At 44.9% G+C, this 72,089-nt stretch overlaps 3 long non-coding RNA genes across 6 annotated transcripts; 2 read left to right on the top strand and 1 right to left on the bottom strand.

Moving 5' to 3' along the window:
• Positions 1-36,059: 36,059 nt before the first annotated feature.
• On the bottom strand, positions 36,060-37,382 carry LOC143961347 (uncharacterized). 2 transcript variants are annotated; one of them, XR_013270449.1, is made up of 3 exons: positions 37,028-37,330; positions 36,571-36,747; positions 36,060-36,485 (listed from the first exon to the last, which is right to left on the bottom strand). It is a non-coding gene; the product is annotated as an uncharacterized LOC143961347 (long non-coding RNA). The 2 variants fall into 2 exon arrangements; XR_013270448.1 differs by having other exon boundaries at positions 36,571-37,382.
• A 1,150-nt stretch (positions 37,383-38,532) lies between these two features.
• On the top strand, positions 38,533-39,827 carry LOC143963270 (uncharacterized). 2 transcript variants are annotated; one of them, XR_013270928.1, is made up of 3 exons: positions 38,570-38,859; positions 39,140-39,316; positions 39,402-39,827. It is a non-coding gene; the product is annotated as an uncharacterized LOC143963270 (long non-coding RNA). The 2 variants fall into 2 exon arrangements; XR_013270927.1 differs by having other exon boundaries at positions 38,533-39,316.
• A 441-nt stretch (positions 39,828-40,268) lies between these two features.
• LOC143963269 (uncharacterized) lies at positions 40,269-41,584 on the top strand. 2 transcript variants are annotated; one of them, XR_013270926.1, is made up of 3 exons: positions 40,322-40,616; positions 40,897-41,073; positions 41,159-41,584. It is a non-coding gene; the product is annotated as an uncharacterized LOC143963269 (long non-coding RNA). The 2 variants fall into 2 exon arrangements; XR_013270925.1 differs by having other exon boundaries at positions 40,269-41,073.
• Positions 41,585-72,089: the final 30,505 nt, after the last annotated feature.

Here is a 72,089-nt window from a genome sequence, read left to right as displayed (position 1 = left end):
AACTTGTGGCAGGTGACTGGCATGTGACGTGGCAAGTGGACAATCCATAACTTGTGGCAGGTGACGTGGCAAGTGACGTGGCAAGTGGACAATCCACTTGTGGCAGGGGACGTGGCAAGTGACGTGGCAAGTGGACAATCCACTTGTGGAAGGTGATGTGGCAAGTGACGTGGCGAGTGGACAATCCACAACTTGTGTCAGGTGACGTGGCAAGTGGACAATCCACAACTTGTGGCAGGTGATGGGGCAAGTGATGTGGCAAGTGGACAATCCACTTGTGGCAGGGGATGTGGCAAGTGACGTGGCGAGTGGACAATCCACAACTTGTGTCAGGTGACGTGGCAAGTGGACAATCCACTTGTGGCAGGTGACGTGGCAGGGGACGTGGCAAGGGACGTGGCAAGTGGACAATCCACAACTTGTGGCAGGTGATGTGGCTGGTGACGTGGCAAGTGGACAATCCACATCTTGTGGCAGGTGACGTGGCAGGTGACGTGGAAAGTGGTGTGGCAAGTGGACAATCCACAACTTGTGGCAGGTGATGTGGCTGGTGACGTGGTAAGTGGACAATCCACAACTTGTGGCAGATGGCATGGCAGGTGACGTGGAAAGTGGACAATCCACATCTTGTGGCAAGTGACGTGGCAGGTGATGTGGCAAGTGACGTGGCAAGTGGACAATCCACAACTTGTGGCAGGTGATGTGGCAAGTGATGTGGCAGGTGATGTGACAAGTGGACAATCCACATCTTGTGGCAAGTGACGTGGCAGCTGACGTGGCAAGTGACGTGGCAGGTGACGTGGCAAGTGACATGGCAAGTGGACAATCCACATCTCGTGGCAAGTGACGTGGCAGGTGATGTGGCAAGTGGACAATCCACAACTTGTGGCAGGTGACGTGGCAGGTGATGTGGCAAGTGACGTGGCAGCTGACGTGGCAAGTGGACAATCCAAAACTTGTGTCAGGTGACGTGGCAAGTGACGTGGCAGGTGACGTGGCAAGTGATGTGGCAAGTGGACAATCCACAGCTTGTGGCAAGTGACGTGGCAAGTGGACAATCCACAACTTGTGGCAGGTGACGTGGCAAGTGACGTGGCAGGTGACGTGGCAAGTGATGTGGCAAGTGGACAATCCACAGCTTGTGGCAAGTGACGTGGCGAGTGGACAATCCACAACTTGTGGCAGGTGACGTGGCAGGTGACGTGGCAAGTGAACAATCCACAACTTGTGGCAGGTGACGTGGCAAGTGACGTGGCAGGTGATGTGGCAAGTGATGCGGCAAGTAGACAATCCACAACTTGTGGCAGGTGATGTGGCTGGTGACGTGGCAAGTGGACAATCCACAGCTTGTGGCAGGTGGCATGGCAGATGACGTGGAAAGTGGACAATCCACATCTCGTGGCAAGTGACGTGGCAGGTGATGTGGCAAGTGACGTGGCAAGTGGACAATCCACAATTTGTGGCAGGTGACGTGGCAGGTGATGTGGCAAGTGGACAATCCCCAACTTGTGGCAAGTGACGTGGCAAGTGGACAATCCACAACTTGTGGCAGGTGCCGTGGCAAGTGACACGGCAAATGCAAGTGTACAACTGCTCTCTATGCTGCTGCTGCTCACTCTGATCAAAATAGCAGAAATAGTTAAAAAAAATGCTTTGAGAGCTTGGGGAGGGTCTACATGATGTTATCTTTATAAACGCGTCTAAACGCAAACGCGTCTAAACGCGTCTAAACGCATCTAAACGCGACATGCAAACGCGGCAAAACGCGCGTTTCTAAACGCGCGTTTCAGCTTTTTTTTAACAGAGGTTTCATCTGCGTCTCGTGTGCATGAGGCCTTAGTCTTTAAATGGTTAAACTGAGAACTTCTACACACAGAGATGACTTAATTCATTCAAGTGTAAACATTGTATCTTTCTGTTCTTTTCTTGGCAGCCTGCCCAGAGTGGAGGAAAGGGTTGCTATGACAACTCAGTCAACTTAGACCATTCTATACAGAAGTCATTTCAAAGTCCCGCTGTAGTTCTAAATCGGCTTTTTATCAGCACAAATCGGCCGATGCCGATTATTTAAAAAACTGCAAATATCGGCCGATATATCGGTCGACCTCTAGTCATAAGGCGGGTGCTTCCCATGGAGGCGGATCTTTTTTAATTTTATTTTTCAGTCCCATGGCGGAGCCATAGAAAAAGATGACTAGATGTCATAGGACATTTTTATTTTTTAATTTTTTAAGGGCTTTTCAAAAGGTGTTTCTCTTTTTTTTTTTTTAACATTTTGACACTTATTTGTGAAATAGTTCAGGTACAATGTACCCAAAAAAATGGCAGTTTTTAAAACTTATTTTCATTGATACATGTCCCCTGGGGCAGGACCCAGGTCCCCAACACTTTTTATGACAATAACTTGCATATTAACACCTAAAATTAGCACTTTTGATTTTTCATATTCGAGTCCCATAAACTTTATCATTCCTACTCTACAAGAGCTCCTTGGGGATGCCTGCCTAATGTTTTTGTAGGAGACAGCTACACTGTGTAGATACTACTGAGAGTAGTAGGTGGTGCAAGGTGACAAGGTGGATTGTTGTGACACAGTCTGAATAAGGCAACACTCTGACTTTCACATGGTGGGGTACATAGGTGTGCACAGTCTATTGCATTAGGGTGTGCACTAAGGTTGCCACTTTTTCTTCAAGCCAAACCTGAACACTTTAACGGTGCACAGAAATTATTTTATTTTACTTTTAGTATACACTATAGGATAACAGACCTGGGACATCTTTGGGAGCTCCAAAGAGAATAGTAATGCGGCTTACATAGTGCCTCCTCACTCTCCTGTCAAGCCCTGTTCCAGACCACATTTCTCTCTGAATAATATGTCTGGGTTTCAGGAGGACAGAAACCCGGACACACGATTCAAAACCCGGACTGTCCTGGTGAATCCCAGACAGGTGGCAACCCTAGTGTGCACCCCAAAGCTCAAACACATGCCTTTCTCTGCAACCTCAGCTGCACAGGACAGTGAATGGGAAGTGCTCTGTGCTGAGCGGCTTCCTGCTCATTCACAAATGTAAGCATAGTAAATGCAGTTTACTTTGCTTCAGTTGTGAATGAACACATGAAGTGAGTGTGTTCATTTAGAAAAGGAAGGTACTGGCAAATTACACATTTAATAGGGGGGGGGGGGTGGAGGGAAGCCAGCAGCACTGTGGGGCGAGGGGGGAGCCCGAGCAGTAAGGGGAAGCGGCACTGTACGTTGTGATTAGGGTGTTCCTAGGCAACCCTGGTACACCCCCTGCGCACATCTATGTTGGGTAGAACTTGGAGCCGGGACAATGGGGCACAGAGAATCCAGCCACAGGCAAGTAAGTTAACACATTTTCAAATACAGACACCCCCCCCCCCCCCCACACACACACACACACTATATGCTTTATGACATTTTTGCCCCAAATACTTGGAGACCACTGACGGATTTCCTTGTGTACCATCCAGCAACTTGTGTCATTTCATCCTTTTCTTTAATCAAAGAACAGAACCTCTTTTGCAAAACTACTTATGGAGCTAAACATTGTAAGCATGTCTAACAAGTTAATGTTAGTGGAATTACAGGCTAAATGGTTTATGTACCATTAGCTTCTGGTGCTTATTGGAATACTGTCCTACTCTTTACGTTACTCTCACCCACTATGTGTCATAACATTTTAATTGATTGGCATCACAGCGATACTCTTCCTGTATGGTGGAACCATCTTCTCACAAGACCCACTGAGCATCATAGACACACCACCTGGGCTATGGGGAAAAGGGGGGGGGGGGGTCCGTTAATGTTACTGAGTCCTTTGAGATGCACCAAACTTTTGGTTATATCTTGATGAGAAAGACCCTGCCACCTGCCTTTAAATTGTTTGGAGCAATATATGTGCCATATGATAGACTAAACCCATGCAAGCAGTCTCCCTCCTTCCTGTGAAAATAAAAGGGGGAAGACAAGAGCAACCTCCATAGTGTAGTAAACAAAGTAAACAATATTTATTAATGATTAAAAACACACTCACAAAAGAGTGTGCAAAGCAGAAAAAGTCAAAGCTGCTGCCTCTGGAGCCTGGAATTCCCCTGCTTCGGTTGTGAGCAAAGGGGTGAGGGGCACAGGCAGGAGGGAGCCACTGCTGCAGGGAGACAACCTGATTAGGAAGCCAGAGCCCAGATGGGCCTCCAGATTCCGATAAGCCCTCCCGCCCACAGACCCATATCAACAAGGGGACAAGGTGCTTTGGGGGGATCCTCCCTGCCCGTTTGCCCATCCCCCTTTCCTTACCAGCTGGGCTGCATGCTTGGATAAGCTGTCTGGTATGGCTTTTGGGGGGACCCCATACAGTGTTGGTATTGGATTCCCCTCAAAAGCCATACCAGACCCAAAGGGCCTGGTATGGATTGGGAAGGGGGGGCATACAGTTTTATTCCTTCATTTTTCATTGCCGGCAATTCTTTTGTATATATTTCTGATTTAGCTGTCAAAAGTGAACACCGCTGACAGCCGATGACTCATTTGTTGTTAAGGATGCAGTGGCCGTCTGCTCCTTAACAACCAGCTATTTACTACTGGTTGTTAAGGATGCCGGCTATCACCGGCGTTAAATTACTGCAAACTTTCACTACTAAAATACTGCATCATTTCATAAAATAGGACATGTAATCGGCCTAAGCTCTGATTGTTAGTATAATTGTGCATGTTGGGTTCCTAGTAGTGATGGACGAACTTCCAATGGGACGTTTCGCCAACGCGAACCGCGAACGCAGCCGAAAGTTCGCGAACCGCAAAGTTCGTGGCAGGCCCCATTGACTTCAATGGCAGGTGAACTTTAAAAACCTACAGGTCATATTTCCAGCCACAAAATAATTACTAGCTATGCACACATAGTCCCACCACATGGCCACTGACATAACACATGTATGAAGTGAATCTGGGATCGACAACTACAAGCATTCTTTTTTTATATGTGAAATTCTGACAATTCAGGACTCAGGAGCGCATAAAGGCAATGGAGGAGAGGGAAGGTCAGGGTAGGCTAAGAAGAGGGTGCAGGAGATGATCACCAGCACTGTGATATAGAGCACTGACACCAGCACCGTATCAGAGTGATCTGACACCAGCACCGTGATAGAGAGCACTGACATCAGCACCGTGATAGAGAGCACTGACATCAGCACCGTGACATAAAGCACTGACACCAGCACCATGATAGAGTGCACTGACACCAGCACCGTGATAGAGTGCACTGACACCAGCACCGTGACATAAAGCACTGACACCAGCACCGTGATATAGAGCACTGACACCAGCACCGTGATATAGAGCACTGACACCAGCACCGTGCTATAGTGCACTGACACCAGCACCATGATAGAGTGCACTGACACCTGCACCGTGATAGAGTGCACTGACACCTGCACCGTGATAGAGTGCACTGACACCTGCACCGTGATAGAGAGAACTGACATCAGCACCGTGATAGAAAGCACTGACACCAGCACCGTGATAGAGTGCACTGACACCAGCACCGTGATAGAGAGTACTGACATCAGCACCCTGACATAAAGCACTGACACCAGCACCGTGATATAGAGCACTGACACCAGCACCGTGATAGAGTGCACTGACACCAGCACCGTGATATAGAGCACTGACACCAGCACCGTGATAGAGTGCACTGACACCAGCACCGTGATAGAGAGCACTGACACCAGCACAGAGATAGAGAGCACTAACAGCAGCACTGATACCAGCAACTTGCTGCTGGGCCCCAAAAATATGACACCGCTCAACCTCTTCAAACAGGAGGGTACGGGCATATAGTACGGTGTGCTTTTTTGTACAAGGAAGTGAGCCAAATGTAGAAAGAAGGTCTGTGTGCTCAATTAAATAAATCGTTTATAGAGATATACATGGTCTACTGGTCACATGTGTTGAATTCCTCGGAGATCCATGCCTCATTCATTTTTATAAATGTGAGGTAATTAATACTGTCGTGAGCTAGGCGAGTACGCTTATCGGTCACGATCCTCCCTGCTGCACTGAACGTCCTTTCGGACAGGACACTGGACGAGGGGCAAGCCAACAGTTCGATTGCAAATTGGGCAAACTCTGGCCAGAGGTCAAGCCTGCCCACCCAGTAGTCCAGGGGTTCATCACTCCTCAGAGTGTCCACATTGGCCGTTAACCCGATGTAGTCGGACACCTGTCGGTCTAGGCGTTCCCTGATGCTGGATCCGGATGACACCTGTCGATGGGTCAGCTGAAAGAATGACCTCATATCAGAAGTCACCAACATATCTTCAAACCAGCCTCTTCTTGCAGGCGCTGTTGGATTGGTACCCGCAACTCCTTCTCTGGGAGTGGGAATTGCTCCTCTGCCAGCGCACGCAAAAGCAGAATGCAGCATTTCTCAAAGCAAGGCCTGGAAGTGCTCCATTTTGACAGCCCTCTGTGACGGCGGTAACATTTCCGCCATTTTGTGTTTGTACCGGGGTTTGCCACCCAGTACTGGTCCTTGACCCTTATGCATTTTATACGGGGGTCCCTGTTAAAACACTGGAGCATGAAGGCCCCCATTTGCACTAAACTGGAAGCGGTGTGGTGGCCTGGCTCCTGCTCATCATCTAGGATAATGTCGTCCTCTTCATTCTCCTCTCCCCATCTACGCACAACAACAGGGATCCCAGAGAGGTTTAAAGCATGCTCTTCTTGCTCCTCCTCATCCGCCCCGGCACCATCCTCCTCTGACTCCTCTTCAGACTCCTGTTGTTCACTTGTCTCAGATAGAGTAGCCCCCCCCTGGGAATTCATCCAGCATTGCGACTTCCTCATCTTCCTGCTCCTCCACGGCTTGATCAATGACACAACGCAATGCACGCTCCATAAAGAAGGCATAAGGTACCATGTTGACTGACCAGTTTGGTGATCTCCTCAAATGGCCGCAGAAGTCTGCATGCGTCGCGCATGAGCAGCCACTGGCGCTGTGAAAAAACCCCAGCTCCCCAGAACCTGTTCTGCCGCAGAGTTTATACAGGTAGACGTTAACTGCACGTTTCTGCTGGAGCAGCCTATCAAGCATATAGAAGGTTGAGTTCCATCGCGTCGGACAATCGCAAACAAGACGTCTGACCGGCAGATTGTGTCGCCGCTGAATGTCAGCAAGGCGAGCCATGGCTGTGTAAGATCTTCTGAAATGGGCCGAGATTTTCCTTGCCTGCCGCAAGATGTCCTGGACCCCAGGGTATTTGACAATGAATCGCTGCACGACCAAGTTTAAGACGTGTGCCATGCATGGCACGTGCGTAATTTTGCCCTGTTTCAATGCGCTAAGCAGATTGGCACCGTTGTCACACACCACTTTACCAACTGTCAAATTGAGCGGTGTTAGCCACTGATCTGCCTGTGAATGCAAAGCTGAAAGGAGTGCCGGGCCAGTGTGGCTCTTGGCTTCCAGGCACAACAGACGCAGCACAGCATGGCAACGATTCACCTGGCATGTCGAATAGGTTCTGGGGAGCTTGGGCGGCGCAGCGGAAGAGACGATAGCAGCGGAAAAGGAGGAGTTAGCCGAGGAGGAGAGGGAGGAGGATGGAATAGGAGGAGAAGAAGAAGAGGCAGGCCTGCATGCAATCCGTGGCGGTAAAACCAAATCAGGTGCCACGGGTTACATGCTTGATGGCCGTCAGAAGGTTCACCCAGTGGGAATTAAAATTGATATACCTTCCCTGCCCATGTTTGCTAGACCACGTGTCTGTGGTCAGATGTATCTTGGCACCGACACTGTGTGCCAGAGATACATTCACTTGCCGCTGAACATGGCCATATAGCTCTGGGATGCCCTTCTGTGAGAAATACTTCCTTCCTGGGACCTTCCATTGTGGTGTTCCAATGGCCACAAATTTTCAAAAGGCCTCCGAGTCCACCAGTTTATATGGCAGTAGTTGGCTGGCTATCAGTTCTGACAAGCCAGCCGTCAACCGTTGGGCAAGAGGGTTATCCGGCATCATCATTTTTTTTACGCTTGAACATTTGGCCCACGGAAGCCTGCCTTTTTGCAGAAAAACTTGAGCTTGGCATGATGGAAGGTGGAGTGGAGGACAATTGTGAGGAGAGAGGAGAAAAAGTAGAAGACGAGGCTGGACGGTGAGAGCCTGGAGTGTGGCTTTGTGTGTTCCGTTGCTCCCAATGGCAGCTCATGTGCCTTCTTAAGGCGGTCGTCCCTAGGTGAGTGTTGGGCTTACCACGACTAATGCGTTGACTGCAAAGATTTCAGATGGCAACACTATTGTCAGCAGCGGACACGTTAAAAAAAGCCCACACTGCGGAGCCATGTGCCGGCGTCCTTGGAGTGCCAGATGTCACCGTACATGGTTGATGCCTCGCTCCTGATACATTAGCAGTCTGCTTTGTCCCTCCTGTGCAATGTAAGTTCTTCCTGCTTCTCCTCCCTATCTGCTGGTCCATATCTCCCTCTGAACTCCCCTCCTCTTCCTCTCTTATGGGCACCCACCTGACATCACTAGACACGTCATCATCGACGTCACCTTCCCCACCACTATAATTAGAGATCTCGGAGTAGGCAGCAACACCGGGGACCAACCTCCTCCTTGGGCTGATCTGGGTACTGTCGTCAGACTGCTGAGTGGTGGTTGTTGCTACATCCTCTTCCTGATCCAATGCCAAGTGGCTGCGCATCAGAAATATCTTGATATGGATCGGAAAATAATTCCTGTAACTCAAGCGGAAGGTATGTGGTGGTGGTGGTGTTGGTGGTAGTGTCTTTGGGGGTGCACATAGCAGAGAGTGAAGAAGAGGGTGCAGATCGAGAGGATAAGGAGGGTGCAGAAGAGTAAGGCTGAGTGAGCCACTCAACCAAGTCTGGTGCTTCCTTTGACATAATCGCACGCACCTTCTGCAATTTCCCACTTTGGCTCAAGCCTGTTGCTCCTGCCCTACCCCTACCACCCCTGCGGAAGGGCCTGCCTCTTCCTCTGCCTGTCATTTTTTAAATGACCCTGTGACAAAAGTCTCTAGAGAAGTGCAGTATGTATGTGGAAGAAGGTATATAACACCCCGCTTCAATCTGTTGTTTTTGGGGGCCACTGGTCTATCACACCAGTTACAATACTTTTTTTTTATTGCGTTTGTCACTCTTTGTAGTATCGCTGCATAACACAGTCACAATGCTGCACAGTGGAAACGCACTATACTATGCTTTCTATATGTGCAAGTATTTTATACGTGTATTACACAACTATATACTGCACACCAAATAGTACACCTATACCAGTCCTTAAGGACCTTTGTGGAACTAGTAGCTAGGAATTAGCAGACTGTACCTCAGTCCCTATACTGATAAAGGACTGCTGCAGAATAGGGCAGCGATCTGCAGCAGTGCACCACAACCCTATATATTGTGGACCTATACCAGTCCTTATAAGGACCTTTGTGGAACTAGTAGCTAGTGATTAGCAGACTGTACCTCAGTCCCTACACTGATAAAGGACTGCTGCAGAAAAGGGCAGCAGTCAGCAGTAGTGCACAGAAAACCACATATATTGTGGACCTATACCAGTCCTTAAGGACCTTTGTGGAACTAGTAGCTAGGGATTAGCAGATTGTACCTCAGTCCCTATACTGATAAAGGACTGCTGCAGAATAGGGCAGCAGTCAAGTATATTATTCTTTCTATATTTGGAAGAAAGATTATTATACCTGTACAACCCTATATACTGTACTACTCCTATACCATACCAGTCCTTTTGTGGACCTAATAGTAACAGCTAATGATTAAACTCACTGTCCCTGCTAGTGCTACACACAGCGTCCTGTCCCTCCCTGCTAAAGACAGGCTGCTGGAATCACAAGCACAGCAGTTCACTCAACCCTATATACTGTACTACTCTTATACCATACCAGCCCTTAAAAGGACCTTTGTGGACCTAATAGTAACAGCTAAGGATTAAACTGACTGTCCCTGCTAGACACAGCGTCCTGTCCCTCCCTGCACTCAATAAAGACAGGCTGCTGGATTTACAAGCACAGCAGTTCACTCAATCCTATATACTGTACTACTCCTATACCATACCAGTCCTTAAAAGGACTTTTGTGGACCTAATAGCTAGCGATTTGTGTCACTGCAGTCTCTCCCTGCTCCACACAGCAACCTCTCCCTATAGTGACAGAAGAAGAATGTAAAATGGCCGCCGGATCGGGTATATTTATAAGTTAAGGGGAATGTCCAATTATCCATGTGCTGAAATGTCTCAATTGGCTGTCCTGTACCCCATGATGGATGTGTCATCATGGGTCAAAGTTCTTTCACACTGTAAACACATAAGTCCCCCGGGTGAACAGCGGCAATAGTCCGCCGATCGGGGGAATCGCGAACAGGCAAAATTCGCCGCGAACCGACCGCCGGGCGAACCGTTCAGCCATCCCTAGTTCCTAGATTGTAAGCTCTAATGAGCAGGGTCCTCATATTCCTCCTGTAATAAATTGTATTGTACCTGTACTGTCTGCCCTTATGTTGTAACGTGCTGCGCAAACTGTTGGCACTATATACAGGATCTCTCAAAAGTGAGTACACCCTTCCACATTTTTGTAAATATTTTATTAGATCTTTTCATGTGACAACACTGAAGACATGAAACTTTGCTAAAATGTAAAGTAGTGACTGTACAGCTTGTATAACAGTATATATTTGCTGCCCCCTCAAAATAACTCAACACACAGCCATTAATGCCTAAACTGCTGCCAACAAAAGTGAGTACACCCCTCATTAAAAATGTCCAAATTGGACCCAATTAGCTATTTTCCCTCCCCAGTGTCATATGATTCGTTAGTGTTACAAGGTCTCAAGTGTGAATGGGGATCAGGTGTGTTAAATTTGCTATTATCACTCTCACTCTCTCATACTGGTCACTGGAATTTCAACATGGCACCTCATGGCAAAGAACTCGCTGAGGATCTACAAAAAAAGAATTGTTGCTCTACGTAAAGATAGCCTAGGCTATAAGAAGATTGCCAAGACTCTGAAACTGAGCTGCAGCACTGTGGCCAAGACCATACAGCGGTTTAACAGAGCAGGTTCCACTCAGAACAGGCCTTGCCATGGTTGACCAAAGAATTTGAGTGCACATGATCAGTGTCATAGCCAGAGGTTGTCTTTGGCAAATAGACATATGAGTTCTGCCAGCATTGCTGCAGAGGTTGCGGTGGTGGGGGGTCAGCCTGTCAGTACTCATACCATACGCTGCATACTGCATCAAATTGGTCTGCATGGCTGTCGTCACAGAAGGAAGTCTCTTCTAAAGATGATGCACAAGAAATCCCACAAACAGTTTGCTGAAGACGAGCAGACTGAGGATATGGATTACTGGAACCATGTCCTGTGGTCTGAGGAGACCAAGATAAACGTATTTGGTTCAGATGGTGTCAAGCGTGTGTGGCAGCAACCAGGTGAGGAGTACAAAAACAAGTGTGCCTTGCCTACAGTCAAGTATGGTGGTGGGAGTGTCATGGTCTGGAGCTGCACTGGGGAGCTACAGTTCGTTGAGAGAACCATGAATGCCAACATGTACTGTGACATAGTGAAGCAGAGCATGATCCCCTCCCTTTAGAGACTGGGTCGCAGGGCAGTATTCCAACATAACAACCCCAAATACACCTCCAAGACGTCCACTGCCTTTCTAAAGAAGCTGAAGGGTAAAGGTGATGGACTGGCCAAGCATGTCTCCAGACCTAAACCCTATTGAGGATTTTTGGGCATCCTCAAATGGAAGGTGGAGGAGAACAAGGTCTCTAACAGCCACCAGCTCTGTGATGTCTTCATGGAGGAATGGAAGAGGACTCCAGGGGCAACCTGTGAAGCTCTGGTGAACTCCAGTTTTTCCAGCAGTGTTGGAAAATAACGGTGGCCACACAAAATATTGACACGTTAGGCCTAATTTGGACATTTTCTCTTAGGTGTGTACTCCCTTTTGTTGCCAGCGGTTTAGACATTAATGGCTGTGTGATGGGTTGGGTTATTTTGAAGGGACAGCAAATTTACATTGTTATACAAGCTGTACACTCACTACTTTACATTGTAGCAAAGTGTAATTTCTTCAGTGTTGTTTCATGAAAAGATATAATAAAATATTTACAAAAATGTGAGAGGTTGTACTGTATTTTTGTGAGCTACTGTAAATCCTGTATTATAATAATACCCTAAATTCCAACTTTTGTATACGTCTACCTAATGTTGGGGACTGTTCACCAGTAGATATAGGCGGGGAAGATATGTTATAACTTTTATAAATATTTTTTTATCCCTGTAGCGAGAGTAGAGAGTATTTAAAGGGACCCGAAGAGAAATTCTTCTAGAATTTTTTTGGTTTATGTAATGAACTGTGAACAGTATAACAATGCAATTGATAATCTCCACACTGTATATATATATATATATATATATATATATATATATATATATATATATATATGGGCAGTAAGATACTTGTGCAATTCTGTCACAATGGAATTCAGGTGTGCAAGGCCCTCCAGATGGGATGTTGATCTGGTGGTGTATGGTGCAAGGATGTAACAATCCACATGGCAGACAATTCCTTTCCCAAACCAGGTACTTTCCAGGGATTACAGGATCAACCCTAAATTCACCCTTCTCTACAGCAACCTTTTCCTATGCTGAGTCTTTCTCTCCCTAGCCAGTGAGTGTCTGTCACAATCATTCACTCCCCACACTGCAGGATGTACCAAAATGACCAAGCATGAGCTATATAAAATCTCTCTGGGCCCAATATGGCTACCCAAATATCGGCAAAGTTCTGAGTCCAATTAGACCTGTTACACTACAATGTTTGAACCACCTGCCCTTCAATTCAAGGTTGCTTTTGGGCTCCACCATAAGGGTAGTCCCTCTATGTCAGGGAGGTATGGTCCTCCCGTGGTGAGGTTGAAGACGTAGCACTCCTGCTCTTTTGGCCTTTCTGTTGTTTTTTTCTCTGGAAGCAACAAGCATTCATAAGCATTCATGAGTCTTTCTAAATGACTCTAAATGACTTGGCTGGCTAAAAGTGGATTTGTTTGTTTTGAGTAAAAGTTCCTTAAGTAGCCATACATATCAAGTTCACCCAGAGCATTTATGCCTAATATCACTGGGTCTTTATGGGAGGCAGAACCTTGAGTCATCACAAACTTGATGCGCTCAACAGTCTGATCTAACACTTGAATCCAAGTGATCGCTACCACTGGAATAGGCAGAATAGTGGCAACTTTCAGTTGAAGACACAAGGAATCCAGAATCAGACTTTGATGCCACTTATAAAAGGCATAGTTCCTCGTAGTAACCTCAGGTTTGGCATCTATCACATATCTTGTCATTCAGAGTAGCTGTTATGATGGGACAAGTCAAAATCATTTTTTAATCAAGTTGGGGACCATGTGATGCAGGTTTCCCCTCTGCCACTGGAAATTCTAGTTTAAATTCAAATGAGACCTGCACCCCCTCACTTACAGGTCCTAACATGTCCCAAACTAGCAGCCTGTCCATTCTGAGTCATGGTCCATCTGAAGGAGATTGCTTCTGGCTGAGGTCTATTGCAGCTCTTGGTTGACTGCAGCCACCTCCAGCTTGATGGAGGCTAAGGTCTCAGTTAAGTCTTTCACAACAGTGTTGTCAGGGAAGACATAGCTCGGGTGTAACTGAGTATCTCTGGTGGCCACACAATCCCCTGAGAGATTACCACCCAGGTCTCTATGTCTTCCTGCTTCTGCTCGATAGCCTTTGCGGGATAGCATTTTCACCCCTCGTTCAGTCGTTCAGGGCTTGTTTTAGTCCAGACCAAACCTCAGAAATAAAACTGATCATGGATCACCTCAACAGGATTAAGAGTGGTTTCACAGTCACATCTTTGGATTCCATAGCGCCTGCATGACCATCATGAACTGCAGGATAGTATCAGTTCAAATGTACCTCCTCCACTACCAATCGATTGGGTAGTAGTGGAGGAGGGACATTTGGATTTTGGGGGTAAAACATGGTCACACAGAGTTTTGGTGGACACTCAGTGACTGATGAAGAAGGGAGTTCATGCTCCTGAAGATGTTGCACATGCATGACCAAAGACATAGGGCAGGACTTTCCATCACATCACTTCTGCTTCTTTGTACCGCACATGAATGTACACAGCGGCAATTCCAGTTTCACTTTAAAAGCTTGGTTTGATTGATGTAAGTGCAATACTTTTTTCCTATTGGGTTTATTACATTTATTACAATATAAGTGTCTTATTTTATTGATAGTCATACGCATATTCTGCTGCCAAGAGAGGATTCTCAAAGGAACATTGGAATACTGGTGGAGGACCTAGCAAATTATATGTCTTCCATATGAGTGCTACTTGACTTTCTTGTTCATGCAAGAAGTCAACATTGGCAGGTGTGGTGTGTAAGATTCTGCTTAGTGAGTTGGTACCTCATGGCCTGCAAGTTGCCAACCTGGCTTGTGACTTAACTCCTCTCATAATTATCCTCAGTGTATAACCAGCTGTGCTTCTGCCCATCTGATACCAGTGAACTCAAGTTAGTCTTCATTTTCATCACTCTAGCTCTGGTGCTATTCTACTGCCTGTCTCAACTTCCAGAAGTGCTCGGAGGGGAATTGTGCAAGAGACCACCCTCATCTTGGGCTTCTCATACAGTATGACTGTCCATATATTGGGAGAGGATTGTTTCCAATCAGACATGGGCTCCTCCAAGAGGACCACCAAGAGCCATAGTGCCAGAGCTCCTCTAGTTTCAGAAGTAGGCAGTAATGTTATCATGGACAGGAGTCGGTTTTGGAGACCAGAAGCTAGAAGAGTAAAAAACTTTCCCAGCAGCATAAGTACACAAACAGGTCACCCTGGTGGATGGCGTGGGCTCATCTGAGGTGCGGAGTCCATCTTCTTCTTCATCTTCTTCTTCCTCTGCTCCAGTTACATAAAGGGTGACTCCGCCCCCTCTGACAACACAGGGAAAGCCCCGCCCTCTGTTATTTAAGAAGTATCAGAAGAATCCAAGCGTCACACGGCTGAAGACTCCCACAGAGGCGGATCGTGCGGATGGCGTGGTGAAGACGAACGTCGCGGAGCAAGATGCGGGACTAGAAGAGTGGAGGAAGAAGAAGATGAAGAAGAAGAAGATGGAGAAGAAGAAGTTGGAGAAACAAGAACACGGAAGGAAGACCAGAAGAAAGAAGATGAAAGAAGAAGAACTTGTCAAACTGTCTCTTGTGTTTTTTTAACCTTTTTTGTCACTTTTTTGTGAAATGGTAGGGGTACATGTGTACCCCATTACCAATTCACACAGGGGGGGCTGAGATCTGGGGGTCCTTTTGTTAAAGGGGGCTTCCAGATTCTGATAAGCCCCCCGCCCACAGACCCCCACAACCACTGGGCAAGGGTTGTGGGGATGAGGCTCTTCTCCCCATCAACATGGGGACAAGGTGCTTTGAGGGGCTACCTCAAAGCACCCTCCCAATGTTGAGGGCATGTGGCCTAGTACGGTTCAGGAGGGGTGGGTGCTCTCTCGACCCCCCCTCTTTTCCTGCGACCTGCCAGGAAAAATAAAAAAAAATACGTGGGAGTCCCTCTAAATTCCATACCAGGCCCTTCAGGTCTGCCTTGTTTGCCCATACTGACAGATTTATATCTGTCCTGACTGAGTAAATTCAATTCACCTCTCTGAACATTTTATGTACATCCAGAGTCTAAAAGGTTTAAAACAAGCTCATGGTTGCAGTAGTAGCCATGAGCTTTGGTACTGTTTTGTTAAGTCAGGTCCTGGCTGTAATGTAAAAGTGATTTGGGTGGCCCAACTTCAGAATGGTAAGCAAGAGAAGAACTGGGAACATCCATTCCCCGATCTCCTCTGCTGTGTATGAAGCCAGAAACTATCAGCTCTGCAGGCTTGTTGGAGATCTCTATACTCAGCAGCTCCTGGCTAGCCCTTATTGCTGCTTTCCACCTTGTAGATTATGTTGATGGAAGGACATTGCAGCCACATGGCCACCACAGCTTCGCGCAATTTGTAGTAGCGGCCAGGTTACTCTAAGGAAATTATGCCTGACCATGGCTCAATGTGTCTCCCCTTCCCTGAGTCTTGGCAAATGAGCAGCCGCTAATCAGAAGCAATTACAGCCTCAACGCAACCAGCCAGAAAGAGCTGTGAAGGATGAAGCATGGATACAGCTGAGACTTGCTCCCTCATTCCTTCCTCCAGGTACAGGCAGCTCCTCCTCCAGGTTTAGCAGCCAGGAAGAAAAGTGTTTCCAAGTAGATTACCCATCAGCCCATGGGCTTGTGATGGTAGTTTACAAACAGGGAGAAAACTTTGGCCGCTTTTCTTAAGGGTACTTGCTCCTAAATGCGGGAACTGTCCCCGGAAAAGGACATCTGGTCACCCTAATCTATTCTCTCCAGTTAGTCCTGTAATTCTATACAAATATATTTTATTTTGCTTAAACGCATTACTGGGAAAATGAATGGCCTCTAGGGTAAATTACTAAGGTAGACATTATTAGGGGTTTGTACCATCATCCAGGAATCTAGAATTAACAAAATTGGGAGCCTGGTCCCCAGTCAGGCTGTCCGAAGGACATGAGGGCATATTGGACTATTGTGGTACAATAAAAAGGAATACAATATTAATTGATACAACAATTGTAAAAAAGAAATAGACAGTTGATTTTAAAACATAATAGCTGTATAAGTATATCACCAGTGGAGTGAATACCCCAAAAAGGGAGATTTACAATAAGACAATTTATCACAGATGTCATTTTCATCAACTAGTTTTGTGGACAATGGCCGCTTCATCAGGAGAGAATCTGTAGATGGTGAAAAGGAAATAACTATAAATTACTTGAATCAGTGAGGACAATTAAATAGTGATAAATGCGTGAAGAGTGCACCGTGGGAAAAAAGTGGGGGAAATTGAATAGTGAAGATGATGAAATTAGTGTGTGTGAAAATACTGGTGAATTAAAAATGTGAAGAGGGAAGGGAGGGGTGAGGAGTAGTTGGGAGATGAGGGGATAAGGGAAGAGAAGAAAAGGGGTGGGGTGAAGGAGAGGAGGAAAAGGGGGGAGGGAGGGTGGGGGGATGGCAACGGGTAAATGGAGAAGGGAAAAAAAAGAGGAGGGCCTAGCAAGAGAGTAAGGGGGGGGGAGAGGAAAAGAAAAAGAAGGGGAGGGGGAGGAGAGGGAAGAGGGAGAGAAACATGGAAGGAGAGAACAAAACTGAAAGGGATAAATGGGGGAAGGCAGGGAAAAGGGGAGGCAAAAAGGGAATGACAATGGAGATAACCGGGGAGGAGGGATGAAGGTAAGAGGGGTGGAAGAAGGTGGGGGGCGAAAAAAAACAGGTGAAGATAGAAAAAAGAAAGTGAAGTGTTAAATGTGAGGTAAGTAAGAGGCACAGTAATACCTGATGATAATGTAGAAATTGTAAGGATACCCGGGAGGGGGAAGGAGGGGAGGCACCGCCACTTGAGGGGCAGGTGCCGCAGTACAGCTAGCATGAGTAGCACTAAGGATACCCGGCAGGGGGAGGGAGCATGGTAAAGCATATCCACTCATGCCCAGAGCACCTATAGAAAGAAGAGTCGATGTGGGGTTAAATAACCCAATGCCAGTACCTTCAGATAAGGGACTGCAATTTGGTAATAGTTAGACTGGTTATCTCAGGTTACTTACTCAAGGCTAGCTGGGGCACAAGATCCTGGGTATTCCGAGTCCAGAGCATCAATGAACAGGCGAATACCTGTTATTTGTAGCTTCCAACCGTGCAACGCTAACCCATGCACTGGCCAAACGCCAGCACATGATGTCACAGTCAGAGATCCCGCATAGCGCACGCACAGGATAGTCGTGCGCACGCATGCGCACTTGCCCTATGGCTAAGGGGACAAAGTCCCTGCCAGGACCAGTGCAAGAAGGGGAGGAGGCCCGAATTGCAGGAATGACTCCCCCGCCAGGGAGCTCACCGGGCAGCAGCGGTCCTTAGGGACAGAAAGAAAAGGGGAAGCAGAGAAGCCCCAATAAATAATGGAGTAATAAATAATAGAGGATACATGAAAATTAGTGTGTAATAGAAATAAAATATAACATGCACAAAATTATAATTGATAAATACCTTAAAAAAACCGATGTGATCACAAACATGATAGAGGCCCATGGAAGAAATAAATACATATAAATAATATATATATTTATAAAAGGGCCAACAAAAAGAACACATGATGGGTACAACATGTGAACAGGATGTGGGCGGGTAGCCTGTGAAATGGTAAAAGATTATGTCTGGCCAAACCAATGGGCAACTGTGATGAATGGTTGCATTGGAGCTACATAATTATAAAATGATAAAAAAAAAAAATAATTCCCTTCCCCATTTACCCGTTGCCATAACCTCACCCTCCCCCCTTTTGCTCCTCCCCTTCACCCCACCCCCTTTCTTCTCTTCCCTTATCCCCTCATCTCCCAACTACTCCTCACCACTCCTTTCTCTCTTCACATTTTTAATTCACCAGTATTATCAAACACACTAATTTCATCATCTTCACTATTCAATTTCCCCCACTTTCTTCCCACGGTGCACTCATGCATTTATCACTATTTTATTGCCCTCACCGATTCAAGTCATTTATAGTTATTTCCTTTTCACCATCCCACACTTGCTCATTTATCTTATTTTTAGTGTGGCAACTCCAGTATATCCAAGTTATTTAATCTATCTACCCAGATTCCTATTCATCATTTTGGTAGCTCCCCGGGTCGCCGCGGGAATCACTATTTGGTGGTGGAGCCCTGTGTCTGGTGTATGCTGGGACAAGGGTAAGCAGCCTTGCTCCCTCCCCATTTTTTAGTTTATTAATATCTTGTTTAATTATGATGCTGTATTACAAGCTCTTATTGGTAATTTTTTTGGCAATTACATTGTTTTGTTTTTTGATTATTACAGTTAAAACCTACAGATTCCCTCCTGATGAAGCGGCCATTGTCCGCAAAACTAGTTGAGGAAAATGACATCTGTGATAAATTGTCTTATTGTAAATCTCCCCTTTTGGGGTATTCACTCCACTGGCGATGTACTTATACAGCTAGTATGTAATTGTTGATTTGTTTTTTCTGCATCGATAAAATCAACTGTCTATTTCTTTTTTAGAATTGTTGTATCAATTAATATTGTATTCCTTTTTATTGTACCGCAAAAGTCCAATATGCCCTCATGTCCTTAAATGCTAAAATATAAACAGTATGCTTTCAGCTTACCCTTGCGTCTCATATATCCAGATCTGAAGGTATGCATGAAAACATCTAGATACAGTATGTGTTAACTATATTATTTAGTTGCAACTGTTTTTAGTCATTACGTTTACCTAACTGGAGCATTGATGAGCCTTCATAATCTATAGTGTGTGTGTGTGTGTATATATATATATATATATATATATATATATATATATATAGTTATACTAGAGGGTAACCATACATTTTAACAAATAAAGGTTTACTTAAGCTTATTCGAAAAGAGAAGGATCTAACTGTAGTAATCCATAGCACAGGGGCGGATCCAGAGTCTAGTCTCGGGAGGGGCACTGCCAGAAAATACGTTTTTTTTTTGCGGGCAATTTATCGGGGACATGGCTGGTGCTAGCGTTTCAATCATGACGGCACCATGGTTAATATGGTGTCAGGATGTTGGAAGCGCATTATTTTTATTATTACATTGTTATATAGAATGTTATATAAAATGAAATGGTTCAACTCACCATAATGCAGAATCAGTGAGAGCCCAGAGTGTGTCACCTGCCACCAGTTGCAGATCGTCACTTGCCATGCCACACGTTGCGGACTGTCACTTGCCACGCCACCTGCCACCAGATGCGGATTGTCACTTGCCACGTCACCTGCCACACGTTGCAGATTGTCACTTGCCACCAGATACGGATTTCCATGTCACCTGCCACACATTGCGGACTGTCACTTGCCACGTTACCTGTCACACGTTGCAGATTGTCACTTGGCACGTCACCTGCCACACGTTGCAGATTGTCACTTGCCATACCATCTGCCACCAGATACAGATTTCCACGTCACCTGCCACATGTTGCGGACTGTCACTTGCCACGTCACCTGCCACATGTTGCAGATTGTCACTTGCCATGTCACCTGCCACACTTTGCAGATTGTCACTTGCCACGTCATCTGCCACCAGATACGGATTGCCACTTGCCATGTCACCTGCCACACATTGCAGACTGCCACATCATCTGCCACATGTTGCAGATTGTCACTTTCCACGTCATCTGCCACCAGATACGGATTTCCACATCACCTGCCACACATTGCGGACTGTCACTTGCCACGTTACCTGCCACATGTTGCAGATTGCCACGTCACCTGCTACACGTTGCGGATTGTCACTTGCCACGTCACCTGCCACCAGATACAGATTGCCACTTGCCATGTCACCTGTCATTTGTTGCCAATTGTCACTTGCCACGTCACTTCCCTGCTGTCGGGGCGGAGGGAGTGATTGTGATGAGTATGGACAAGATGGAGGGATGAGGTGATGCAGGTAGGAGGGGCCAGCACACTCAACAAACTCAGGGGCGGACGCATAAAGGGAAGATTGCTGGCGCTCTGCCTCTGTCACACAGTGCCCCTATAGTGTCATATTTTGCTCCCCATCACAGAATGCTCCGGAAGTGATGTTGCAGCCAGAAATTTAGCACTGCGCATGCACGATGCGTTCCAAACACTTGCGCCATGCGTTTCAAATGATTTGCAACAATGCAGACCAGTGAAACAGTCAGATAATGTCAGAGAAGTGAGGGGAGGTAATCCCCTCCCTGAGCCACAGTTACCTGCTCTCTCTTCGCCGCTCTGTCTAAAGTTAATGTCACGATTACCTCCCCTCACTTCCGTGACATTATCTGACGGTTTCACTGACCTACATTGTCGGAAACCCTCTAAAACGCATGTGCAAGCATTTGGAACGCATCGCGCATGCGCAGTGCTAAATTTCTGGCCGCAACGTCACTTCGGGAGCATTCTATGATGGGGAGCAAAATATGACACTACACCGCTCCTCCAGGCAGCTCCTGTCACGTGACGTCGGCTCTGAGTCTGAGACTCCGAGACTGACGTGAGTCACGTGACTGTCTCAATGACATCACTCGTTGCTAGACGCCAGGCGGGCAGGCGCTAGCAACGAGTGCAGGGTTGCCAAGCCAACGGCTCAGCTCCACCCACCTCCTAGCTCCTCCTGGTCCAGTCCCGCTGTGTAATACACCAGAGTCTCTCTCTCTCTCTGCGCCGCTGATCGCTGATGAGACAGAGAGAGAGACTTGGGCATAGCAGCGCTGCAGCCTGCAAGTCAGTCGGTGACAGTGTGATATTTTCGGGGGGGGCAATTGTCCTGTTGCCCCCCCCCTGGATCCGCCCCTGCCATAGCATTCAGTTAGAATTCATATTTCACTTCTTTTATTTTACTAAAATTCAATTTCAATTCTATAGATGCTCAGATGTGCTCTTTGTATTTAGTGAATAAGACTAGTTGTGTTCAAGGAGTTAAACAATGTGCAGCTCTTTTGTATTAGATGCTGAAAAAGGCAAATATGCAATAAGGTCAGTGCCCTAAACTTTTACATAAAATTGTATGGTAATGACTCTATAGTTTGGTATAATACAACAAAATAGCGCAATGTTGCAAGCAGCATTTGTATTGATAACATAAGGTAATTCATTTTGTGGATTAGCCAATGCAATATTTATGAACAAAGATACTGCACATTATAGCTCCTAACACAGGCAGTAACGAAGTGTGAAACGACCCCAATTTTTGTTGATGCATAACACTACAAAATATTTCTCAATTCTCTAAGCTATAATGTGTATGTTTTTTGTCATAATGATGGTTCATTTCAGCTCTCATTGCTGAAATAATGATTATTGTGGAAAATTAAAATTGCAGCTTTCGTGAATGGCCCTGTAAACCCAGCTATGCATTATAGTTTGCAATAAAAGAAAGGCCCCTACCCTGTTTTATAATAGGACTACTGTAGGGCCAGTGTCTAAGGTATTTGGGCTTGTGTTGATTGCATCAGTATGAGACATTACTGAGATCATTAAGAATTCTTTGGCAGTTGCAATTAACCTGCTGTTGACCTCTTTCTGGCCAGCATTCAACCTGTTTCAAGTGGATTTTCCATTCTCAGAGTCGTATGAGAATAAAAATCCCATTTTAAGCAAACAATAGGCCGTCAACACAGGCCCTAAGTGTTGTCTGGGGATCTCTGCTTTGACAATGATATCAAAGTGCTTGTCACTTGCCGTATCAATGAAGGCAAGGCAACATTATATTTTGTTTATCAGCCAGAAGCTCCTAAAATATGATCTTACCTTCACCTAGGTACAGCATGTCATGCTGATGTTTTGGGAGTGCAAATAAAACAAAGTCTAAGTTGTTTTCTGGCTAACAAATGCTATAGTTCCTTACATAATTTTCCAGCTCAATACGGGGCGATTCATAAAGGAGTATACAGTTTCCGATGCTGTAAAACAGTAACAGTTGAAGACACAGATCACAACTTCGAACCGTTGGGTAGATGTACTCATAAAGTTTGTGTCCTGCTACTGAGAGAAGTGACGTAGGTGAAAGCACGTGCGCACACGTGTCATGTGACTAGTCAGTCAAAAAGGCCATTTGTGGTGTTGAATTGAGCAAAATAGAATCTGTAACTGTTGTGCAATGGCATTTTCACGATTTGGAAAAGAACCTCCAACCAGAAAATCTATCTATGATTGGCATAAAAAATGTGAAACTACAGGCTATTTAGTCTCCAATTGGATGGTGCACTACCACACTAGTCAGGCGATGTGCAAGATTACCTTGATGAACATCTTCCTCACCGATGGGTTGGACAAGCCGTGGACTAAAACATGACCCAATGGCCACCCAGAAGTCCTGACTTAAAGAGGAAGTAAACACTTCCAAACAACTTGGACCTATAGGTAAGCCTAGATTAAGGCTTACCTGTAGGTCCAAGCAATATCTCCTAAACCTATATGGTTTAGGAGATATTTGCCCGAAAATGGGCACCGCTGTCTACGGCGCATGCGCCGTAGACAGCGGCGCGCATGCGCACTAAATGCGGCAAATCCAAGAATGGATTTGCCAAATTTGTCAACTCCCGTGCGCATGCGCGGGAGTGACGTCATCGCGGCTTCGCCGTATGACAGCGGCGGAGCTGCGAGGCGCGACTCCCGTGCGCATGCGCGGGAGTGACGTCATCGCGGTTGCGCCGCTGTGATTCGTCGGAGCTGCGAGACGCCACAAGCAACATGGATGCGGCGGACTACAGGGGACAGCGGCGACTTCGCTGGCTCCTGTGTCAGGTAAGTGACACATAATGAGCTACTATGCGATGCATAGTAGTCCATTATGCTTTACCTTTGCAGGGAAAAAAAGAGGAAGTAAACCCATCAGGGTTTACTTCCTCTTTAACACCTTGTGACATTTTCCTGTGGGGGTACATAAAGGACAAGGTATTCACCCCTCCCCTGTTGATCTAGTGGAGCTGAAACAGAGTACCACAGCCACTATCACTGCACTTGATTTAGATATCTTAACTTGCATTTGAGCAGGAATTGATTACTGGCTTGATGTGTGTGTCGCGTGACTAAGGGTGCACACATAGAAAATCTGTGACTGTCTCTAAAAAACTTGAAACATTCCCCTACAATTCTGTTACAGGTAACATAAAATTTCTTACATTGTTCTTGTTTAACCACTTGCAGACCGGACCAATTTGCTGGTCAAAGACCAGACCCCTTTTTGCGATTCGGCACTGCGTCGCTTTAACTGACAATTGCGCGGTCGTGCGACGTGGCTCCCAAACAAAATTGACGTCCTTTTTTTCCAACAAATAGAGCTTTCTTTTGGTGGTATTTGATCACCCCTGCGGTTTTTATTTTTTGCGCTATAACCAAAAATAGAGCGACAATTTTGAAAAAAACGCATTATTTTTTACTTTTTGTTATAATAAATATCCCCCAAAAATATATAAAAAAACATTTTTTCCCTCAGTTTAGGCTGATACGTATTCTTCTACATATTTTTGGAAAAAAAATCGCAATAAGCGATTATTGATTGGTTTGCGCAAAAGTTATAGCGTTTACAAAATAGGGATAGTTTTATAGCATTTTTATTAATAATTTTTTATTATTTTTTTTTTTTACTAGTAATGGCGGCGATCAGCGATTTTTATTGTGACTGCGACATTGTGGGGGACCCATCGGACATTTTTGACACATTTTTGGGACCATTGTAATTTTTACAGTAATCACTGCTATATAAATGCAGTGATTCCTGTGTAAATGACACTGGCAGTGAAAGGGTTAACCAGTGGGTGGCAGTGTAGGGGTTAAGTGTTCCTAGGGGTGTGTTACTAACTGTGGGGGGGTTGGGCTTTCATTTAGTGAACACTGATCTCTGCTCCAATCACATGGAGCAGAGATCAGCGTCACTAGTTGCTAGGCAGAATGGAGAAATGTTGTTTACACAGCATTTCCTCCATTCGGCCGCTCCATGAGACGATCGCGGGGATGCCCGCGGCAATCCAGTGTGCGGGTCCCGCGACCGGACTCACGGGGGTCCCGACCAGTGCGGGAGCGCGCCGCCGGCGGCGCGCTCCCGATGGCAGGGCGGCATTGAATATTGGACGTACCTGTACGCCAATATGCCTGCCCGTGCCATTCTGTCGACGTACATCGTCGTGCGCTGGTCGGGAAGTGGTTAATAGTGCATTGAAACTATATACTTCTTTATGAATTACCCTGTATTTAAAGCCCAGCTTGTAACTGCATCCCCTGTTTCTAGAATGTCTCATTTGTTATTACATATTTTTAAAGTGGTTGTAAACCCCCCCACCCCCCACAACTTTGTCCCATGTAAATCAGCATAAAAACCCCTAATGAACACTGCTTGTAGATATCTCCTTACTTGTTTAGTATTGTTGTAATCCTTTTTGTTCGTTAGAATGACGTCACTGAGCACGCCCAGATCTCCCCTGACTTAAGGCACACTCTCTATGTGCTTATCTATCTGTTATCAGGACTTCCTACAGCACACTACTGAACTCCCAGGAGACTTCAGAATCACTCAGAGCCTCCTCCTACACCCCACGTGACCTCATATGGAGTGTAAAGCATGGCATGGGACAGCATTACTGCAGTCCTATCAGCTGAAACTCATAGGACTCACACAGGCAAACACTAGATAATCAGAACAAGTAAATACTATGAAATAAAACAAGTCAGCTATGAACAGGGAAGCAGGGTTGCCATAGAAACGTTGGATTGAGAAGGAGGCTTGGTTAACAGTACAGGAAGTGTTCAATGTAAGGGCAGAAATACACTCCACTGTGGACTCAGAAAACAATACTTAGACCCCTTTCACACCAGGGTGTTTTGCAGGCGCTTTAGCGTTAGAAATAGCACCTGCAAACCGCTCTAAAAAAGCTGCACCATTGTTTATAGTGTGAAAGCCCGAGGGCTTTCACACTACAGCGGTGCGCTGGCAAGACGTCAGGGAAAAGTCCTGCCAGCAGCTTCTTTGGAGCAGTGAAGGAGCGGTGTGTTTACCACTCCTCCACCGCTGTTCCCCATTGAAATCAATGGGGCAGTGCTGTAATACCGCCAGCAAAACGCCACTGTTGCGTCATATTGCCAGCGGTTTTAACCCTTTCTCGGCCGCTAGCGGGGGTAAAAGCGCCCCGCTAGTGGCCGAAAAGCACCACAAATCCTCCGCAAATCCGCTATGGGCGGTGTGGTGTGAAAGGGGTCTTAAGATGACGCTGCCTTACCCCTGGAAACAAGTTTTTTTTAAGTTTCTTTAAACTGTAAGTAATATGCGATTTGGGCTGGATTACAGTGGCTATAGCTTGATAATTACTTATTATAATGGACTAAATGAAAAGAAGCATCAGAGTGGGAGAGTTTACATCCTCTTTAAGTAGAACAGTGCAATAATCTTTTTTTGTTTCTTTGGAACTAAGGTAGTATGGCTCTTTGACAAATAATTTCACTCAGTTTAGTCCACTGATTCCTTTAATTTTTATATGCGAGAGCTAAATCATGGTAATAAATATTATTTTATTAACACAGACATTTTTAAGGATAAGTGAAGAAACTATAAGTGCCATCTTCCACCGCAGTAGGCTACTTGTAGTTCTCAATGGACTATAAGTGGGTGATCAGAATGCTCAAAGTCCATTTACACTTCCTACAGCTTTCTAACTGAAAGTTTATATGGGGTATGGGCAAAAAGATGGATGGAGAGTGTGCATGATCCTTACATTGCACCCATAATTCACTGATGGTGGTTGCAATGCTTCGCAGGCTCCTGTGGCAAAAATATGTGCATTTATTATTTTTTCCTTAAAGGTGAACTAAAGCTAGGCATAGATGGATCTATTTTATTTTTTTTCTTTTAATCAACCAGCCGGCTGGGAGCCAATTTGTTCATCCATAAATTCAAAATGGATGAGGGAATCCTCCCTGCTGAGCTATTGTATTTTGACAGCGGGGACTTCCACTGCAGTGCTGATTGAAGCAACATTTTCCAACAAGCCCATTCGAGAGCTGTTGATCTTTAGATTGACTGCAAAATTGGCTGTCAAATGGAAATGGCCATACATGGATCCCTGTTGGTCTCTGCTGAACTAGCAGAAATGTGGTCCTTCAATGGCCTTCCTAAGCCTTTACAGTAAATGGTCTTATCTCAGATGAAACTAGTTCCAGCAATCAAGGGTCTCTGATAAAAAAAGAAAGTAGTGGACCCCTCTATTTACTAACTAGTGGAACCTCCTATACTAATGATCGGCTAATGGTCACCACAGTCAATCATACTTTAGCTGATTAAGAATTAGGAGGTGTTTTAACCACTTCAGCCCTGGAAGATTTTTAGTTTTTTGTTTACTATTAATGGCGGTGACCTGCGATTTTTAGTGGTACTGCGACATTGCGGTAGGCAGATCGGACACTTGTCGATTTTTGGGACCATTGACATTTATACAGCGATTAGAGCCATCTAGGGGCAGGGCCGATGCTACCACTAGGCGGACTAGGCAGCCGCCTAGGGCGCCCGGCCACTGGTGACCCTCTTCCCTCTGTCTGCAGCCAGCAACTATGTCCATCTCAACACAGCAGGCAGCCCCTCCCGAGGCCCTCCGTACAGTCTCAGAGGCGCAGTGGCGGCGGGTGGAGAACTCTGGTGCTGCCTGTGACCCTTCTAAAGGGATGCTGGGGATGCTCTTCACCGGTGTTCTCACTTCATCCACAGTACATCAGAGCGGAGAACAGATATCCACTAACCCTGGTCACTGGAGGGGGACTGAGCACACTCCACCTCTCCTTCCCGGGTTCATACGCAGTCTGGTGCCGGCTGGAGCTCTGTGGGAATCCACTGATGAGAGCCGCATGTGTGATCTCCTGAGAGCTGGAGAGACACAGAGTCCTCCCGCTGGTTGTCATCCGCAGCTGACTGACTACCCATCACCATGGGGTAAGTGTGTGCCAGGACACCCCCCCCCCCCCACCTGTATATGGTTCAGTCCTCCCACTATTACCTCTATGCAACTTTCTCTACTTTTGGTCACCGATGTGTAATAATGGGGGGGGGGAGTCACCCTGTGTGATAATATGTAATAATGGGGTTCCTCCTGTGTAGTGATGGAGGGGTCTACCCTGTGTATTAATGTGGGGTTATCTGTAATAATGGGGGCAACTCTGTGCAGTAATTAAGGGGTCACCCCCGTGTAATAATGTGGGGTCACCCTGTGTAGCGATGTGTAATAATGGGGGTCAACTATTGTGTAGTGATGAGGGTTACCCCTGTATATTAATGTGGGGTCGCCACTATGTATAAATGTAGGGTCACCCCATGTGTACTGATATGTAATAATGGGGTCACCCCATGTGCAGTGATGGGGGGGGGTCACATTCCCTTTTCCCTTTATTGAGGACTTGCTCCCCCCAAGGTGTATCAGAGTGTGTGTGTGTTCCCACGTATCGTGTTTTAGTGTCGGTTCACACTTGTGCAATGCCAGACATCGCATGTAATTCGTAGCGCACTGCTGTTCACATTACATGCGATGTCTGTGCGGTGCGATGTCAGCCATACAGATAGTATGGCTGATATCGCACCGCATTCGGTCAAAACACACACAGGACCCTTTTACCTGTTTGGACCAGTATCGGATCGCATGTGTGTTCACACATACATACGATCTGATTCATGTCCGAACTGTCAGTTCGCAGTGCGATATGCAAGCTGAAATGGGGGTGTCGTTAACATATAATGACACTCCCCAGCAGTTCGCATATGGCAGTGTGAACTGCCGTGCGTGTCGAGTGCGATGCGGGAACCCGCAGTTGATTCGCAGGGTTCTCGCATCGCACTAGTGTGAACCGGCACTTAAGGAAGCCTATTAATATCAATGGGCAGCCGTGCTTGCGTGAAACGTGCAATAAAGGTGCAAATGTGATTTTTTAAATCGCTTCACACCAATCTGCATTATATTGCAGTGCGGTCTGTTTTGGTGGGTATGAATACAAGTGTGTTTGCTGCATGTGTGGGGATGCCATTAAAAAAAAAATCAATGGATCCCATAAATTTCTGTATTTTCGTGTGGTGTGGGAAAAGTGCAGAAATCATACAATCTGGTATCATACACAGAAATTTTTCAAGCATGTCCGATCGTATTTTTCACATGAACTGTCATGATTGGCTCTGGAACGCTGTGTACAATCAGATTATCGTACGATCGATTCAAAAGCAATATTTTTTGTTCTGATCATGTGTATGGGGGCTTAAATAAACAAAAATATTGACTAACTGCTGCTGCCTCTGCAGCTGAAGAGGGTAGCAGTTGAGTGCTCATTCATGGAGATTTATAGTTATGTAGCAGGAGCAGGGCCGGTGTCCCATCATAAGGTCCCCCATCAGATAGTGTCCGCTGTGTACTGCGCATGCGCAGTACACAGCAACACAGATTCCGAAAATAGCCGAGGATGAACGGCGCCTGCGCCGTGAGTCCAGGTCTAGCCCCACCATCCAAGTGGACATAGAGTAGGAATAAAAAAGAGCTGAGCGCAGCAAGGCTGAGCCCGAAGCGTGGCGAGTTAAACTCGCCCGCGAGGGGCCCTCTAATTTTCACAACCCTATGTCCGCTTGGATGGTGGGGCTACCACCTCCACTCACACCGCAGGCGCCGTTCAGCTTCGGAGATTTTCCAAAGCTTCTTCTGCCCCGTACTGCGCTTGCGCAGTACGGGGCGGACACTATATGATGGCGGGACACTATCTGCCAGAACACCGGTGCTACCACTAGGCAAACTAAACAGCCCCCTAGGGCGCACTGTTGCCTAGGGGCACCTGGCCACTGGTGTTCCTACTCTTTTTCTCTCTGCAGCAAGCAACTTGGCCTCAGCATCACCAGGCCGCCACTGCTCCATTTGCACAAAGTGTCAGAGGCGCAGCGTTGGCAGAGGACTGTGTCTGTGTCCCAACTGCTGAATGAATGCTAGCAAGCAAACATTCATTGGTAGGCTGCATTGATAACGATTCATTAAAAAGGTGGGGTATACATGGGCAGGACAGGAGTCGGGGTGGAGCCAAGGGGGCGGCAAAATGAGATTTCGCCTAGGGTTAACCCTAGAGGGCGATCAAGGGGTTAAATGTGTGTTCCCTGGATGTGTTCTAACTGTATGGGGATAGGACTGACTGGGGGAGGAGACATATTGTTGTTCCTACCCAATTTTGGAAAGTAGACACTAAATGATATATTGCTCACATGTGCCATAGTTATGTGGAATTACACCCCAAAATACATTCTGCTGCTTCTCCCGAGCATGGGGATACCACATGTGTGGGACTTTTTGACAGTCTAACTGTGTACAGGACCACAAAAACCAATCACTGCCTTCAGGCTTTCTTTTGTGATTTCACTCCCCACTGCCTATAAAAGTTTCGGAGGCCATGAAATGCCCAGATAGTGCAACAACCCCAAATGACCCCATTTTGGAAAGTAAATACCCCAAGCTATTTGCAGAGAGGCATGTTGAGTATTTTGCAGATCTCGCTTTTTGTCACAAAGTTTTGAAAATCGACATTTCAGGGCCTCCATAACTGTAATAAATAGTGAGGAGTAAAATCACAATTTTATGCCTTTAGAAAGCCTGAAGGCGATGCTTGGTTTTGGAGTCCTGTACGCAGCTAGGCTCCCAAAAAGTCTCACACATGTAGTGTCCCCATACTCAGGAGAAGCAGCAGAATGTGTTTTGGGGTGTAATTCCACATATAACCATGCCATGTTTGAACAAGATATCATTTAGTGACAACTTTGTGCAAAAAAAGTGTAATTTTCCCCAAACTCGTGGCAAAATATAAAATATTCCATGGATTCAACATTCCTATCAGCAAATAGCTTGGGGTGTCTACTTTCCAAAAAGGGGTCATATGGGGGAGGTTAACTGTCCTGGAATTTTATGCACAACATTTAGAAGCTTATGGGGTTGATTTACTAAAGGCAAATCCACTTTGCACTACAACATAGTTGCCAAAAGTCCCGAAAATCGCGGGACAATCCCGAATTTTCGAGACTTGTCCCGATTTTAATTTGTCCCGTTAATTGTCCCGAATTTTGCCGCTTGTCCCGGGCATCTGAAATTTCGGGCAATCAAGTGTTAAAGTTTTGCTGCTTTTAGAACAGCCTGGGTCCTCCCTCTACCCTAGAGTGTCCCCTCTTGCCTTATTTTGTCCTCCTTGTCTCTATTGGACAAGGAGGACACATGCTATTGTCATCATGTCATTTATTTGTCAAAACTGCAAGTGGGGGAGTGGCGGGGGCGTGGCTAGCTAAGTGACTACGCCGGCCCGCCCAAACGAGGAGGAGGACGAGGAACGAGAACGACTGTGTGTTACTAACTAGCCAGGCTGCAGAGACTCAGGCCGGACCACAGACACTCAGCCGCCGCTGTGGACAACTGGAGGGACGAGGGAGCGAGCGAGGAGACAGTGACTCTGACTCTAAACTGGGCAGGTAAGTGCTCAGCTCAGCCTCAGAAACTGTGTGTTCTCTAGGGATAATTTTTTATAAGTAATCAAAAATTGAGCAGGCCGCGGCTCCTCCCTTGAATCATGTCTGTGTATGTGGGGGCCAGTCTGTGTATGTGGGGGCCAGTCTGGAGATGTGGGGGCCAGTCTGTGGATTTCGGGGGCCGGTCTGTGGATTTCGGGGGCCAGTCTGTGGATGTGGGGGCCAGTCTTGATGTCAGAGGGCGCAGTCTGGATGTCAGAGGGGCACCAGATGTAAGGAGGGGCTCCGCTGATGGACACAGATGTGAGGAAGGTACCTCTGATGGGGCACCTGATGTAAGGAGGGACTCTGCTGGGGGCACCTGATGGCATCTGGTGGCAGGCAACGTGGCTAGTGACATGCTCATGGCTCCCACTGATTCAGCATTATGGTGAGTTGAATGATTTCATTTCATATTACAATGTAATAATAGAAATAATGCGCTTCAAACATCCTGACTCCATAACAATCATGGCGCCGAGATGATTGAAGCGCCAACATCGGGTATTTGGAGTATCTTTATCTGCTGATTGTCAAACTCTGGAAAACACATATTGCTATTGTGGTGTAGGATCGGGGGGCTCCCCCCTCCTTTCCCTCTCTCCATCCCCCTCCTTTCCCTCTCCATCCCGCATTCATCTCAGACTCTAACCACACCCCTTTGAGCCACGCCCCATGTAAGCCACACCCACTATTTTACGCAAACCACGCCCATATTTCGCCGTGGCTCGCTTCGCGCGCTGCATTTTTACCTTTTCTTATGCCACACCTATAAACGCATGCCCCGCCCCCTAATTATACCACGACTCCGCCTACTGCCAAAAAAGTGTCCCGCATTTTTTTTTACAATGTTGGCAACTATGCTACAAGTGCACTTGTAAGTGCGGTCGCTGTAGATCTGAGGGGAAGATCTGAAATGAGGGGAATCTCTGATAATTTTATCATCCAATCATGTGCAAGCAAAAATGCTGTTTTTTTTTATTTTCCTTACATGTGCCTCTCAGATCTTCAGCAACTGTACTTCCAAGTGCACTTGCAACCTCTTGGAAGTGCACAGTGGATTTACCTTTAGTTAATAACCCCCTATGTCACACATCATCCACTCTTCTAACCACTTGAAGACAAAGCCCTTTCTAAAACGTTTTGTTTACGAGAGATTTTTTATTTTTTTTGCAAGAAAATTACTTTGAACCCCCAAACATATTATTATTTTAATAGCAAAGGCCCTACAGATTAAAATGGTAGGTGTTGCAATTCTTTTTTTTCACACAACACCATTAGAATACCGCCCTTCATCCACCCACTTCTAATGATGGGCATACCTGCTCAAAGCTATTATATGCCATGTTTTTATGCCAACTATATATTTTATTGATTTAATGATCACTTGTAATATGTGATTTGTATTATTAATGGATAATTGTCATTGCTGTATGTTTATCATTTGAACAAAATATATTGTTTTTCTTGGTGTACTCATGATTACCCTCATGTAACTTATCACTAACTTCCAATAAATTAAAACTTTTTACACCTGTCTGCTTCATTTAAAGTCCCAACCCCCAATCCTCCTGTTTGTTTCAATTAGATAGGGATGGAGGCAATTGACCTTACCCTGCCACCGCCACATTTGAGGTTCCAACGTTTTTTCTTTTCTTTACTGTGAGGCCGCGTACACACGCGGGGACTGTCTGCCGAAACTAAGTTCGTCAAACAGTCCGCTCAAACTTTTGAATGAACGAACACGCCCACACACGGCACTTTTTGAGCGGACAAATGCGGCAAACTTTGTTTGTCGTACTAAGTCCGCGCAACTTTTGAAATGAACGGACTCGCCCACACACGAGGCAACAGTCCGCTCATTTCGAGCGCGTGTGCAGGTAGGCGGGGCTCGCGACGGAGACGTCGCGGGCTCCGCCGCCTGGAATGTACTTAAAGGGGAACCCCAACGCCGAAAAAAATCGGCGTGGGGGTCCCCCCAAAGTCCACAACAGACCCTTGTCCGAGCACGCTACCCGGCTGGCCAGGAAAGGGGGGCGATCGAGCGCGCCCCCCCTTCCGAGCCGTACCAGGCCGCGTGCCCTCAACATGGGGGGTGCCTTGGGGAAGGGGGGGCCGCGCGGCCCCCCCCCACCCCAAAGCACCTTGTCCCCATGTTGATGAGGACAAGGGCCTCTTCCCGACAACCCTGGCCGTTGGTTGTCGGGGTCTGCGGGCGGGGGGCTTATCGGAATCCGGGAGCCCCCTTTAATAAGGGGGCCCCCGGATATCGGCCCCCCACCCTATGTGAATGAGTATGGGGTACAATGTACCCCTACCCATTCACCTGTAAAATAAAAGTACCCAAAAAAAAAACACAACACACGAGATAGAATATTTTATTGCACAGCTCCGGGGGTCTTCCGTCTTCGGGGGTCTTCTCGCCGGACTCCTCCGCTATCTTCTTGTAGCTCTTTTGCTAGCGGAGGAGTCCGGCTTTCTTCCTCCCCGCCGCCGGCCTCTTCTCCCGACTTCGGGGGTCTTGTCTTGTCTCGTGTCAACATCTCCTGGAGAAGAAGAACAAGAAGAACGGAAGGCGACCGGAAGGCGACAGCGGCGACAGAAGACCGGGCCACCGCCTGCAAAAGAGCTATAAGAAGGCGCGGTGGCCCGGCAGAAGAACCGAAGAGGGGGACAAGACCCCCGAAGTCGGGAGAAGAGGCCGGCGGCGGGGAGGAAGAAAGCCGGACTCCTCCGCTAGCAAAAGAGCTACAAGAAGATAGCGGAGGAGTCCGGCGAGAAGACCCCCGAAGACGGAAGACCCCCGGAGCTGTGCAATAAAATATTTTATCTCGTGTGTTGTGTTTTTTTTGGGTACTTTTATTTTACAGGTGAATGGGTAGGGGTACATTGTACCCCATACTCATTCACATAGGGTGGGGGGCCGGTATCCGGGGGCCCCCTTATTAAAGGGGGCTCCCGGATTCCGATAAGCCCCCCGCCCGCAGACCCCGACAACCAACGGCCAGGGTTGTCGGGAAGAGGCCCTTGTCCTCATCAACATGGGGACAAGGTGCTTTGGGGTGGGGGGGCCGCGCGGCCCCCCCTTCCCCAAGGCACCCCCCATGTTGAGGGCACGCGGCCTGGTACGGCTCGGAAGGGGGGCGCGCTCGCTCGCCCCCCTTTCCTGGCCAGCTGGGTAGCGTGCTCGGACAAGGGTCTGTTGTGGACTTTGGGGGGACCCCCACGCCGATTTTTTTTCGGCGTTGGGGTTCCCCTTTAAGTCCAGACCAGGCGGCGGGGCCCGCGACGTCTCCTTCGCGGGCCCCGCCTACCTGGAGACGTGCTCGAAATGAGCAGACTTTCCTCCGAGCGGGAACAGTTTGCTCATTTCGTAAGTACAGCGGACTGGCCCACACACGGGCGGACTGTCCGCTCAAACCAAGTTTCAGCGGACAGTTTTTCGGAATTTCCGAAAAACTTTGTTCGTCAAACTGTCCGCTGAAACTGTCCGCTGAAGCCCCACACACGAGCGGACTGTCCGCTGAAACACTGTTCAGCGGACAAAGTTGAGAGAACAGTCCGCCCGTGTGTACGCAGCCTGATGGTGAAATCACCTACAGCGCTGGAGTCACTGATTTATGCATAGTGGGAGCAAACACTGTTGCTGTTAAGATAAATAAATCAGTGCTGCAGCTGAATGGCATACTTGAAAACAAAAAAATGGTTGACAATAAAACACACATGCTAATATATAGGGATGCTAATATATAGTTCTGATCAGATCAAAGATATCGATCCGTTCAGACACTATACTACTAAGGGAGGTGTATGGTGCGTGCGTGGGTGTTTGCGCTGGCACTAACTCAGGTGATGCAGACCCTGACTGATGCTAAAACCTAACTGATATCGCCTGCCGGGTGATCAGGGGGTTAAACCTTTATTGGGTAATATACGGTGGGTGCCCTGACACTATAAAAAACAAACTAACCAGTGTCACCTGTAACACTAATACGGTGATCACTGGTGACAGGGGGTAAAAGGGTTAACTAGGGGGCAATCAGGGGTTAAAACCTTCATTAGGTAATATATGGGGGTACCTGATGCTATAAAAACCTGACGGTGAAACTATCGTCACCCGTAACACAAATACTACAATCAGAAAAAAGATCTATTAGTGACACTGGCGACAGGGGGTGAAAGGGTTAACTGGGGGCGATCAAAGGGTTAACCTTTATTAGGGGGTACCCTAGACCTACATGGGCTTACTACTAACTGTCCTAACACTTATTACAGTCACAAATTACACCAATGCAGTGATCGGTGAAAAATCGGAAAACTGCAATTGGTGACACAGTGACAGGTAGTGAAGGGGTTAACGGGGGGGCAATCAGGGGGTGACAAGTGTACCTATTTGTACTGGTGTTAGTGTAGTGTTGTGCAACTCACGTTTAGATGTTCTCTCTCTCCTCTCACTGGAATCAAAAAGACTCCACGAGGAGAGATGACATCACTTCCCCTGTCTGTGTTTACACTTGCATAGGCAGGGGAAGGATTTCATTCAGCAGATCCAGGCTATAAATCATTGGCCTGGACCTGAGGACTGATCGGCCCTCTAATGAATCCGACTACGGCAGGCACAGGGGGGCGCAATTGGTGCGCCCATTTGCCCACCCGTGCCATTCTGCTGACTTATATCGGCATGCGGCAGTTGGCAAGTGTTTAAACAGTCTTTAAAGATAGTAACATGATGGGAAAAGGGGAGGGGGAAATTTTGGGACTTTAAATGAGGTCATAGCCTCCATCCCTATCAGATATAAGATATAGAATTAAAAACAAGAGCTAAACGGGACTTTAAATGAAGTACGGGGTCTTTTATTGAAAAAAAAGGAGAAATATTGTTATGCGATTATATGATGCGACAAAATTACATGTATATTAAAGAGGTGCATAGACAGACACATTATTAACATTGACATTTTGTTTTATATAATCTTACTGACCAATACAGAGTAGGTTATAAAAGCGCACCTCCATTATATACATAAGACAACCAAATATGGAAATAAATTAAACAAATAATACAGTGTAGGCAACAACTTTGAATCTATGACTTCTTGGTTGTTGCAGTGGATTAGTAAAGAAAAAAAAAACAACAACATAGTTGATGCGATTTTACAAGGATTGATGCTAGTTGAAATTGGGGTACCAAAATACACAGCGATTATTGGCTCTACGCGTTTCGCGGCTTACTACCGCTCGTCAGGAGCAAGCTCGTGATTGGTCTGAAAATACAGAGTAGTGGTAAATTAATATTTGCAATGATGGAACATGGGGAGATTGAAATACCCCTACCTAGTGGTCACTTACACGTAGCCATGCAGTCAAAAGTGCAGCGCCGAAAGCCTAGGCACCCAAAGCGATGATACGGGAGTTGAGGAGGCCCATCCAAGGGCGAGGAGGCCCACAGAATGCACACACAGGCAACCACCGGGACAACAAGGGCGTTTGGTAAGTGAAAACGAATATGGAAATATAAAACTGAGCCTAATGGGTGAAAAAATGCATAGTAAGAAGTACAGATAATCTGAGAATTGTGAAAGAAAAATGCATTGAAAAAAGAAAATGTTGGGGTGGATGTATGATGAGTGTAGGAGAGGGTTAGCGTGGGAAAAGGGGGGAGGGGGAAGAGGGCGGAAGAAAAAAGGGAAGGAGGGGGAAAGTGGCTGTGTGTGACATGACCCAGTATGAATACCAGGTGACAGAGTGAGTAGTAACAGAAAAAAGTAAAGAAAGAGGGACATATGGATTGATTGTGCAAAAATACCTTTTGTGTGGAAAAAACGCGAAAAGAGGTGACAGTGTATGGTAGGGGAATGGCCCCAGTTGTTCCGGTCCCGCCTGCCGCCAACCATGGACACAGCCAAACCGCCGTATGGGGGCCCCCAGCGTCACACACTCAAGGACACCAAATGGAAGAGTGAGCAACGCCAGACCCGGGATATATACACACTCCGAGTCAGCGTCCACACCCACACTCCAGGTGAAATGAGGATGTAAATCAACCTAGCCTGAAAGGCGGCACCCATAATGATGATGCCGTACAAACGGTGGTGAAAATGTGACGCCGATACGCAGTGGGTGAACGCGCCCCGCCTCCCAGCCAAGAAAAAAAAAAAAAAAAAAAAAAAAAAATTTCTTGGATGAGGAGGACGGAGGGCGTCCCCCAGTGCGCATCGCAACTCCCGATCATGACAAAAAGGAATGCAGCAGTGCAGACGACACCAACACCACCCAACTGCATAGGTGCGTCAAGGACCTAATAGTGCAAAAAAAAATTTTTTTAAAAAGATTTTGGAAAAAAAACAATAAAAGCTGCTAAATCTAAAACAATGATGAATAATAAGATACTTTAAACAATATGGTCCAAAGAGGAAAACAAATAAACATTGGCTTGCTCCTGACGAGCGGTAGTAAGCCGCGAAACGCGTAGAGCCAATAATCGCTGTGTATTTTGGTACCCCAATTTCAACTAGCATCAATCCTTGTAAAATCGCATCAACTATGTTGTTGTTTTTTTTTCTTTACTAATCCACTGCAACAACCAAGAAGTCATAGATTCAAAGTTGTTGCCTACACTGTATTATTTGTTTAATTTATTTCCATATTTGGTTGTCTTATGTATATAATGGAGGTGCGCTTTTATAACCTACTCTGTATTGGTCAGTAAGATTATATAAAACAAAATGTCAATGTTAATAATGTGTCTGTCTATGCACCTCTTTAATATACATGTAATTTTGTCGCATCATATAATCGCATAACAATATTTCTCCTTTTTTTTCAATAAAAGACCCCGTACTTCATTTAAAGTCCCGTTTAGCTCTTGTTTTTAATTCTATATCTTATATCTGATAGGGATGGAGGCTATGACCTCATTTAAAGTCCCAAAATTTCCCCCTCCCCTTTTCCCATCATGTTACTATTTGATATAAGGGATGGAAGACGGGTGTCTTGTATACTTAAGCCAATGTTTATTTGTTTTCCTCTTTGGACCATATTGTTTAAAGTATCTTATTATTCATCATTGTTTTAGATTTAGCAGCTTTTATTGTTTTTTTTCCAAAATCTTTTTAAAAAAAATTTTTTTTTGCACTATTAGGTCCTTGACGCACCTATGCAGTTGGGTGGTGTTGGTGTCGTCTGCACTGCTGCATTCCTTTTTGTCATGATCGGGAGTTGCGATGCGCACTGGGGGACGCCCTCCGTCCTCCTCATCCAAGAAATTTTTTTTTTTTTTTTTTTTTTTTTTTTTTTCTTGGCTGGGAGGCGGGGCGCGTTCACCCACTGCGTATCGGCGTCACATTTTCACCACCATTTGTACGGCATCATCATTATGGGTGCCGCCTTTCAGGCTAGGTTGATTTACATCCTCATTTCACCTGGAGTGTGGGTGTGGACGCTGACTCGGAGTGTGTATATATCCCGGGTCTGGCGTTGCTCACTCTTCCATTTGGTGTCCTTGAGTGTGTGACGCTGGGGGCCCCCATACGGCGGTTTGGCTGTGTCCATGGTTGGCGGCAGGCGGGACCGGAACAACCTGGGGCCATTCCCCTACCATACACTGTCACCTCTTTTCGCGTTTTTTCCACACAAAAGGTATTTTTGCACAATCAATCCATATGTCCCTCTTTCTTTACTTTTTTCTGTTACTACTCACTCTGTCACCTGGTATTCATACTGGGTCATGTCACACACAGCCACTTTCCCCCTCCTTCCCTTTTTTCTTCCGCCCTCTTCCCCCTCCCCCCTTTTCCCACGCTAACCCTCTCCTACACTCATCATACATCCACCCCAACATTTTCTTTTTTCAATGCATTTTTCTTTCACAATTCTCAGATTATCTGTACTTCTTACTATGCATTTTTTCACCCATTAGGCTCAGTTTTATATTTCCATATTCGTTTTCACTTACCAAACGCCCTTGTTGTCCCGGTGGTTGCCTGTGTGTGCATTCTGTGGGCCTCCTCGCCCTTGGATGGGCCTCCTCAACTCCCGTATCATCGCTTTGGGGGCCTAGGCTTTCGGCGCTGCACTTTTGACTGCATGGCTACGTGTAAGTGACCACTAGGTAGGGGTATTTCAATCTCCCCATGTTCCATCATTGCAAATATTAATTTACCACTACTCTGTATTTTCAGACCAATCACGAGCTTGCTCCTGACGAGCGGTAGTAAGCCGCGAAACGCGTAGAGCCAATAATCGCTGTGTATTTTGGTACCCCAATTTCAACTAGCATCAATCCTTGTAAAATCGCATCAACTATGTTGTTGTTTTTTTTTTCTTTACTAATCCACTGCAACAACCAAGAAGTCATAGATTCAAAGTTGTTGCCTACACTGTATTATTTGTTTAATTTATTTCCATATTTGGTTGTCTTATGTATATAATGGAGGTGCGCTTTTATAACCTACTCTGTATTGGTCAGTAAGATTATATAAAACAAAATGTCAATGTTAATAATGTGTCTGTCTATGCACCTCTTTAATATACATGTAATTTTGTCGCATCATATAATCGCATAACAATATTTCTCCTTTTTTTTCAATAAAAGACCCCGTACTTCATTTAAAGTCCCGTTTAGCTCTTGTTTTTAATTCTATATCTTATATCTGATAGGGATGGAGGCTATGACCTCATTTAAAGTCCCAAAATTTCCCCCTCCCCTTTTCCCATCATGTTACTATTTGATATAAGGGATGGAAGACGGGTGTCTTGTATACTTAAGCCAATGTTTATTTGTTTTCCTCTTTGGACCATATTGTTTAAAGTATCTTATTATTCATCATTGTTTTAGATTTAGCAGCTTTTATTGTTTTTTTTCCAAAATCTTTTTAAAAAAAAATTTTTTTTTGCACTATTAGGTCCTTGACGCACCTATGCAGTTGGGTGGTGTTGGTGTCGTCTGCACTGCTGCATTCCTTTTTGTCATGATCGGGAGTTGCGATGCGCACTGGGGGACGCCCTCCGTCCTCCTCATCCAAGAAATTTTTTTTTTTTTTTTTTTTTTTTTTTCTTGGCTGGGAGGCGGGGCGCGTTCACCCACTGCGTATCGGCGTCACATTTTCACCACCGTTTGTACGGCATCATCATTATGGGTGCCGCCTTTCAGGCTAGGTTGATTTACATCCTCATTTCACCTGGAGTGTGGGTGTGGACGCTGACTCGGAGTGTGTATATATCCCGGGTCTGGCGTTGCTCACTCTTCCATTTGGTGTCCTTGAGTGTGTGACGCTGGGGGCCCCCATACGGCGGTTTGGCTGTGTCCATGGTTGGCGGCAGGCGGGACCGGAACAACTGGGGCCATTCCCCTACCATACACTGTCACCTCTTTTCGCGTTTTTTCCACACAAAAGGTATTTTTGCACAATCAATCCATATGTCCCTCTTTCTTTACTTTTTTCTGTTACTACTCACTCTGTCACCTGGTATTCATACTGGGTCATGTCACACACAGCCACTTTCCCCCTCCTTCCCTTTTTTCTTCCGCCCTCTTCCCCCTCCCCCCTTTTCCCACGCTAACCCTCTCCTACACTCATCATACATCCACCCCAACATTTTCTTTTTTCAATGCATTTTTCTTTCACAATTCTCAGATTATCTGTACTTCTTACTATGCATTTTTTCACCCATTAGGCTCAGTTTTATATTTCCATATTCGTTTTCACTTACCAAACGCCCTTGTTGTCCCGGTGGTTGCCTGTGTGTGCATTCTGTGGGCCTCCTCGCCCTTGGATGGGCCTCCTCAACTCCCGTATCATCGCTTTGGGTGCCTAGGCTTTCGGCGCTGCACTTTTGACTGCATGGCTACGTGTAAGTGACCACTAGGTAGGGGTATTTCAATCTCCCCATGTTCCATCATTGCAAATATTAATTTACCACTACTCTGTATTTTCAGACCAATCACGAGCTTGCTCCTGACGAGCGGTAGTAAGCCGCGAAACGCGTAGAGCCAATAATCGCTGTGTATTTTGGTACCCCAATTTCAACTAGCATCAATCCTTGTAAAATCGCATCAACTATGTTGTTGTTTTTTTTTTCTTTACTAATCCACTGCAACAACCAAGAAGTCATAGATTCAAAGTTGTTGCCTACACTGTATTATTTGTTTAATTTATTTCCATATTTGGTTGTCTTATGTATATAATGGAGGTGCGCTTTTATAACCTACTCTGTATTGGTCAGTAAGATTATATAAAACAAAATGTCAATGTTAATAATGTGTCTGTCTATGCACCTCTTTAATATACATGTAATTTTGTCGCATCATATAATCGCATAACAATATTTCTCCTTTTTTTTCAATAAAAGACCCCGTACTTCATTTAAAGTCCCGTTTAGCTCTTGTTTTTAATTCTATATCTTATAGTCTTTAAAGATGTTGAGATCTTTTGTTGTGCTGTTACATTGTCATGTTAACAGCACTGACACAACAGACTAACACACAGTGGATATAAAGTCTACACTACCCTGTTAAAATGTCAGGTTTCTGTGATGTAAAAAAACGAGACAAAGATAAATCATTTCAGAACATTTTCCACCTTTAATGTGACCTATAAACTGTACAACTCAGTTGAACAACAAACTGAAATCTTTTAGGCGGAGAGAAGTAAAAAAAAAAAAAAAATAATAATAGGGTTGCATAAGTGTGCACACCCTTAAACTAATACTTTGTTGAAGCACCTTTTGATTGTATTACAGCACTCAGTCTTTTTGGGTATGAGTCTATCAGCATGGCACATCTTGACTTGGCAATATTTGCCCACTCTTCTTTGCAAAAACACTCAAAATCTGTCAGATTGTGAGGGCATCTCATGTGCACAGCCCTCTTCAGATCACCCCCACAGGTACAGGTCTGGGCTCTGGCTGGGCAATTCCAAAACTTTAATCTTCTTCTGGTGAAGCCATTCCTTTGTTTATTTGGATGTATGCTTTGAGTGGTTGTCATGCTGAAAGATGAAGTTCCTCTTCATATTCAGCTTTCTAGCAGAAGCCTGAAGGTTTTGAGCCAATATTGACTGGTATTTGGAACTGTTCATAATTCCCTCTACCTGGACTAAGGCTCCTGTTTTAGCTGAAAAAAAAAATAGCCCAAAAGCATGACGCTGCCACCACCATGCTTCACGGTGGGTATGGTGTTCTTTTGGTGATGTGCAATGTTGTTTTTGCTCCAACCATATCTTTTGGAATTATGGCCAAAAGGTTCCACCTTGGTTTCATCAGACCATAATGCCATGTACACACGGCTGGACTTTTCGACAGCAAAGGTCCGACAGAACAAATACGTCGGACAATTCGATTGTGTGTGGGCTTCATCGGACCTTTGCTGTTGAAAAACCAGATGGAATTTAGATATAAAACATGTTTCAAATCTTTCTGATGGACTCGATTCCGGTCGAAAAATCTGTTTGTCTGTATGCTAGTCCGATGGACGAAAACCGATGCTAGGGCAGCTATTGGCTACTGGCTATGAACTTCCTTATTCTAGTCCAGTCATACGTCATCACGGTCAAATCCATCGGACTTTGGTGTGATTGTGTGTCCAAGTCCGTTCGTTCGGAAAGTTTGTCGGAAGTGCGCCGAAAGTCCATCGGGAAGACCGTCAGACCTAGTCTGCCAGAAAGTCCGGTCGTGTGTACATGGCAAATCACATTTTCCCACATGCTTTTAGGAGACTTCAGATGTGTTCTTGCAAAATTTAGCCAGGCTTGGATATTTTCTTAAGAAAAGGCTTCCGTCTTGTCACTCTACCCCGTAGCCTAGACATATGAAGAATACAGAAGATTGTTGTCACATGTACCACACAGTCAGTATTTGCCAGATATTCCTGCAGCTCCTTTAATGTTGCTGTAGACCTCTTGCCAGTCTCCCTGACCAGTTTTATTTTCATCTTTTCATCAATTTTGGAGGGACGCCCAGTTCACTGTTGTGCCATACTTTCTCCACTTGATGATGGCTGTCTTCACTGTGTTCCATGGTATAGCTAATGCCTTGCAAATTCTGTTGTACCCTTCTCCTGACTAATGTCTTTTAACAATGAGATCCTTCTGATGCTTTGGAAGCTCTCTGAGGAGCATGGCTTTTGCTGTAGGATGCGACTAAGAAAATGTCAGGAAAGACCTACTAGAACAGCTGAACTCTATTTGGGGTTAATCAGAGGCATTTTAAATGATGACAGGTGTGTACTGACTCCTATTTAACATGAGTTTGAATGTGATTGCTTAATTCTGAACACAGCTACGTCCCCAGTAATAAGGAGGTGTGCACGCTTATGCAACCACATTATTTTCATTTTTTATTTTTATCCCCACCCAAAAGATTTCAGTTAGTTTTTTTCAATTAAGTTTTACAGTTTATAGGTCACATTAAGGTGGAAAAAGATCTGAAATTATTTATTTTTGTGTTTTTTTTTTTTTTTTTTTTACATCACAGAAACCTGACATTTTAACATGGGTATGTAGACATTTATATCCACTGTATGTGAGAGGGGCAAAGTAAAACACCATCATGGTGCAGGGCTACTAATCAAGCGGCATAATCTACGTAATATGCCGGTATTTAATTACAAATAATACACAAACAATGTTTTTAAAACATACTTACATTAACTGCAATGACATTGTACTGTATATTAAATTAGCTTGTAAATTCCATTTAAAGCATATCTATGGTCAAAATGTAGAATCGTATATTAATTTCTTATCTAACATCTAATTGAAAATCTCTTAACTAAGGGTGCCAACAGATATTTCTGTTTAACTTAACAATGCATCACTCTGCTCCAGACCTTTATACCTAGCACCTCCGACCTTGGGTGCAGGCCCACCAGCAGTTCGAAATCCACTTAACAAAGCACATCAAATACAGATGTAGCACCCTGATGTTTAGGCAGGGTTGCAATCAAATTTAGTCGCCAGGCAATAGTTGCTTTGGCCAATTGTTAGGAGATCAATTGATTCCTCTCTAACTCTGGACTTGTTACACCCTTTCTCTTCTGTCACTGGGTGGCACTATGCTAGTGAAATTAGATAAGACAGGGGTCAGACATAAATGAATGGGATGTCTCAGCCAATGAGCAGGGATTTCTTTAGTTCCTTGGCCTGCTGGGAGAGCCTATTTATTTGGGTGGAGTCAGGTGATCGGGGGTTCTGTGCCACCTGGATGGCTGTCTGGGTGGATGTGTGTTGTACTGCCCCAGGCTGTTAGGCTGGAAGCCTGAGGACTATCCCAGGGACATCTGGCTGCCAGGCTGTCTGAGAACTATTCAGAAGCAGGAGAGCAGTGTAGGGTTGGGACTGCTGGCTTGCAGTCAAACCAGAATTAGCAGTTCAGCCAGACGGGGAACCAGCTGTGGTCAGAGGTAGAAGGGGAAGCTGTCGCCACTAAGGGACCTTCCACCTTGTTACCAGAGACCTCTGTGAATAATCTGAAGTCAGTACCTAAGCAGTCTTCTCATCAGCCCGGGACAGTGAAGAAGTAGGAAAGCTTCAGCGAGTGCCAAGCCAGGGAACCAGAGAGACAGCAGAGGTGATGCTTAAAGAGTATCTGTGAGTGCAAAACCAGGGACCCAGCAGGGAAGCGGGGTGACGCTTGAGGAAGATACTGAGTGCTAACAGTAAGAGAGCTCAGGGGATCCAGTGGCTATTGGTAAGTCTAGTGAAAGACTGGAAGTTCACTGTGAAGATCCACAGTGAGTGATTGGGGAGTAAACAGAACTGTTTGTGTCACCAATAGTGGAATATACTACCGTTAGTAACTACTACAATACTGTTTCCATAGGAGACAGCGAGCCTACCTATAAAGCCTACCTGGCTGGAGGCCTTCACCTGTGTAGCTGTCTTCCTAAAGAAGTCTTGGAGTATTATAATTATCATTGCATCTACTTAAGGTTGTAATAGCCCTAACCCTCTCTCCCCCAGTTCTGTTCGAGACAAATCTCTTTGCATTCAAAAAGTGTCTGGCGCCCACCATTTCATCTTGCATTACACCCATCATGCCTTGCAACCCACTCTACACAGAAAGATGTCAGCTGTCCCTGACTCTGGAGGTCACCACTAGGCCTTTGGAGGTCTCGGACCTTGCTACATTTGCTACACAAAGATTAAAGGAAGTTGCTCTCCATTATAAAGAGAAAGTAAGAGCAGAATGTCTGATGAAGGAGCATGCATGCTCTGAATGCAAGCACTCATGCCACACCCCCTGTTCTCAAGCGTCTGACGATTTCTGTTGTCGTGCCCTGCTGATGTGCCTGCTGTGATAACCTCCAGCCTCGGAGCTACTGATGCCATTGGAGCGGCCGGGGACTGATTCATCACTGCCACCCAGCTGGAACTGAGGGAACATCCAGGACAGCTGACAGAACAACCAAAACCAATGCCTGATTACCACTGCTCAAATGTGAGTATATTTTTAAAGCAAATGAAATGAAATCTGAGCCTATTGCCAGCAATAAGAGCGTCCCAATTGGTGCGATGCCAACTTTCGGTGCCACACAGATTTCCAAAAGTAGTTCTTGCACTTCGGGGGCGATTTCAATAGACGTGTGCCCACGAACCCGCAAAGATGTCTTTCAAGTCACCCCTAAAGTCAGACTGAAATGCGGCTTTGAACTCAAGCAAATTCAGATGAACTCGCACAATTTCAAAGCGGTGTTCAGTGTGAACGAGGGCTGAATCCCAGTGTACTCTATGATTTAGCTCATTACTGAGTGAAACATTTTAGGAGGATGGAGGTTCGGGTAGATCTGTGCACTGTTTGGATGAATAAAACCTCCCATCTTTATAGTTAATTTATGGTATACAGTAGTTCTGTCTTACAAAAAATTTACTTGTGTATTTGTGATCACTTAGGTTGGGTTCACATTAGCTGTGGTCCAGTGTTGCCAACCCCCTGAAGTGAAATTTACTGGCAGGATGCCAACATTTACATATGTGTAGCAGCGGGCTCCTGAAGAGCACGCGCTATAGGTTTTTCAAAGTTAAACTATACCCAAACTTTAGTTTGGTTTGGGTCTATTTGTCTAAATTGGACTTCTGTGTCAGTCTGACTGGGCTGTGAGATGTTCAGCCTAGCCACAGGGGGCACTGTCTCTTGTGGCAGGCGTGGAACTATGGTCTGGTCAGTCGCTTAAGTTACTCTCTTTCGGAGCCAGGTCAGTGAAAGTGGCCCTCTCTCTGTGCCCTCTGGTTCCGGTCCAGTATGATGTGCTGACTACTTGGTCCTGGTCCTCCTGACCAGCCCCCAGGTAGGCTATGGCCTGGGGTGCGGATCCACCCGACTTTGATGCCTCTGGGCTGGCTAGCCCAAAGCAAGGAAACTAAAGGAGGATTCTGAGGTGGTTGGGTGCCATCTCCGGTTCTGGAGAGACCCATTGTACTTCAAGCATTCCAGGGGAGGACTCTTTAGAAGACCACCACGTACGGGTTGGTTTTCTTAACAAGAGCCTGGAAGGGCTGAAGTTACCGAAAGAATCCGGTCTTGTGGATATCGCCAAGCAGGCTGAAAGATCCAGGTATCCTACAAGTGTTCTACAGCTTAGTTTCCCTACGTGTTCTGCAACAACGTTTGTGACAAAGACTTTGTTCCTGAGTAAGCACCTTGTTGGCTTCTAAAGCCCCGTACACACGAGAGGACTTATGTCCGACAGACTTCCGAAGGAGTTCCGTCGGAGTTCTGCCGGAGTTCCGACGGAGTTCTGACGGACTTTTCGGCGGAGCGGACTTGGCCACACACAATCACACTAAACTCCGACGGATTCGAACGTGATGACGTACGACTGGATTCGAATACGGAAGTTCATAGCCAGTAGCCAATAGCTGCCCTAGCGTCGGTTTTAGTCCGTCGGAATAGCATACACACGAGCGGAGTTTTCGAAGGGACCCGGGTCCGGCGGAGTTCCGTCGGGAAAATTTGAAGCATGTTCCATATTCTAAAGTCCTTCGGACTTTGGCGAGTCAAAAGTCCGTTGCAGCCCACACACGATCGAATAGTCTGACGGACTCAGTCCGTCGGACTTTGGACGTTGAAAAGTCCGCTCGTGTGTACGCGGCATAAGCCTTGTGAGAGAGGGACTGTCCAACCTGAGTGTTCATCCAGCTGTGAATGGCTATTCTCTGGATGCATTCAAAGTAAGCAAGTTCTTTAACGTTTTCTGGACTTTGACATTGAGAGTACCTGAACTACCTTTTCCAACTCTCTGATCCCAAGTTGAAAGACTTTTCAGCGGTTTGAGTTTTTGCAAATAAAATCCATTCAAGTGGATCTATTGTCAGTCTCAAGTTACTGGGTCATCTACCACGGGACATCCCCTAGATGTGTCACAAGGAGATCGGAAGGTAACAGTAAGCCCAAAAATAATCAGCAGCTCCTTTGGAGGTTAGTGCTACATATGGCAGTGGTCATCAACCCTGTCCTCAGGACCCACTAACAGGCCAGATTTTAAGTATTACCTTGGGGAGATGCCGACTAGAATACTGCAATCACTGAGCAGCAAATTATATCAACTGTGATGTATTTCAGTTATCTTGCAAACCTGGCCTGTTAGTTGAGGACAGCTGAGGACAGGGTTGATGACCACTGACATATGGCACCAATTTTTTAATGGCAGAAATCCTGAAAATTACTGGCAGAGCTGCATTTTTTACTGACGCTGCAAAAAGGTACCTACAATTACTGTTTTCAGTGATAAAGAGTGCAAGTATAAGTATTCGGACTATAAACGCATAGCTAGTGCTATTAGCAATGTGTTTAAGTTTAACAAAAGTCAAAAAACATATTTCTCCATTAATATGAAGGTCAGGTTACTATAACCTGGCCAGCACTGGGTTCCCCCCTTACATCAGAGTGTGCAGGGATCTCTCTTACAGTGAAAGAGAACTCTTATGTAAAGGGGAACGCTGCAGATCATGATTTAAGGGGGAACTCTGATGTAAGGGGAGGCTCTGGTGACCAGAGACCACCATATTTTAGAGTCCACTGCATTCCCTTTACATCAGAGTTCCCACTTACATCAGGGTCTGCAGAATTACCCTTTCACTGTAAGGGGCGATCCTGCAGACTCTTATGTAAAGGGGAATGCCAGGAACTCTGATGTGGGGGGCACTCTGGTGACTCGAGACCACCTTCTGCAGAGTGAATATACCAAGGTAAGGGGAGTTACTAATATAGGGGGAACCTATATCAGTGCCCCTTACATTATTGTATTCACTCCACTTACATCAGCACCCCCCCCCCCCCCCCGACTGGCCTGGCTTCGCTGTCCCTTCCTCTCAGGCGCATTGTGCAGGGCTCAGTCAGATGGCTCCAGCTTGGCGGCTCTGGTTTTCCTATGGTCTCCTCTTCGCAGTCCACACACATCTGACTACTCCCATGACCCCCATGATCCCGGCGGCGCTCCCGCTCATGACTCCTCTCTCGACTCCCTCTCAGAGACTGCAGACATGATGTAGGAAATGGTAAGAGGCTGCAGACAAGATACGGGAACAGCAGGTGGTCAGAGGCTGCAGGCGCTGGGCAGGAGATGGTCAGAGGCTGCAGCAGGAGATGATCAGAGGCTGCAGGCACCAGGCAGGAGATGGTCAGGGGCTGCGGGCAGGAGATGGTCAGAGGCTGCAGGCACCATGCAGGAGATGGTCAGAGGCTTCGGGCAGGAGATGGTCATAGGCTGCGGGCAGGAGATGGTCAGAGGCTGCGGGCAGGAGATTGTTAAAGGCTGTGGACATGGTAATTTCCTCCACTGTCCCCCTTCATATTGCTATACCTGTCTCCACATCAGTGAGTGACAGTGTCCACCTTCTGTCACTCACTGTGACTGTGTCCCTTTCATCTCTCCAGTCAGGCACAGTGTCCTCTACCGGTCCCGGGGCCAGCTTCACCCCCCCCAGTAATGTCCTCCTGTGGCCCGTCATGTGGCTCCTCTCTGCACCGTTGTGCTCCCCCAGCGGAACTGCCAAGAAGAACGAGTGGCGCCTTCCGTTTTAAATGGTGCCAGGCGGCGACATTACATTACTGCGCATGCACCGACCAGCCGAGCCTGTACGTTCTTTCCCGAGTCCTGCATGCGCAATTGCATTGCCTGGCTATCTTTTTTACGGGCACCAGCTGCCCGTAAATGGACATTCACGGGCCCCCCCGAAAATGGGGTGAAATTTACGGGCTTGGCAACACTGCTGCGGCCGCTGCTCACAGCAGGGGTTTGGTGCGTCTCTGTATATCGTTTCAGGTGCGAATCAGGTCCGACTTTTTGGCTGGATTTGCACCCTAAACTGAGCCAAAGATGCACAGGATCCTTTTCCAGTGAAGACCACGGCCGCCCCAGAGGTGTGTGAACTAGCTCCATTAAGTTGGGATTGTAGCATGAGTGACACAATTTACCAATTTGCTTTATTCAATTACTTATTGAATACATAAAATAGAATAAAAGGTTATTTAACATGATCATAATAAGAGTAATATATTTGAAAAATAAAGCAAAAAAAGTGTGGTAAATCTACTCCTAGAAATGCACCTGACAACCATAGAAAATTTTGATAAAATCTAAAAACAAAGTCAATCCAAGCCCAATTAACAAGAGACCTTATTGCCTTAACTTTTTCCAATCAACTGGCCTCACCTTGCTCACTCTACTACCCCTCCAATCAGTGTTTTGCCAGCCTTAAGCCTTCTAATCACCTAGCTCCCAACTGTCCCTCATTTGAAGGAATTGTCCTGTTTTTGGCACCAAATCTGTCCCTCTATCCTTCTTATGCCCCATACACACAAGCAGATTTTCCATCTGAAAAAACTTGGATGTTTTTTCAGACGGATTTCCGCTCAAGCTTGGCTTGCATACACATGGTCACACAAGTTCGCTGAACTTTCGACCGTCAAGAACACGTGATGTACAACACTACAACAAGCAGAGAAAATGAAGTTCAATGCTTCCGAGCATGCGTCAAATTGTTTCTGAGCATGCGTAGGAATTTTGCGGGTCGGAATTTATACAGACGATCGAAATTTCCGATCGTAAGTTTTTCCGACCAAAAAATTGAGAACCTGCTCTCAATCATTTGCTGGCAGGAATTCGGCCAGCAAAAGTTTGATAGAGCATACAAACGATCACATTTTCCGACCAAAAGCTGTCATCGGTCTTTTGCTGGCCGATTATCCGATCGTGTGTACGGGCCATTAGTTGCCCCTGTTTTTGCCCAATTTGACTAACAAAACTATAGATCCAACATCTATGTAATTGCATTGGTTATTTTGAAAAGCCTATATATAAGAAAAGTAGCATTAAAAAAATCACTTCTTGGTGTAACTGATAATTTTCTGCATATTCATTTTTTGTGATCTGCATAACAGAACTCACACTTTTCTGCATTCGGGGACATGCAACCACATCCGCATGGCTGTCAAATTGGGACCAGCAGCTGTGTCCCAATAGATATAAATGGGACTGCCTAAACATGAATACATGGAACATCTGCGGGTTAAGATAGCCCTTTACTCAGGTCTACGGATAGGTATGCCCATGTGAATGAGGCATAAGCTGCCTGACAGAATGAAGTAATAACATTTGATAGCAAATTCAAAAACACATTGCAAGTCAATAAAATTATTTCAGGGTAAGGAAAAATGATGCAAGTAAACATTTAAGACTTGATTTTTGATTTGTTTTTACCTTCTGCTTTTTAAGTTGGTCATAGGGTCTATTTAGGGTTAGGTTCAGTGGAAGTGATTAGTATTAAGTTAAGGGTTGCTAGTTTTTGTTAAGTGCTTCATTATGGGTTGGGAGACTGGATATTAAGGTTAAGAAAATTGGGAAGGCAATGTTTAAAAGGTGGATTATTTGAGCCTATCCTTCTACTTTAAAGCCAACCTATTAGTAAGTGGGGGCTCACATCTACGCGGCTTTGACAACTGACATCCTGCTCGACTTCTTTGCGGTGTGCTTGCGACTCCATTAACAGAAGCCAATGCAAGCCGTAATGAAGTAGCGCAAAAGTAGTGCAGGAACCTTTTTTTCTAAGTAGCTGTGGCTTGAATGTCATTTATTAGAATAGTTCCATTGTCCTTAATGGCATGCAACTTGTCATGCGACTTTGAACTAAAATCGCAGGACAAGTCAGGCCAGTGTGAACCACGCATGAATGCATGTCTGAATCCTGAAAATGTAACAATGTACAATATTGCACCTTTTGTATGTTCAATACAAAACACATGTAAAAGTATAATAAAAAGTACTTTTTTTTTTTTAATCAAATATTCATGCTTAAGCTTCAGTCGCATGATTATCTCTAGGCCTAGGAGGTACAATATGTGGGAAGAATGTCATCAGCCTGCAACAAGCAGGAATAAACATTACCTCCATCGAATCTACCTCAGTGACTATTTGGGCTCTTTGTTGTAATTGAGCTGTGTGACACAACCATTGTACGCACAGCCCAGAATAAAATGGCTTCTGCACAAGCATCAGTATGCTAAAAAAAAGTCTGCCAAAAATTAAATGTGTTTTGTGGCTATAACTTGCCACTTTGTCAGTACGGGGTGATAACATTACTGCTGTACGCGCAGAGGTGATGTCATCAGGTCTCCGGGGATCCAGGTAGGGCTAAGCATTTGCCTCCATGCTTTTTTTTTTTTTTTTTTTTTAAGAAACTACAATTGTACTTGGAGTAGCAGTTAAATAAATCAGTATTTTCCCCCCGCAAAAAAAAAAAAAAATGTAGACGTGGTGACTGCATTAGATTTCTTTTTTCTATTTATTTATTTTCATTTATTTTCAACTGTTGATTTTCACTTTGAACAGACAAAGCTGTTCAGCAAAAGTGACAAAGGGCTGAGAGAAACCATTTTAAGATACTTGATTTTCGGTTGAGGCATGGCATTTACATATAAAATCCCTATTTGGCTGTGCAACGAAAAAAAATGCATTCTGGAAGCGGCAGTGTCGTCTCCTAAATGCTTCTGTACTTTGAAAAGCAATCCATTACAAATCTGAAGACACCCTAAAGCCTCGTACACACGGTCTGATTGTTGGCCAACCGGGCGTCTGATTTTTGTCAAAAGGGCATATGCCAGGATCTTGTCTTGCATACTAATGGTACACAAGTTGTCGGTCAACAACACGGACATATGACTTACTAGACATACTACGAGACTATAAAGAGGAAGTTCATTTCTCAAGCGCCACCCTTTGGGCTGCTTCTGGTAATTTCGTGTTAGTAGAAGTTTGAGTGTTGCTTTGCGCATTTCAGTTTGTTTCTAAACGGCTGTTCATGTGATTATTCAGCTAGGAGTTATTGCTTTGACCCAAGTTTAGTCCAGGAACAGGAGGAGGAGGAGTTGCTTGGACCAAAAATGTGTTGCTTAATCGTGACCAATTATGCCATATGCCATTGCTGCGGGAGCTCCAGGAGAATAATCCGGATGATTTTCGGGAATTCTCTCATCTCTGGATGACAGACCCCTGCTTTCACCAACTCTTGGCATTAGTTACCCCCTATATTAAGAAGCAAGACGCATGTATGAGGCTTTCCATCACTCCAGAGCAACGGCTCATAGCCACCTTGCAGTACATGGAGAGATCTCCAGGACCTCATGTTTATGACTGGGATCCCCCCCCCCCCCCCAGGCTCTGGAAATAATTTTTCCAGAGACTTGCTCAGCCATCATTCAAGTCCTGCAGAAGGACTATATTAAGGTACGTTTTTACCTTTAAGATCACATTATATGTGTTTATGTTTAAGCTGTAAGCTTTTCCTGCTCCATTTTTGGCCTACATGCATATTTTCCTTCACTAACCTCCCCAACATACTATCCTGGGCCCATACACACCTAGCCTGGTAACTTAACAATGTTTTTTGTCATCTATATTTTTGGGCTTACCCTAAACAACCCCTAAAATGTGTACAAATGGTATTATTAGCGTGCAAGAGGCCATTTTTTCCCCTACCCCCCCCCCCCCAAAATGCGAACGTAAACAGATCCAAATACTCTATCTGCTGATCCATACACACTATCCCTCTTTTGTGTTAAAATTTCTGTATAAATTCCCCAAACCATGTAGTGCAAGGGCCTGCCTGATAACCTACAAATTGAAACTTCTTACGTTTTTGTCTCCTATTATATTGCTTGGTTAAATCATAATGTCAAAATGTGCTGCAATTTGAACAGTGTGTATCCAGCTTTTTTAGATTGACACTTCTTAATAGGGATGAGCCAAACACCCCCCGGTTCGGTTCGAATGGACCGAAAATTTGTGAAAACTTTAGAACCCCATTGAAGTCTATGGGGCTCGAATGTTTGAAATAAAAAGTGCTAATTTTAATGGCTAATATGCAAGATATTGTGCTAAAAAGGTTTGGGGACCTGGCTCCTGCCCCAGGGGACATGGGTCAATGCCTAAAATGTTTTTAAAAACTGCAGTTTTTTCGGGAGCTGTGATTTTAATGACGATTAAAGTGAAAAAAAGTGAAATATTCCTTTAAATATCGTGCCTGGGGGGTGTCTATAGTATGCCTGTGAAGTGGCACGTGTTTTCCGTGTTTAGAACAGTCCCTGCACAAAATTACATTTAACGGAAAAAATGTCATTTAAAACTGCCTGCGGTTTTAATGTAATATCTGGTTCTGGCAATATGGATGAAAATCATTGAGAAAAATAGCATAGGTAGCCCCCCTTGCCCATTACCAGCCCCTTTGGGTCTTATACGGATATTAAGGGGAACCCCATACCCATATTAAAAAAAAAGGAAAGGCGTGGGGCCCCCAGGCCCTATATACTCAGAACAGGAGTATACAGGCGGTGCAAACAAAATAGGGACTGTGTTGGTTTGTTGAGTTAAGCAGAATCTGTTTGTAATTTTGAACTGGTACATTTTTTTTTTTAATCAATAGTTTTTATTAAAGTTTACATTTTTATCAAGACAAATGACAGAAATTATGACTAAATAACAGATCAGTTACAGTATTTAGATACATAGATAATAGTATCCAAAAATAATAAAAAATATAATATAAAGAAAACCATATTAATATATCTCAATTATAATCGGGATAATAAAGATAACGATCAGGAGGTTATTAATACATCCATTGTGGAGACAATACACAAAAGTAATATAAATATTATCTTCATATATTTATATACTGCCAATTTAAGTAATTCAAAGATGATGAACCTAAATATATTCCCGAACACCCCTATGGGTGCTAAACCGTGTTCGGGACAGTAATAGTAACCTGTCATTTAATAGATACAAAACAAGGATTAAAATATTAGAGCGGGGTAAGTCATTTTTTAATTCAAGTTATCTAGGAACAAAGAACTCGTGCAATGTTTTGGGGACTAGCCCATTTTAACCATGGCTGCCATATTTTATGAGTATGTTCTTTTTTGTGAGGCCGAAGAGCTAGAATTGATTCATAAATGTAATGAGTTTGAGTAAATTCTATCACTTCTTTTATGGAAGGAGGATCAGGATTTTTCCAGTTCCTCGTTATACTGATCCTGGCTGACAGCAAAATATGTGTAAACACATTTCTAAACTGGATAGGATATTGATCAAGATCAATGGATAATAGAGCCAGTGAGGGATTTGGAGGAGATTGAAAGTGAAAGATTTTTTTCCCAATACTTCCCAAGTTTAGGGCATGTCCAAAATGTATGCAACATATTACCTTTTTTGCCTCACAATCTCCAACATTTGTCGTCAAATGTGCCGTTGAATTTAGATATTTTCTCAGGAGTAAGATACCAGCGTTGAGTCAATTTAATGGATACTTCCCATAATGTAGAGCAGCATGTGGCTTTATATGTGGTGTTACAAGCTTTTTCCCATTGGTCAACTGTATAGGTGTATCCTAAGTCTTCTTCCCATCTAATTAAAGGGATAGTCTTTGTAAACACACTTTTTTGTTGAAGAAGATTATAGAAAAGAGAGATCCTTTTTGTTGATGTATGGGGATCTTAAGGAAGGACCAAGCCGATTGGCGAACATTATAGGTCTATGATGGGAGGTTGGAAAAGCAATTCTTAGTTCGGATGTAGAGGAATAAATCTGAATTTGGCAATTGAAATTTATTTTGAAGTGTAGGAAATGGTATGATCACCCCATTATCAAGTAGATCAGATATTTAATTCCCTTCTCTATCCATGGTGTAAATGAGGTTGTCTTCATGAAATTATGTAGAGTATTTAGCGGAATTTGGACTTTGGTAGGAAGAGGGTGTGAGGAAGTTAGATGCAGAAATCGAACCCAGGATTTAAGTGTCGCTAATATTGCTGGGGAGATGCGAGAAGGTATCTTGGCTCCAAGTGCAATGGAAGGAATCCATATTGATAGATTATTTCCTGGGATCTTAGCAGTTTCCATCTTCCCCCAAATTGTAGATGGAGGAGATAGAAACCATTCCTTAGACTGTGTAAGAACCGAGGCTAAATAATAATCTTGGAAATCCACATACCCTGTTCCCCCAGCTTGACGTTTCTTCACTAAGTTTGAATGAGCACATCTAGATTTTTTACCCTGGCAGATGAATCTAGAAAACAGAGTCTGAAGGGATTGAAAATATTTTAACGGAATTGGAATCGGGAAAAAAGTATAAAATTTGTGGAAGGTGAAGCATTTTAAATGCTGCCAAACATCCCATCCATGAAAATTCATGGGATGCTAGTTTAGTGAGATTTTCTTGTAATGCATTACGAAGTGGAATATAATTATATTGGAACAGTGTTTTACATGAATTTGATAATTGAATACCCAAATATTTAATTGTACTTTCAGTCCATGTATAAGGGAATTTTAATTTAAGATGTTTAGTAGTATTTTCATCTATCCCCAAGTTCAATATACAAGATTTATTCGCGTTAAGCCTGTAATAAGAAACTTTGCTGAACATATTTAGTGTTTCCTGAATTTCCGGTAAGGATTTCACAGGATCAGTAATCATAAGAACAACATCATCTGCAAAAAGGTTGATTTTATGTTCTTGTTCAGCAATGGTAACTCCTAGAATTTTTTTGTTGGACCTAATACTCTCAGCTAGGGATTCAATAACAAGGTTAAAAATTAGGGGGGATAAGGGGCATCCTTGTCGTGTACCATTTGTTATTGGGAATGGAGGTGATAAAGAATCCGTAGTATACACTCGAGCTGAGGGGACAGAGTACAGGGCTAATATTGCTTTGTTGATTTGACCTGTTAAGCCAAATTTAGTCAGAACGGATGACGGGTATCCCCAATGAACTCTATCAAACGCTTTTTCAGCATCAAGTGACAGAAACAGGGATGGCGATTTGGTGAGTTCTACATGGTGTATTATATTTATCATTCTTCTAGTAGCATCCGATGCTTGTCTTCCTTTGGTGAAACCCGATTGATCTCTATGGATAAGAGAGGGTAACAAACTATCTATCTAGTCTTTTGGCTATAAGTTTTGCATAAATATTAACATCTAAATTGAGTAAGGAAATTGGTCTAAAAATTTTAGGTGAAGATGGTTCCTTATCTGGTTTTGGAAGAGTTACAACAAGAGCATTCAGCATTTCATTGGGAAATGATGAAAAATTGGCTGCTAAATTATAAATGTCACATAGTATAGGTGCTAGAGTACTTTGAAATTTTTTAAAATATTCCCCTGTAAGGCCATCTGGACCAGGTGATTTCAAGTTAGGAAGAATACAGATAGTTTGTAGAATTTCAGGGATAGTAAAGGGAGAATTGAGAAATTCTAATTGTTGTGGGGAAATAGATGGAAGTTTGACACTCTCCAAAAAGGTGTCAATCTTCTCCTGAGAAGGTTGATGGGTATCGCCATCGTTCTTAATGTTATATAAATCATTTATAATATGAGCTAAATGCTTCAGCTATTGAAGAAGGCTTAAGCAATTTTTCATTAGTGTAAGTATGGTAGAGGAATGGAATTTTAGTCTTAGATCGATAACCTTTAATGCGTAATGCCATTGTTTTCCCTGCTTTGTTCCCTGTTGCATAAGTGGTTGCTCTGAATTTTTATAGGATTTCTCATGTGTCTCTAGAAGTAGGGTTCTTAATTCATTACGTAACTGGAAAATGTGTGTTTTAATGAAAGGAGAAGGATCATTTTTATTGTGTTCCTCAGCTTTGGCTATCTCCTTAGTAAGTTCATCCATTCTCTGAGTTCTCTTTCTTTTAGCTTTAGAACCTAATTGCATAAACACCCCTCTCATAACAGCTTTATGAGCATTCCATAATATCATTGGGTCAGATATAGACGTCAAATTAATTGAAAAGAATTCAGTAAGGTGTTGTTGGAGTGTTGTGGAGTAATTTTCATTTTGGAGAATATAGTTATTAGCTCTCCATATATATGAATTTGGTTGGGATGATGTGGTTGTTATAAACATGCTAATGGGAGCGTGAGTTGACCACGTGGCCGTATGCATATGGGAGGATGAAATCTTGTCAAGCAGCCATTTATCTGTCAAGAATAAGTCAATTCTGGAGTAGGTATTGTGCCGTGGTGACAAATATGTGTAATCCCTTTCATTAGCATGTCCACATCTCCACACATCAAATAAGTCATTCAAAGTTATGAACTTATTAAGGGGAGAAGCATAGCGTTTGGACTTAGCAGAAGAATCCATATCATTGTTTGGAATCAAATTGAAATCTCCACATATCAGGAAGTGTCCTTTTTGAACTTTCTTCGCCTCCTCTATAGTTTTTTTTATGAAATGCATTTGCCTCATATTCGGAGCATAAATAGATACAAGGGTGTATTGAATATTGTTAATGGTACAAATCAAAAAAATATAGCGACCTTCAGGGTCAGTGATACAATTATCTAATTGAAATGTAATAGTATCTCTAATAGCTATTAACACCCCTCTTTGTTTTTTGGAGAATTTTGTTTGAAAAATATGAGGAAAATGTTTATGTTGACATTTGGGAGATGCATCTTTAGCAAAATGTGTCTCTTGAACACATAATATGTCACAATTAAAGGATAAGGCAGACCTCCACATAGAGGTTCGTTTCGCTGGGTGATTCAGTCCCCTTGCATTTAGGGACAATATTTTAAAAAGACATATTAATATATATCAAAATTAGATGTTACTATAATTCTATATATTCCTAAAAGAATATTCTCTAGTTTCGATAACGCTTAAACTAAATATTTAAGTATTTGTTATATGATCAGTTCACAGTTACTATTAAATCATGCACACAACAATGTAGATTTTTTTTTTCCAAACCTATGTAAAAACAAGTTATTACTCTATTAGTAGTTATTTGGCAATGTATATTGCAAGAGGAAAAAAAAAAAAAAAAAAATTAATAAAAAAATAAATAAAAAAAGGAGAGAATAAAAAATAAGAGTAAAGATTTTTTTTTTCTCCAAGAGTCAGCAGTAATCCACTCAAAGGAATGCTGACCAAGATAGGGGGTGAAGTTCAAGTAGTAAGGTATTGAGCATCAAACCAGACCGTATATGTCAGTAATGCATTTAACAGGCAGGAGTAGTTCATTTGCGCTTAATTCTATTTTGTTCACGTTTTTGTCCAAAGTGGAACAAATTAGGTTTTTCCTTCAAGGCAGGGGTGTTATGTGGAAGATCAACTATAATACCCCATGTTTGGAGTAATTGCATGCCATCTTCAATGGTAGATATAGCAAAATGTTTCCCGTTGTAAGTGGTCAAGATAGTGGCTGGATGTCTCCATTTGTATGTGATCTTATGATTAGATAATGCCTTTGTTACAGTTTTGAGCTGTCTTCTCATTTGTAGTGTAAATTGCGAGAGATCAGCGAATAATTGTATATCTGAGTATGGTGATGGCAGAGTAGTTAGCTCCCTCGCCTTTGGAGAGAATTTGCTCTTTAGCTTGATAAAAAATGAATTTGCAGAATAACATCTCTGGGAATTGATTCTTCTAGATGTTTTGGTTTGGGAATTCTATAAATACGATCGATTGTAAGTTCAATCGGCAATAATGTAGAAAATAGTGTATTTGCATAGTTACGTAAGTCCATAGGTAGAACTGACTCTGGTATTCCTCTCATTTTAATGTTGTTTCGACGTGAGTGGTCCTCGAGATCTGCCAGTTTCATCTTGACCCACATGGAATCATCTTTTTGTTCTGTACATGCATCCACTAGCTCATTCACTGTTTCAGTGCATTCCTCCATTTTGTTTTCAACGTATTGCAGTCTACCATCCATATGTTTCATATCAAGAGAGAATTTATGAATCATGGAGGATAGATTAGATATAATAGATGATTGTAATGACACAAGCATTTCTTTCATTGTGGTATCTAGTACTGGCTGACCTGATGTTGGGAAAGCAGCTATAGATGTCTGTAATGAGGACATAGCATTATCACTATGCAGAGCTGTGTTCACAGTATCAGCTGCCTGACAAGATAAATCCAGCTTCATCTGCGATTTTGCGGGTCCCTGAGATGTTGGGGATAGTTGAGAGGAGCCATTAGAATATGAGGATGATAATTCCTCATCCATTTCAGGTGGATGGCTAGCAGAAAGGTTTGTGTGAGTTTTATTATTTTTCCTCACAGCTCCGGGGGCGCCATCTTGGATTTTAGTCAGCTCATTGCTCTGTTTAAATGTAAATGATGACAGCTTTTTTGGTCCCCTTTCTTGTCCTCTTTTGTGAGACATTATTGCCCCTACTGTCCCAGGAGTACTGCAGAGTATTTAGGTATGTTTTTAGAGGAAAATACCTGCCTGTTTTTTGCTGTTAAACAGCCGGTTGTGGAGAGCTCTAGGCTTAAGCAGCCATCTTCTTCAGTGCGCAAGCCACACCCCAACTGGTACATTTTTAAAGTGTAGCTCCAGTCAAAAAATCTATTTTTAAGCTTTTTGGAAAACATAGGGAAGGGTTATCACCCCTGTATTTTTTTTCGACGCTCGTCTTTTTTCATCTCACTTCCTGCTGTCTCCTTCCCTTTGCAAGTAGGAGACGTTTGTAAGTTGGATGTTTGAAAGTAGGGGCCTGCCCTATATGCTCTGCAGAAATGGCGGAACAAGGTGTTGGTGTTGCCACAACACTGTAAGCCCTCAAAGTGACTCTTGGTGGGCGCTGGAGTGCCCTGCTGTGAACAATTATATCAAGAATTGTGATTACATGCCATTGTTGAACAGTGGTAGAAAAATTGGGCCTTTGGTGGTGGTGGTGCTGGTGCCACAACAAGTCCTCACAGTTACTCTCGGTGGGCGCAGGAACGGGCCCTGCTGTGAAATATTGTATCAAGAATTGTAATTACATGCTCCTGTTAAACAGGGGCTGAAAAATTGGGCCTTAGGCACTGCTTGCTGGTGCCACAACACTTCAACCTCTCCCAGATACTCTAGTTGGAGTGCAGGAATGAGCCCTGCTGCAAAGCATTGCATCAAAAATTGTATTACATGCCCCTCTTAAACCGGGGGCTGAAAAATTGGGCCTATACACTGCAACCTCTACCATATACTCTAGTTGGATTGCAGGAATGAGCCCTGCTGCAAAGCATTGCATCAAAAATTTTAATTACATGCCCCTGTTAAACAGGGGCTGAAAAATTGGGCTGGTGGCATCACCCAGAATCAAAAATGTTATTCCAAGATATCAGCGGAGGAGGAAGAGGATAGACAGTCAACATAACAGGACAGTCACTCAGCATCAGCATAGGCAGTCTTGAAGGGATGTTATATTTCAAAAAACATTATTCGGTTACATCAGCTTTAGGTGCTTGGTAGCTGGTGGTGATCCAAGACGGATTCAGCTTTATGAAGGTCAGTCAATCAACCGAGTCGGTGGACAGGCGCACCCTGTGATCGGTTGCAAATCCACCAGCAGCACTGAAGGTGCGTTTTGAAAGAACGCTGGATGCAGGACAGGTCAGTGGCTCAATTGCATACTGTGCAAGCTCTGGCCAGTGATCCATCCTCAAGACCCAGTAAGCCAGAGGATTTTTGGTGGGAAAGGTGTCCAAGTCTGACCTTGACCCTAGGTATTCCTGCACCATGTAAATCAGACGCTGGCGATGGTTGCTGGAATCGATCATACCTTGGGGCTGCGGACTAAAAAATTGTCTGAGCGCATCGGTCAGACGGCCACCTTCTCCACCGCTCCGTCTGACTGAAGCCTCAGCAACACGTTGTCCAGGACCAGGAGTTTGTAACCTCCCAGTCTCTGGGAACGCGTTGCGCAGACCTTTCTGCAAGGCCTCCTGGAGATGTCTCATCCTCCGCTCCCTCTGCGACGGCAAGATAAGGTCGGCAACCTTACCCTTGTACCGTAGATCAAGGAGAGTGGCCAGCCAGTAATGGTCCCTCTTCTTGATCCGAAGAATATGAGGATCCTTCCGCAGGCTTTGCAGGATCAGGGGGGCCATGCAGCGTAGGTTAGCTGAGGCATTTGATCCGGAGTCCTCTGGGTCACTAAGGACAACATGATCCGCAGCTACCTCCTCCCAGCCACGTACAAGTCCATGGGTTTCTTGGGACTGTAAATCATCCCTACAAGACTGTTGATGCTGAGTGCCAGGCTCCATCTCCATGCTGACACAATCATCCTCCTCTTCCTCCTCCTCTTCCTGTGTGATGGGTGAGACAGCAGGAACATTGTCTGGATAAAGGGGGCCTTGAGAGCCAAGGAAGTCCTCCTCTTCCTGCCTCTGTTCTGCCTCAAGTGCCCTGTCCATTATTCCACGCAGCGTATGCTCCAACAGGTGGACAAGAGGTACAGTGTCACTGATGCATGCACTGTCACTGCTCACCATCCTTGTGGCCTCCTCAAACGGTGACAGGACAGTGCATGCATCCCTGATCATGCCCCACTGGCGTGGTGTGAAAATACTGAGCTCCCCTGACCCTGTCCTGGGGCCATAGTCACACAGGTACTCACTAATGGCCCTCTGCTGCATGTGCAGCCGCTGCAGCATGGCCAACGTTGAGTTCCACCTGGTGGACATGTCACATATAAGGCGGTTCTTGGGCAGGTTCAACTACTTTTGGAGCTCAGCCAGCCGAGAACTGGCATTAAATGATCGGCGGAAATGCACACAGACTTTCCTGGCCTGCTTCAGAACATCCTGTAAGCCCGGGTACCTGCCCAAGAACTGCTGCACCACCAGGTTAAGGATGTGAGCCACACAGGGCAGATGCGTCAGTTGTCCCTGTTGGAGGGCGCAGAGGAGGCTGGTGCCATTGTCGCAAACCACCAATCCTGGCTTAATCTGGCGTGGCGTCTGAGGAACCGCACATTGCACAAACTCACGGAAGGGGGCCAAGTCTACCAACTGAAAAGGCAGCAGTTGAAGTGCTAGCAATTTAGCCAAGCTAGAATTCAACCACTGGGCATGTGGATGGCTGGGAGTGAACTTCTTTCTACGGTCCAGCAGCGGGGGCAGGGAAATTTGCCTGCTACAATCGGACATGGGTGTACTGCTCGTAGAGTGCCCGGAAGCACTTGGTTGTGACACACCTAATTCTACACCTTCATTCCTCTCAGATGCGGCTCAACGCGTCCACCTGCCGAAAATAAGGACAAGCATGTCCCATGGCCATGTGCTGATGACAATTAGACATGTGCAGAGTAAAATATTTTGTTTCGTAATTTCGTTTTCGTCCGAATTTTTTTATTTTATTTAGTTACTCCCGAATTTCATTTTTATTTATTTTGTTTTTCGTTAAAAAATTGCATTCGTTCGAAAATCCACATGAATTACAGTCTAATCTGTCTTTGAAGGCTTATGGTGTCTGTCGAATGTATAAAGAAGATTTGACGGAGCTAGTATATAGCATACTTCGTGTGAACTTTAGAACCCTATTAAAGTCTATGGGACTCCAACGTTCAAAATCTAAAGTGCTAATTTTAAAGGCTAATATGCAAGTTAGGCCGCGTACACACGCGGGGACTGTTCGCCCAACTTTGTCCGCTGAACAGTGTTTCGGCGGACAGTCCGCTCGTGTGTGGGCTTTCAGCGGACAGTTTCAGCGAACAGTCCGCTGAACAAGGTTTTTCGGAATTTCCGAAAAACTGTCCGCTGAAACTTTGTTTCAGCGAACAGTCCCCTCGTGTGTAGGCTTGTTCGTCAAACTAAGTTCCGCGCATGCTCAGAAAGGATTTACACGCCGAAAGTTATAATGCAGTGTATAGGACGTCGTATTTTTCGTCCCGTCGTACGTGCCGTTCACGTCATCGCGCACGGTTTCAGCAAACTGTTCGTTCGTCGTGTGTGGCCATGTCCGTCCATGCTAATTTTGAGCGGACTTTTTGCTGAAACTGTTTGACGGACAAAGTTGGGCGAACAGTCCCCGCGTGTGTACGCGGCCTTACTGTCCTAAAAAGTATTTAGGGACCTGGGTCCTGCCCCAGGAGACATGGATCAATGCAAAAAAAAGTTTTAAAAACAGCCGTTTTTCGGGAGCAGTGATTTTAACCACTTGCCGCCCGCCCTATAGGCAATTGACGGTGGCAAAGTGGTTGCATAATCCTGATCGGACTTCATATGACGTGATCAGGATTATGAGCCGCTGCACGCCCCCGGGGGCGCGCATCACGGCGATCATTGTTGCGGGGTGTCAGTCTGACACCCGGCAACTACGATCTCGGTAAAGAGTCTCCGACGGAGTGGCCCCGCCCCGCCCTTCGCATAACAAACGTCAGGCCACCGGGATCCCCGCTGTGTCTCCTCCGTGGAGACAGAAGATGGATGGATTCGCTGCGCTGGATCAGATCAGCCATCGCTGGACCCCGGAGAGATGATCATCCATCGCTGGATAGCAAGAGTGGATTACCACCACTGGAATCTTTTTTTTTTTTTTTTTTTTTTTTTTTTTAATAAGGAAAAAAAAGACCTGAAGGGTCTGGTAATTGAATTTGGGGGACCCCCACACTTTATTTTTATTTTTATTTTTTTATCAATGACTTTCAATGAGTGTTCTCTGTATTATGGAGCCGACAATTCATAATAGCTGTGAGTGATTTTAAAGGACTTTTTTTCCAGCATAAATATCACTTTGTGCAGGGACAGTTCAAAGCACCAGAAACATGCGCCCCTTCACAGGCATACTATAGACACCCCCCAGGTACGAAATGTAAACGTTTTTAAAACTTTTTTTTTGCATTGATACATGTCCCCTGGGGCAGGACCACAAACACTTTTTAGGATAGTAACTTGCATATCAGCCTTTAAAATTAGCACTTTAGAATCTTTTCTCTGTCGAATATTTTCTCTATATAATCTTGGACTAATAGAGGTAAGGTTAGGCACATTCGACCACAGGTTCTATAGACACAGATTGTTATTGTCAGAGTCGCGTTGAATCTCCTATTCTATATCGAACTGTTGTAACAACGAAAACAAAAATAAAGCATTTATTTATGTTGGATCTTTCGTTTTTCAGATTCTGTGCTTTCGTTATCATTTGTCAAAACGAAAATACCTGAAATTCGGACGAAAACGAATGCACATGTCTAATGACAATGCTCCGTGTCCACGACCAGCACTGTTGTCTCTAGATACAGAGCCTGCTTGCCCTCTTTTATTGGCTCGTGCCTGTCTGCCTCTCCTTGTTGGCCTTCCAGACATGGTAATGGCCCGCAGGGAGATGGGAAAACCAGCGATTGGGTAGTGTATATTGTGCTGGAGGCACACAACACCCACTAACTCCTGCAGATGCCTGTATGATAGAACACCAGCAATAAAGGGTAGATACAGGTGTATACTGGGCTGGAGGCACACAACACCAACTAACTCCTGCAGATGCCTTTATTATAGAACACCAGCAGCAAAGGGTAGATACAGGTGTATATTGTTCTGTGCTGGAGGCACACAACACCCACTAACTCCTGCAGATGCCTTTATTATAGAACACCAGCAATAAAGGGTAGATACAGGTGTATAGTATGCTGTGCTGGAGGCACACAACACCCACTAATTCCTGTAGATGCCTTTATTATAGAACACCAGCAATTAAAGGGTAGATACTGGTGTATAGTGTGCTGTGCTGGAGGCACACAACACCAACTAACTCCTGCAGATGGCTCAATTAGAGAACAGCAATATAGGTAGCTACAGGTGTATACTGCGCTGGAGGCACACAACACCCACTAACTCCTGCAGATGGCTCAATTAGAGAAGAGCAATATAGGTAGCTACAGGTGTATACTATGCTGAAGGCACACAGACAACACCCACTAACTCCTGCAGATGGCAGATGGCTCAGTTAGAGAAAAGCAATATAGGTAAATACAGGTGTATACTACGCTGAAGGCACACAGACAACACCCACTAACTCCTGCAGATGGCTCAATTAGAGAACAGCAATAAAGGGTAGATACAGGTGTATTCTGCGCTGAAGGCACACAGACAACACCCACTAACTCCTGCAGATGCCGGAACACTACACAAGGCCGCCGCGCTGGCAGCCTTATATAGTGTGGGGTGTGTACTACACAACCTGAACTCTAATTGGCTACAAGCATCCTGCCTGTGGCCGATCATGGCTCTCCTCGCTGCCGGCGCTGTGATTGGCCAAGCATGCGGGGTCACAGTGCATGCTTGGCCAATCATGAGCCAGCAATGCACTGCAATGGCGCAGTGCATTGTGGGCCGTGAACGCTGGAGGCACACAACACCCACTTACTCCTGCAGATGGCTCAATTAGAGAAGAGCAATATAGGTAGCTACAGGTGTATACTACGCTGAAGGCACACAGACAACACCCACTAACTCCTGCAGATGGCAGATGGCTCAATTAGAGAACAGCAATAAAGGGTAGATACAGGTGTATTCTGCGCTTAAGGCACACAGACAACACCCAATAACTCAGGCAGATGGCAGATGGCTCAATTAGAGAAGAGAAATATAGGTAGCTACAGGTGTATACTGCGCTGGAGGCACACAACACCAACTAACTCCTGCAGATGGCAGATGGCTCAATTAGAGAACAGCAATAAAGGGTAGATACAGGTGTATTCTGCGCTTAAGGCACACAGACAACACCCAATAACTCAGGCAGATGGCAGATGGCTCAATTAGAGAAGAGAAATATAGGTAGCTACAGGTGTATACTGCGCTGGAGGCACACAACACCAACTAACTCCTGCAGATGGCAGATGGCTCAATTAGAGAACAGCAATATAGGTAGATACAGGTGTTTACTACGCTGAAGGCACACAGACAACACCCACCAACTCCTGCAGATTGCAGATGGCTCAATTAGAGAACAGCAATAAAGGGTAGATACAGGTGTATTCTGTGCTGAAGGCACACAGACAACACCCACTAACTCCTGCAGATGCCGGAACACTACACAAGGCCGCCTCGCTGGCGGCCTTATATAGTGTGGGGCGTGTACTACACAGCCTGAACGATAATTGGCCACAGGCATCCTGCCTGTGGCCAATCATGGCTCTCCTTGCTGCCCGTGCTGTGATTGGCCAAGCATGCGGGGTCACAGTGCATGCTTGGCCAATCATGAGCCAGCAATGCACTGCAATGGCGCAGTGCATTGTGGGCTGTGAGCACCACGCGAATTTAGCGCAAACTGCCCACAGAGTTCTGGCTTTGCCGAACGGGCGAACACCAAGTTCATGTCCACTGGGCTGCCAATAGTGTAAGTAATGCCCTGTACACACGAGCGGACTTTTCAACATCCAAAGTCCGTCAGACCGAGTCCGTCAGACTATCCGATCGTGTGTGGGCTGCAACGGACTTTAGCTTCGCAAAAGTCTGACGGACTTTAGAAATGAAGCATGCTTCAAATTTTCCCGACGGAACTCCGCCGGACCCGGTCCCCTTCGAAAACTCCGCTCGTGTGTATGCTACTCCGACGGACTAAAACCGACGCTAGGGCAGCTATTGGCTACTGGCTATGAACTTCCTTATTCGAGTCGGGTCGTACGTCATCACGTTCGAATCCGTCGGAGTTTAGTGTGATCGTGTGTGGCCAAGTCCGTTCGGCCGAAAAGTCTGTCAGAACTCCGTCGGAACTCCGGCGGAACTCCTTTGGAAGTCTGTCGGACATAAGTCCTCTCGTGTGTACGGGGCGTAAGGAGGGGCTGGCCAAAGTATCACTGATTACTGTATTTATGCAAACGTCTCTCATGGAAGTGGAGAGGGTTATCGGTCCAAAACATCTACCCATTACCCCCCCCCCCCCCCCCAAAGTTGTCTAATGGGCCACCAGAGGGAGGAGGAATTGGATAAGTTGACCTTTCACTTTTGTCTTTAAATACTTATTTAAGTGTATCCTTATGTTTATGTTGGCTAAGCATGCTTGTGTCAAATCTTATGTGCAGATGTAGTAATATATTTAGTTCTTTTTTTTAATCCATGGTTTCATTCCAACCCAGAGCAATAGCAGGATGTTGCAACCCAATTCCAACATCAGTGGGATTTTTTTCAGCTGTGGTGGTGCTATTGATGGCAAGCATGTCTGGATTGTACCACCATCAAACTCTGACTCATTATTTTAACTATAAGGGCTTTTGCAGCATAGTCATGCTAGCTGTAGTGTCTGCCAACTACGAGTTCTTGTATTTGGATGTTGGGAAGAACGGCTGCAACTCTGAAGGAGGAGTGATTATGCTGACAGAATTCTACAAACGGCTCCAGAATGGCACCTTAAACTTGCCACATTCTGAGGAGAATGTTGAGGACCTCCAATTTTGTTTTTCTTTTTGTGGCTGATGAAGCTGTTTCCTATGAGGAACCTCACCCCAGAGCACAGAATCTTCAATTACAGGCTCTCATGCCAGAAGGGTGGTCAAAAATGCCTTTGGCATCCTATCGAGTCGTTTCAGTCGTTTTGACTTCCATCAACCTGGCACTCTACAAGATAAACCATGTGGTCCTGTGCTGCTGTATTCTACATATTTTTTTAAGGAGGAATGCTACCAGCTGCCTAGCCTCACTGCCAAGCTACATGGACCCTGCAGTGGCAGGCCCAGCTGAAGAGGCTGCAGCTCGTCCGTCTGTGGGCATGCTGAAGGCTATTGAAAATGCCAGTGCTGGATTGCCCTCACAAATTTCCAGAGATTTACGTCAGAAATACCTTGACTATTTTGTGGGTAGAAGGGCAGTGGCTTGGCAGAAAATTGTAGCTGATCATTTCTACTATTTTTTTGGCGATCATAAACTCTTATTTCATTTGAACTACTGTTATCTGTGTTTCTTATATGTCTAATATATTCCCAAATGGGCTTTATTTTGGCCACTTGCTCCAATAGTGCAAATCTATCTTAATTGCTACATGAAGTGACAATATCATCTTCAGCTAACTATTATGGTATGCTGTGGATCTGACACACACACACACACAAAAGCCAAATGAGACATTAGTATCCCGAGACTGTGTGTGGATGTTGCCTTCCTCAGATGGGGTGATCTCACCCCTCTAAAAGCCAAAATGTGAAACCACGTACCCGTAGAGGCCTAGAAATTAAATTTTAGGTTTTAGATGCTAAAAAACACATAAACATTACAATACACAAGTTAGGGTAATGTTTCCCAACTTTCCTACTCAAGATGCACACCCAGGTCATGTTTTTTCGAGATTTCTTGAATTTGGCACAGGTGATTTTGTCATTTTCACTGTTAGTAATTCGCACAGTTGTTTTTTAGACTGAGGAAAATCTAGAAAACAGGACCTGGTGGAGCACCTAGAGGAGTGGAATGTAGAAACACGGAGTTCTGTCCCTAAACATATCTAAAATTCATATTTAAAAGTCATAAAAACATGGTAATTAGTAAGGGCAAACAGGAGCCAACAAGCGGAACAATAAACTTCAGACCAGGCCAGATGAAATTAAAATTTGGCAAGCATGTCCACAAAATCTTGTATTCTTCACTGTAAAGCAGTGGCAGCCTCCTTGATTTGCTTGAGTTCCTTCGAACAATGCAACATATCTGCACTCATTCTGCCAATAGTACATCATGGAAGATCATGACCTAGTAAGAAGAGTAAAAAGTATTAAGGGAACGATGGTCAAGTGGCTCTACATGAGTGAGTTATGGTCAAGTTACTGGTTAAATTCAGGAAATACTTATCCACCCAGTCTATTGTTGCTTGCAACCTGCTTGCCCTTCAGACACCTACACTACTAGGAATGTACACACTGCAACTGCTCTGTAATCTTGGCCCTGGTGCCTGGATCTCCAAAACTCGGGTACCTAGCAACACTGCCAGCTCCTTCCACCTCTTCCTTCTCCATGCTAATGTTAAAGCACTACATACTTTGCTAAAATGTGGAGTGGGTGTTTGGTTTGGACATCTAAATACTTGACATGTATACATATTTGAAGCAGTATTCCAAGAATACTTACCGGTGCAAGCAAGAGGCTCCCAAATACTTTCTTCCTCTTCTGGTTCGCTTTGGCCCTCACTGTGACTCGTGTCAGAGGATTTGATGTCTACAATGGCAATGTCTGTGCTGGGTCCAAGTGTCAGGTCCCATGGCTCCAAAGAAACATCCTGGGTGAGCTGTCCACACTCACTTTCCTCTAAAAAGAAACAATGCGCCATTCATTAACCACTTTCAGACCAGACCATTTTGCTGGCTTAAGACCAGACCACTTTTTGCGATTTGGCACTGCATCGCTTTAACTGACAATTGCGCAGTCGTGCAACGTGGCTCCCAAACAAAATTGACGTCCTTTTTTTCCCACAAATAGAGCTTTCTTTTGGTGGTATTTGATCACCCCTGCGGTTTTTTATTTTTTGCGCTATAAACAAAAATAGAGCGACAATTTTAAAATAAACGCATTATTTTTTACTTTTTGTTATAATAAATATCCCCCAAAAATATATAAAAAAATTTTTTTCCCTCAGTTTAGGCCAATACGTATTCTTCATACATATTTTTGGTAAAAAAAAATCGCAATAAGCGATTATTGATTGGTTTGCACAAAAGTTATAGCTTATAGTTTTATGGCATTTTTATTAACAATTTTTGTTTTACTAGTAATGGCAGCGATCGGCGATTTTTATTGTGACTACGACATTATGGATGACATAACCAGGGAGTGGCAGTGTATGGGTTAAGTGTTCCTAGGGCGTGTTACTAACTGTGGGGGGGCTGGGCTTTGTGTTAGTGAACACTGATCTCTGCTCCAGGGAGCAGAGATCAGCGTCATTTGTTGCTAGGCAGAACGGGGAGATGCTGTTTACAACGGCATCTCCCCCATTCAGCTGCCCCGTGAGACGATCAGGGTATCCCTGCGGCGATCGAGACCACGGGACCCGTGACCGGACTCACGGGGGTCCCGACCGGCATGCGATGGCAGGGCGGCATTTTAAAATGAACGTACCTGTACGCCAATATGCCTGCCCATGCCATTCTGCCGACGTACATCGGCGTGCGCCGGTCGGGAAGTGGTTAAGCCGCCCCAAGTCACATCTGTTTCTAGCATCCATTTTGCTACATTAGTTGACCAACCTTGCACTTGGTCTGATGTCAGTGTTTGCTCCTGACTAGTGGACTTCCACCATGCTGCACTCTGGATTTTTTTTATTTTTTTGAAAAATGCATAGAAAAGGGAAGATGGTGGCATTTTCCAGAGAGCACTTGACAAGGGCCCACCTTGAAAAAGTCCTGCAGTTGACCCTACCCCTCCTTTTGTCTCCTATGGGATACGGGATACACGATGACCATCCTAGCAGGCGTAACTGAGATCCTTGGGGCCTCTCCTTTACCCATGTCTACACTGTCAAGCCTGCATTAATGTACACTGATGAGCCAGGCAGCAACCAGAAAGTGTTCTTTACACCCTTAACGTCTGCTTAAGCCCATGGCCTTTGGCTCACCTAGAAACACCCCTGTCGGTGGCTAAATGAGTGTGTTTGAAGCTGCCATTTACGTTTTTTGGGAGGAAGATGGCCTTGTTGTCTCCCCCTGTTGGAGTCCCAGCGTGGGTAGCCTCCCTTTGTCCCCTTGTGGTGGCTTCGCTGGAGTTTCCTTTTTTTTTTTTGTGCCTCCCTGTTGAAAGAAAAAAAAAACAATAGTTTCCAAAAAAAGGAATTGCCAAAAACATGACCAAATAAGAATGTTCTTATTTGCTTTATATTTACCTTCATCTTTGGAATCCCGGGTCATACAAAGAGTTTAGAAAAGCTTATATGGAATTCTCTAGAGATACTTGGAGAAAGAACATATACAGACAGCTAATTTACACATATAGTTTAAATCAAAATATTGCTTTTTTTTATGATCTCTTTCAAAATGTTTATTGTTTCAGTATAATATATTGTACAATTAACATTGCACGTGGTACATCGACAATGTGGGTACATAGTGTAACAATTTGAGATTTGAAACATGTTAGCAACTTTAAACAAAAATCAAGTATCACAGCTATCATGGAAAAGTAGTGAACAGACGTTCACAGTAGATTACAAGTAGACTCGTCCTCCCAGCGGCACCCAAAATGGATCATTAGTGCCACAGGGTGGACAGGTCCACCAGGGATAAAAGGAAAATGGCAATAAAAACAGCATTTCAACTATTGGTGAAAGGAGGGAACAGCCTATAAGGAAGATGGCGTCTGAATGTTAGAGAGTGGTTGTTCGGTCAAGAGGGGGGGATTCAGTCTATGAGTTAAGGTAGTCGAGTACTTGTCACAGCAGTGGTCCAGTTGGTCCAGGGTTGCCAATGGATTTCTGTTTGGAAGCTTGGTGATGACTCGTCTCTAGTACTGTTTCGTAACTGTAGAGTAGGGTTACCAGATCTATAATTTGAGATGTCGTTAATATGGCGTCAGATTCCAATTCCATGTCTAGTGATGTTGAGTCTTGCGGCAAGGAGAATGTGAGTCGTTATGTAACGGAAGGGGGGAGGGATGTCTTCAATGGTCAAGATTTA

The sequence above is a fragment of the Lithobates pipiens genome, unplaced genomic scaffold (assembly GCF_037356315.1).
Source record: "Lithobates pipiens isolate NorthernLeopardFrog02 unplaced genomic scaffold, aLitPip1_a1.2 Scaffold_8, whole genome shotgun sequence".
Lineage (NCBI taxonomy): Eukaryota > Metazoa > Chordata > Amphibia > Anura > Ranidae > Lithobates > Lithobates pipiens.
The sequence above is the reverse complement of the archived record's forward strand: the minus strand, read 5'-3'. Positions and strand labels throughout refer to the sequence as shown.